Source organism: Rhodamnia argentea, chromosome 1 (assembly GCF_020921035.1).
Source record: "Rhodamnia argentea isolate NSW1041297 chromosome 1, ASM2092103v1, whole genome shotgun sequence".
NCBI classification, from domain to species: domain Eukaryota; kingdom Viridiplantae; phylum Streptophyta; class Magnoliopsida; order Myrtales; family Myrtaceae; genus Rhodamnia; species Rhodamnia argentea.
The window spans coordinates 11,848,210-11,920,298 of record NC_063150.1 but is presented as its reverse complement, the minus strand read 5'-3'; the positions used below and the strand labels follow the sequence as shown (position 1 = coordinate 11,920,298).

General features: G+C 38.1%; 4 protein-coding genes, 2 long non-coding RNA genes and 1 pseudogene across 7 annotated transcripts; 3 read left to right on the top strand and 4 right to left on the bottom strand.

The window, feature by feature from the left end:
- Positions 1-20,531: 20,531 nt before the first annotated feature.
- LOC115747087 lies at positions 20,532-42,844 on the top strand. Its single transcript, XM_030683131.2, has 8 exons — positions 20,532-20,537; positions 38,383-38,472; positions 38,814-38,881; positions 38,978-39,118; positions 39,558-39,599; positions 40,879-41,018; positions 42,102-42,203; positions 42,320-42,844. The coding sequence occupies exons 2-8, from the start codon at positions 38,384-38,386 to the stop codon at positions 42,446-42,448; spliced, it is 711 nt and encodes a 236-aa protein (XP_030538991.2). The 5' UTR covers positions 20,532-20,537; position 38,383; the 3' UTR covers positions 42,449-42,844.
- On the top strand, positions 36,910-37,672 carry LOC125316701. The gene is made up of 2 exons (XR_007199793.1): positions 36,910-37,049; positions 37,169-37,672. It is a non-coding gene; the product is annotated as an uncharacterized LOC125316701 (long non-coding RNA).
- A 1,651-nt stretch (positions 42,845-44,495) lies between the features above and the next one.
- LOC115747027 (putative pentatricopeptide repeat-containing protein At5g65820) lies at positions 44,496-47,121 on the bottom strand. Of its 2 annotated transcripts, none has more exons than XM_030683056.2 (2): positions 47,028-47,121; positions 44,496-46,812 (listed from the first exon to the last, which is right to left on the bottom strand). In XM_030683056.2, the coding sequence occupies exon 2, from the start codon at positions 46,714-46,716 to the stop codon at positions 44,683-44,685; it is 2,034 nt and encodes a 677-aa protein (XP_030538916.1). In that variant the 5' UTR covers positions 46,717-46,812; positions 47,028-47,121; the 3' UTR covers positions 44,496-44,682. The 2 variants fall into 2 exon arrangements, with proteins under 2 accessions (XP_030538916.1, XP_030538917.1); XM_030683057.2 differs by having other exon boundaries at positions 44,496-46,807.
- A 3,354-nt stretch (positions 47,122-50,475) lies between these two features.
- On the top strand, positions 50,476-51,011 carry LOC125315005. The gene is made up of 2 exons (XR_007198347.1): positions 50,476-50,524; positions 50,556-51,011. It is a non-coding gene; the product is annotated as an uncharacterized LOC125315005 (long non-coding RNA).
- LOC115747028 (lysosomal Pro-X carboxypeptidase-like) lies at positions 50,751-56,336 on the bottom strand. The gene is made up of 10 exons (XM_030683059.2): positions 55,846-56,336; positions 55,381-55,567; positions 55,079-55,212; positions 54,874-54,986; positions 54,615-54,738; positions 53,651-53,800; positions 53,365-53,520; positions 52,352-52,431; positions 52,217-52,266; positions 50,751-51,031 (listed from the first exon to the last, which is right to left on the bottom strand). Exons 1-10 carry the CDS (start codon positions 56,317-56,319, stop codon positions 50,859-50,861), a joined length of 1,641 nt encoding a protein of 546 aa, XP_030538919.2. The 5' UTR covers positions 56,320-56,336; the 3' UTR covers positions 50,751-50,858.
- Positions 56,337-57,419: 1,083 nt separating this feature from the next.
- On the bottom strand, positions 57,420-64,579 carry LOC115731971 (lysosomal Pro-X carboxypeptidase-like). The gene is made up of 10 exons (XM_030662635.2): positions 64,108-64,579; positions 63,643-63,829; positions 63,268-63,401; positions 63,064-63,176; positions 62,806-62,929; positions 61,840-61,989; positions 61,554-61,709; positions 60,573-60,652; positions 60,440-60,489; positions 57,420-57,898 (listed from the first exon to the last, which is right to left on the bottom strand). The coding sequence occupies exons 1-10, from the start codon at positions 64,570-64,572 to the stop codon at positions 57,726-57,728; spliced, it is 1,632 nt and encodes a 543-aa protein (XP_030518495.2). The 5' UTR covers positions 64,573-64,579; the 3' UTR covers positions 57,420-57,725.
- A 1,650-nt stretch (positions 64,580-66,229) lies between these two features.
- On the bottom strand, positions 66,230-70,353 carry LOC115747039 (annotated as a pseudogene).
- Positions 70,354-72,089: the final 1,736 nt, after the last annotated feature.

The window sequence follows — 72,089 nt, the reverse complement described above, 5'->3', positions numbered from 1 at the left end:
CTCCGTGGCGAATTCCTTCACTATCTCACCTTGAAGTTTGTACAAGCCATTATGCTTGATTCCTTTCATTATCACCAAGGCACCTAGAATAATTTTCAGAACTCCAAATTCTAAAGAATATCGACACCCAAATGAATCTAGGGAACTCAAGGAAATTAGATTTTTCTTCAACTCTGGAATATGCCTAACTCTAGTCAATGTCCTTACAATACCATCATGCATTCCGATTCTAATATCGCTAATACCTATAATATCACATTCAACATTGTTCTCCAATTGCACTTTACTACTATCCATGTATTGATAAGTAGTAAACCGATTACTGTTTGGTGTAGCATGAAACGAACAATTAGAGTCCATAATCCATTCATTAAATGATGAATCATCAATAACAGACAAGATAACATCAACATTATTCGAATTCTTGTTGGATACAGCTGCAACATTATCTCGTAGATTCAATTCGATTCCCTTACCCTTCTTGTTTTTCAGCTTAAGGCAATCCCTTCTAAGATGTCACCTCTTGCCACGATTTCAATGACAACACCACCGGTTCCGGATTGACTACGTCTATTCACATTCATACTACTTACGCTAACACGAGTACCAGCTCTTCATCTATTTTCACCTACTAAAGCGGTAGATACAGATTCACCATATTCTCTTCTACAGATGTCCTCACTCATAATTAAATCTCGAATCCCATCAAACATCAAACTTGTTGACCCGGAAGAATTACTAACAATAGTAACAGTAGTATTCCAACTATCGGGCAGTAAGGATAATAGAATCAAAGCACATATCTTGTCTTCAAAGTCAATATCAACTGAACTCAATTGACTAATGATCACATTGAATTCATTGATATGAGCAAGAATTAACGCATCTTTGCTCATCTTTAAATTAAACACACGTCGCATCAAATAGACCTTGTTGATCGTAAAAGGTTTCTTGTACATGTCCGACAAAGCTTTCATCAAACCCGTAGTAGCATTCTCTTTGACGATGTCAAACGCGACGTTAAGAGCCAACGTTAGCCAAATAACACTCATCGCTCGTCTATCCAGCAATTTCCAATCGGCTTGCTTCATCATCTCTAGTTGCTCCCCGGATAAGGGCAAGTGTAACTCCATCCGATATAGATAGTCCTCAATCTTCATCTTATAGAAACTAAAGTCCTTCCCTTCAAATCTGTCAATTTTCACATTTACTTCTTCTGTCATCATCAATTCGCTTCAACTCAAGCAAGCCCATCTCCGATATCAATTGTTAGGTGAAAAAAACGATCGAGTAATAAAATGACAGAATAAGAAAATAAATTGGACACCATATGTACATGGTTCGGTCATAGAGACCTATGACTACAAGGAGAACAACAATGAAATCCACTATAAATCAAGTGATACACGGAGATTACAAATCACACTCGAGTCACTCAAACACTCTCGGTATTTCTCAAGCCCCAATTACATCTAATAACACACAGTGTTTAGCCTTAATTCTTCGCAAAATAATCTCTCAATCTCATAAAGAAATTACATACAAATTCTCATCACAATAATATAATCGGCTTCGATACTAAAATTGTTGATGTAATTACTCAAAGAAGCTTTGCCTTGAATTGCACACCAAAAATTTCTTCACGGCCGCACTAATACAACTCTCTGTGATAAAGCATCATCGAACCCACCAGCATAGACACAGTTATATGCGACTTCTTAAACGACGTGATCAAGAAAAGAAAACTCTAGAATAATTTGGTCAACAAAAAAAGAGGATATTGCCTTACCAAAAAAAAAAAAAAAAAGGATATTGACTCCCACTTTTGAATCTCCTTTAGCCGACTCCAGTGCACACTTGTACCAACATAAAAAGATATTTTATGTGCCCCTTTATTCTCTTTCCTCGCCGAATTCAATACGGAAAACGATTCTTTATATATCCAACATAGTCCAAGCTTTCCTTTTTTATTTCTTTTTATTCGTCGACGATCTAGAGTACTAATTTTGATGTTGAACAAAACAAGAAATATTCAATTCGAAAAGTTCAGATTTTCGCTTCGGGCTCAAACTTGAAACATATTTTCAACATACCTTGATACCGAGAGAGAGCGTAGAGAGCTAAGAAGTAACACAAGTGAAAACATAAAAGGATAGCATACTTGGCACTCGTAGAAATCCACTTAAGGGATAAGAGTAAAATGATAGAATACTCGCTACCCGTAGGAATCCACCTAAGGGATAAGAGTATAACAAGAACAACTCCTTGTTCTCAAGCTAAAGGCAATAGTTTATAAATAATCAAGTATGCCTTTTCATTCATCTTAGTATGATTGTATAGACGAGCATGGAACAACCCTCCAAGCATAGATGACTTTTCGTAGAAAAGAGACTAAGACATAGGAACTTGAAAAGTAATAAAGTCCTATGAACTAGAAAATGACATTAAATACTTAGAGACTTGATCTTGACTCTTTGAGAACTTAAGCAACATTTACTAGACCTTGAAAAACATGAAAGATAAGATATTGGTTGAAGGCCTTCAATTACTTCGACTATTCCCAAGTTGCCACATTAATGACATCCAATGAATGAGAACATTCCCTAATCACGAAGTGACCGACTACCAACATCCGCTTGTCAATCGGTATGGGAGTTTGTCGGCTACGAGGAAATCACTCTTTAGAATTAGCTACTCCCGCATCTTTAGTTGGATTAACCGACGATGACTGAGTTGAGCTTACGAGCCGATAGATAGAGCCCGATGCTCCTGCATCAAACTCCCCAGGTTGAAAAAGATTTGTCCTCAAATCTTGTGCTACTTCTCATCTCCAGGATTAGATATTGCAAAATTTGCCACAACCATTCTTACCAAAAAGGAACTTGAGAACTAAAAATTCTTACGACGGCCTCTCCAATGAACCAAGTAATACATTAGCTTGTGCCCAACGAAATTCTTGGAAAACACATCTTCAAGCTTAACCATTAAAAAACATAGTTCAAAGTTTAGGGAACTCTTTTTCTCGTTTCTTTTGCTTTCATCCACAAACAAAAAAACAACAATCTTTCCTTTAGAGATAGCTCTCTCAACCTAGGTTTCATTCGGGAAAAGGCTTTTCTTACTCATGTTTCCCTAACTAGGTTGACATTTGTGTATCATGGTTGGAATCAAAGGAACAAGGAAGAAATGTTTCTGATCCTTGTTGAATGAGTAAGTGTTTTTGTAGCCATTATACAAAGCTTTCTTATCAAACTACCAAGATCTTCCCAATAATGAGTGGCATGCATCTATGGGAATGACATCAAACATAATCTGATCTTGGAAATTCTCCCCAATAGAAAATAATACGAGACCATGATTGGTTATCGTGAGATCACTTTCGTCGTTGAGCCACCGAAACGTGTATGATTGAGGATATACCAACATCGTAGCTTCAGTTTGTCGACCAAGGTCGTTGATGCGAAGCTAGAGCAACTTCCTCCATCAATAAGCATCGAGCACACCTTCCCGTTAATGGTGCAATGGGTGTGGAAGATGTCCTCCCTTTGCTCATCCACTTTTGGAATAATTATTTTGTGTAGAGCCCTTCGAATGAACTCATCATAATCAGCTTGTTCCATAACCTCCTCTAGATCTTCAAATTCATATCCATTCCGGTCGAAATTATGCTCGGTTACTTGAAGTTTCAAATTAATCTCTTCAATCTCTTAAATAATCATACTTCTTTGATTAGGAAAATTAGTATAAAAGTGTCCATAACCATGGCATTTGAAACACATTCCAACACTACCGACAGCTTATTTGAATAGTTCAAACTCCTTGATTTCCTCCTCTTCATTCTCCTATTCCGATATATCATTATCGGTTTGGCTAGAATGAAAAATCTCAAAAGAATGTGTATCTTCAATTGGACGTTTGGCTAAAATTTTTTGCCATGATTGAGTTGCTTCTCAACTTTAATGGCCAGCTTGCAAACTTCTTCGAAAGATTAGTATGGTTGAAGCACAACCAAATCATCAATCTCCCAGTTCAAACTACCAAAGTAATGAGCAACAACTTGCTCCTCGAACTTGGAAACATCTAAAGCATCATGAGATGAGCAAACCCTATTGTATATTCTTACATGGACAGCTCCTTTTGTTTGAAATCGTGAAACCGAAGGAAGGTATTTTGATGGTAGTGAAAGAACTTATCCTTCAATTCTTCCTTCGTTTTCTCTCAAGTCACGGCATGATTTCTTCCTTCACGAGCTCTTTACTTTTTCAAGTGCTCCCACCAAATAGATCCATGTTTTTTTAATCTTGATGGAAAATATCTTCACTTTTCGCTCATCTAGTATGTCTTTGTAATCAAAGACTCTTTCTACGATATGTAGCCAATTCGTAAATTCTTCAGGATGCAATTTTCCTTTGAATTCAGGAATATCAACCTTCACATAAGAATTCTGCTGAAATCCATGGGGCCTTCGATGCTGACGTCGAGGGAGCCATTCCTCACTCAAAGCATGACTTTGAGCACCAGCGAAAGGTTTAACATTCTCTTCATCAGAGAGAGCAGCTTTTGAATCATGACGCATCATCACATTCCAAAAGTTCAAAGCATTGTGAATACTCCCGCAATTGCTGCAGTTATCTCCTTAAATTATCCACCTCCACATCTCGTAAGTCTCTTTCTCGAGCGGTTAATGATTCAAAATTTAGCCTACGTCGATGATGACCAGCCATTGAACCTTAGCTCTGATACCAACTTGACGTTGAGAGAGAGCATAGAGAGATAGGAGGTAACACAAGCGAGAACGTAAAAGGATAAGGTACTCACCACCTATAAGAATCCACCTAAGGGATAAGAGTCAAAGGATAGAATACTCGCCATCATAGGAATCCACCTAAGGAATAAGAGTAAAATAAAAACAACTCCTTGTTCTCAAGCCAAAGGCAATACTTTATCAAATAATCAAGTCTGCCTCTTTATTCATCTTAGTATGCTCATATAGACGAGCATGGAATACCCTCCAAGCATAGGTGACTCTTCATATGAAAGATACTAAGACATATGAACTTAAAAAGTAATAAAGTTCTAAGAACTAGAAAATGACATTAAATACTTAGAAACTTGATCTTGACTCTTTGAGAACTTAAACGACATTTACTAGACCTTGGAAAACATCAAAGATAAAATATTGGTTGAAGGTCAACAATTACTTCAACTATTCCCAAGTTGCCACATTAATGACCTCCAATGAATGAGAACATTCCCTAATCATGAAGTGATCGACTACCGATGGACAACCGTCAATTGGTACAAGGAGATTGTCGGCTATGAGGAAATCGTTCTTTAGAATCGGCTGCTCCTGCATCTTTAGTTAGATTAACCGACATGGACTGAGTTGAGCTTACGAGTCAATAGAAAGAGCCCGGTGCTCCCGCATCGAACCCGAATCTCTAAGCTAATACGCAATTCCTTAATGAAGATAAGAATACAAGAGAAGGTATTTCTAGGTTGGAAGAGAAGGTGGACATTAGACTCCAATTAACATTTTTAATAGAGATTAGCAAATCTCATAAAATCATAAGAGCAATCTTTCCTGGCGTTTGTTTATCATAGCAACCATTTATTACAGCACACAAAGCTTCTCGGGATGTGAACTTCACTTATTCATATAGCTGTAAGGGTTAAAAGTGTTGAATGCTTTTAATAACTCGAGAAAGATAGGTTGATTTTCTTTTATTTACTTAAATTAAAAAGATATCTATGTGCTCATGTATAATTTTGGCAATATGATAAATATAATTTCCTTACGTTGCACTCGAGTCAACAATGCAAGCTTCTGGTTTAAATGTAAGAATTAAAAGTGTTTCATGCTTTTGATAACTCGAGTATGGTAGGTTGATTTCATTTTATTTACTTAATTTAAAAAGATATCTATGTGCTCATTTATAATTTTGGTAATATGATAAATATCATTTCCTTATGTGGCACCGAGTCAACAATGCAAGCTTCCGGTTTAGATGCAAGAATTAAAAGTGTTTCATGCTTTTGATAACTCGAGTATGGTAGGTTGATTTCATTTTATTTACTTAAATTAAAAAGATATCTATGTGCTCATTTATAATTTTGGTAATATGATAAATATCATTTCCTTATGTGGCACCGAGTCAACAATGCAAGCTTCCGGTTTAGATGCAAAAATTAAAAGTGTTACATGCTTTTGATAAATCGAGTATGGTAGGTTGGTTGCCTTTTATTTACTTAAATTAAAAAGCAATTTGTGTGCTTCTCTATAATTTTGGCAATATGGTAAATATCTTTTCCTTAAGTGGCACTCGAGTCAACAATGCAAGTTTCTGGTTTAGAGAAAGAATTAAAGTGTTGCATGCTTATGAAAACTCGAGTATGGTAGGTTCGTTTCCTTTTATTTACTTAAATAAAAAAGAAATCTGGTTGCTCCTCTATAATTTTGGCAATATGATAGATATATTTTCCTTAAGTGGCACTCGAGTCAACAATGCAAGTTTCTGATTTAGAGTAAGAATTAAAAGTGTTGCATGCTTATAATAACTCGAGTATTGGTAGGTTGGTTTCCTTTTATTTACTTAAATTAAAAAGAAATCTGATTGCTCCTTTATAATTTTGGCAATATGATAGATATCTTTTCCTTAAGTGGCACTCGAGTCAGCAGTGCAATAATTTTTGCAATGATATCCTTTCCTTAACCGGCACTTGGGTCAACAATGGAAGTTTTTGTTTTAGATGTAAGAATTAAAAGCGTTGCATGCTTATGATAACTCGAATATGGTAGGTTGGTTTCATTTTATTTACTTAAAGTAAAAGGAAATCTATGTGCTCCTCTGTAATTTTGGCAATATGATAAATATCTTTTCCTTAAGTGGCACTGGGGTCAACAATGCAAGTTTCCAATCTAGATGTAAGAATTAAAAGTATTGCATGCTTTTGAAAACTAGAGTATGGTATGTCGGTCTCCTTTTATTTACTTAAATGAAAAAGAAATTTATGTACTCCTCTATATTTTTTGCAATACAATAAATATCTTGTCCTTAAGTGACACTTGGGTCAACAAATGCAAATTTCTGGTTTAGATGTAAGAATTAAAGCTGTTGCATGTTTCTGATAACTCAAGTATAATAGTTTGGTTTCCATTTATTTACTTGAATAAAAAAGAAATATGCTTGCTCCTCTATAATTTTGACAATATGATAAATATTTTGTTCTTAAATAGCACTCGGGTCAACAATGCAAATTTTTGGTTTGGATCTAAGGGTTAAAAGTGTTTCATTTTTTTTATAACTCGAGTAATGCAGGTTGATTTCCTTTTGTTTAAATCTATGTGCTCGTCTGTAAATTTGACAATGTGATAAATATCTTGTCCTTAAATGGCACTCGGGTCAACAATGTGAATTTCTACTTAGGGTAGTATCTTGTGTAATATAAGAAAGGGTCGTTTCAAATCGCCAAAGAGAACCGATGCTTTTGAAACTGACTTTTACACGAAGAGTGGTGTATCCAACTGATTCACATCTCCAAGGGAAGGATCACCAATCTTTTTAATCCTAATAACGCTTCAGCACTGTTGGCACTTAAAATAATTCGCCTACGGGAACACGTGTTGCACACATGAGAGTCGATACACCTGCGGATTACGTGAGGAATCAACACACGTGCAAAGCACGCAAGGAGTCGACACTTGAGTGGGTGATTGCAAAGTTGACACACATGATAGACACGTGAGTAGTAGGCATTTCGATAGAGAATGAAGAGGGCTTATGCAAAGCACGTGACAAGGCCAATAAGCAACGATTGGTAAGGCCATTAAACCAGATAGTGACTTGGGCACGAGCGAGGTGTAATCCCACCAGGTTCAAGGTCTTTGCGAGGAGCGCCAAAGAATTTGAAGATTGTCCTCTTGTATTCTATGACAAGAGTGTTAGAAAGTTCAATCCAAAAGTTTAAGTTGATAAGTGAAGGGAGACCACATGAATATAAAAAACATATAATACCCATTCACAACCAATGTAGGACAACAATAACAACAACTTCAACACTCCATCTCACGTGCAAGCTGGATTTCGAGAGGCACGTGAAAATTGACTAATGGGAGGTGGCCCACGTGCACGAAAAGGAATAACACCGGCTTTGATACAAAAGTCCAACCCAAAAGCTTAAGCTGATAGGTAGACGAAGATCACATGAATATAAAGAGCATACATGACTCCTTCATAATCGATGTGTGAGAACAACAACAACTTCAACAGAGATGACAATTTTGAGGCAAATAGAGTCAAAATGAGTTCCCGAGAACAAGTCAATGAGCCCGTAGAATTCGGAGAACATAGGCACACCTTCGTGATCGAAGAAGAGCTAGTAAAATTCTTATTGATAGTTTTTGGGATTTCGAACTTCAAAACCCAAAGAAGTGGAGGAACGTGGGCACGACTAGCCTTAGTGGAAATGTTAAACAAGGGAGCCAATGTCATCGGTTATTGGAAGTTAAATAACTGCTCGAAGACCAAGTCAAAAGATTTAAAGAGGATGGAGAATGCAGTAACTTTTGGCACGCAAGAGATACAATTGCTAAAGGGCGCTTACCACTTCAACCATTATAAATACCACCATGAAACCATAGAAAAGACCCTCCTCGAACAAACCAACAAATTTATCTTATCTTTATTTATCATACTGCACTTTACTTTTCTTAATTGTAGCTTTTAGATTCTCATCGTTTAGTCGAACTCTGGCGTTTACCTTTATCCTAGATACTGTGCCATCAAATCAAACTCCGGTGTATTATCGAAACCTGTTCGGGGCATTGTCATCGAGTTAGACTCGACAATCGTTTTGTTTTCTTTGGTTCATTGTTCCTTGGATGAGATTATACCTGCGATGCCAACCCATCAAGTCAAACTCTAGTTTGATCTACATTTACATTGTTTCTTTCATTTTCACTTGTATCAATTTCTTTTGAGTTACTTATGAAATGCCTCTATTTAGTTAAACTCTAGACGAGGTACCATTTGTATCATTTTATTGGAATCCTTGCAAATTTTCATGCGTTGATTCTCTGACTCTTAGGATCTCTCCTGTCCAAGATCATTTCAAGACCCTTTATCATATTTAAAAGCCGAAAAATGAATTTTGGTGAAAGATATTTGTCGCGGAGCAATGTTGGCAAAACATATTTTTTGCATGCTTGGTGGGACCTATGAGTTGGATCCGTGGAATATGATGATTGGAACTAGAAATCAACGCAATCCAAATATTCACAGTCGTAAGAACTCTCCATCACCCCTTGGTGATCGAGTAAATGTGCTAGAGCCATCGAGCATTCAGCCATTTACAAACCAAGTGCAAGTGAATGACATCGATATTTCGACACATCTCACAACCGATCAAATAGTGCAAATGGAAGTGAATTTAGCTACTTCTGCTGTGATACGAAGGATATTCGAAGAGTCAGAATAAGTGGGCTAATCATGTAACCATGCAAATGGCAGAAACGCTCATACCCTTGATAATCACCACGATTATGGAGTGTAATCCGTGTCTAGAGTCATCAAGTAGTCCTGGTCCAATATGTGGTTAACACACCTATGTACCAACGACCTCCGAGTATGTTCCTTAGTTTGCCAATGTTTTACTTACCTCGGGAAGCCCTATTAGATGATACCCATAGTACCTCCGATGAGAATTCTTCGGAGGGGTGAAACCATTACCAAAATACCACCCACGGACAAAGCAACTCAAGTTGGTGGAGTCCAAGTTGATGTAAACGGTAATGATGAAAACAATCAAGCAGGCTAAACATTTATCAAAATGTGATACCACTAGGTATCAAGCCTATCCCACAAAACATCCAACAATATGTTCCACAACCTATTCCATAGCCTGTTCCACAACCTATTATGCAACCATTCCACAGCCTATCCCACAAAACTTCCAACAATATATTCCGCAATCTATTCCACAACATGTTCTGCAACCCATTTCACAACCATATCCATAGAATTTGCAGAACCTTGTACAACAACCCCAACCCCCAAGAATATACATTCAACTCGTAGTACCTCAGCTGGTTTATGGAGTTCAACCTGCACCATGGCCCATTGTGCAAGTTCTTGATCAGAAACAAGCCTTGTACGCGTAGGCACCGAGGTATATGGGGTTGAGGCGAATGGAATCAGAGAGTATCGTAAGCCATATCTGCCATGGATGGATGAGATTGCTTATCCAAGAGGTTCAAAGATCCCCGAGCTTACTCTTTCAACAGGAGAAGATGACCAATCGATACAGGAGCCCACGAATAGATTCATTTTCATGTGCGCAGATGCGGATCATGCCGACCATTTGAAGTTAAGGCTGTTTCCATTGTCCTTATCAAAAACAACCTTTGCTTAGCACACCTCCTTAGCGCTCAACTCAGTAAATACATGGTTTCAAATGGAAATGATATTTCATGGCTAGTTCCAAAGGGTCCAGCCAGAAGTATCAATAGCGGACTCGGTAGCTATGAGACAGTAAAGTAATCAATCAATAGACCATTTTGTCACATGATTCAAGCAAACCAAGAACAAATGTCCCATATCATTACTTGAAAAGACATTTACAAATCTTGTTCTGAGAAGACTAAAGTTCAACATTCGGGATCGAATGGTTGGTCAAAATTTTATTGATCTCTTTCAATTGGTGTTGATCGCTTCAAAACACAAAGCTATCTTCAAAGAGAAAGAGAAGAAATATACTAAACATGATGTGAATTTTTTTAAGGGTTATGAGTACCGAGATGAGCTTGATCAATCAGATTATGCGGAAGTAGCTATAGCTAAAATGGTGATTGACAGACCCTATACCTGCCAGGCTTTGAAGCCTGTGAAAGGGAAAGAGAAGTTCAAGGAAATCATCATGTTTAAAGCAAATGAAAAACAGGTCTACTCTTTCGAGATAAACAAAGTACGTGAGGTCTTTGATTTGTTATTATCGGACGGTTTAATAAAGTTAATAGAGAATCAAGTCATCCAAAGCAAAGAAGAGTTAGTCGAGAAGAAGTACGGCAAATGACACCATTCATGGAGTTATAATACAGTTGATTGTATTGTGTCTAGGAAAAACATACGAGAGCCAATCAAGAAAAATAAGATCAAGTTCATTGAGGAAAGAGAAAAAGGGCCCATGTGAATCGACGCTAAACCATTTCTAGTTATGACAAGGATGGTGTTGATTAAGCCTCAAAAGAAACAATTTAGCCAGATAAGTCTATGCTCTCGCCGCAAACGAGAAATTGCTCAAAGTCATCGATTGGTCTCTAGAGGAGAACACGAGAAAGATCTTCAAGTGAGCATCGAAAAAGACGTCCCAGTTCAGTGTAGTTTCTAGAAAAGTATGTATCAGACACATGGGTCTTGAGGAGCCAAAACAGCTCTTGGAGAACATGTAGCCAGACTCCATCAAAGGGAGTTTTGGGAGTTTTATTGGAACTTGTGTTTTCGCTATAAGCAAGAATTGGGCAGAGTCTGCCGTCCTTTAGTCCGAAAAATATTGCCAAGACAACGGTTTAGGCCAAGCAATGGCTTTTACGCGGATGAAAATCATTTGGTTCCTAGTTCAAGGGTGCCGGTCAAGTGTATTCAATAGGATAATTAATCCTCGGGGCAGGCTTGGAGGAACAAGGTAGTTGGCCAACAGTATGAACACTGGAATCAGGCTAAGAGGCAACTGGATCACTTCATGATGTGGACTATGATTCGACAAATTTTGGTCGAAAGAGGACTGTTAAAGTACCCCATGATCTACTGGAAGGTCAATGGTTTGAGATAGTAGAAATCTCCAAACCCCGGGGCACTTCGTCAAAAACCCAAAAGATGAGAATCTTGAGGAAGAAAAAGATGAAAGAACTTCAATGGCTAGTGGATCAAGTGCAAATTACCCAAGTCTAGCCAGCTTAGTTGCTTCTCATAGACCCAAGAGGGTCAGGTCTCGAAACCTGGCTTGAAAAAGGAAAGAAGAGGAGAGTGTCGAGAATGTTACCAAAGGTTACATTTAAGTTCAATTGTTCTTCGCATGCTCTCGTTCCTATTCATGACCCAGAGATAGAGTTTGTTTGGTATAGCTATAGCTGAACTGTAGTGCTGATTACTCTAGTTGGGTTGTGAAGATATGTTTGGTCAATATATTTCACAACTGCACTCCCTCATAATTGAGTAAGGGAAACTATTGCTTCTCCATTCAAGCTCGCAGATATAGTGTAACTATAGATAGAGAAAAAGAAAACATATATGCCGACAGTACAGTACTCTGGTGCGGATAAGAACTTTTTGTCCATCAATGAGCATACAGCCCTATTGTTCTGATGGAGAGAAGAACCATGAGACTTTATTGCACAAATGAAAACTTTGAGAACTCAAATTTACTTCAAGCATGAATTTCAAGATTTCCATCGTAGTTATCTTGACAAAAATTAGATAATACATACCAATCAAATTGGATTACATTTAATAAACAAATGCAAACAATTGGAATCAAATTTTTTACATAGAATGTCATAAATGGAAACCAATGTAGTCGGCCAATCGCAAAGCAATACGTAATCGGTTGGGTTCAAGCAGCTTTCACCGCAATATAAATTGGAATCGAACCATCGTAACACCATTCGATAATACCGTGAGCAATGCCTGGAAAAATGGCTCTTATGTTCTTAGGAGGTCTTCTAATCTCCATCAAAAATATAAATTGGAGGCTTCTGTTCGGCTCCTCGTGCCGCCCAACAAGACCGGCTCAAGTGCCCACATCCGCACAGAGAAATCGCCAGTCAGCAACGGGATCCAGGTACCTCCTTTACTCATGTCATTATTTTGTTCCAATCCAACTAAACTGTTACAGGATCGAACCAGGATGGAAGAATTGAGCGAGATGTTGCTCAAAGCACTCAAATGCTAATAATTGAAGCCAATAATCACAAGGATTGTTAAGCTATTCTTGTGGATTGATTCCGAAACTTGTTTGATGTTTATAACATGATCGATTTCTCTTCTTTGGGGTATGGTTTTTGAACAAATGATCTTGCTGAACTTGGTCGATGGATTCATTTGGAGAAAAGAAAACCAATGATTGGGGGAAGATATATAGCCAATGATTAGGGTTTGGTTTGAAGATAGCTGTTCCCGACATCTACTTTCTATCGTAAATTCACCATGGATGTGTTATTAGATTCAAGAGAGCCCTTAGTTTCACTCAAATGTGGCTTGGTGCATCAGATTTGCTTCCAGAGAAAGAAGGGTAGTTACATGCTTACAAGTATGGCAATCTAGCCAGATTCCCTATATAATATATGGGTTTGATATGGGTTAGATTTCCTTATTTGCTTTCTTTTTTCCTTGAAAGCCTTGGTAATTATATGAGATTTTGTTGAAGGCACACTACTTTTGGGCATGAGCAGTCTTATTCATTCTTGATTTTCCTTTAAACCTCAAATCGTAGATGGAAATACTGCAATGTACTTTCTAATTTTCCTTTTTGGAAGGGATAAGATTACCTATTTAGGGTGAACTGCTAGTGAGGATTACAGTCTGATTTCATTTGTTAAAGCACAATTGGTTTTTGGGATGCTTTTAATTTGTATAAAGATTTAGTCTTGGAAACTGTAAGCGATTGGATACTAATTTCTTTTCATTATCTCCTACAAAGTTACTTCATGTTTTATTAGGTGGCAAAATAGAGATAGCAGATTTACGACAGTGAATTTTGCACTTGGCTTTAGCCCTTTTTCATACAAAAAGAAGTGTTGCATTTTTTATTTTTTATTTTTTGCACCAAGTCCATCCTAACTGTTTGAAAATTTTACTTTCTACAATTCGTTCTCTTTCCACTTAGGTACCTCTAACCATATTGATGTCATTATATCATAGACTATTAAAATTCTATTTTGTCTATCCAAACTCTTCGACTTTAGTTTGTTCGCCATTTGCAAAGTCCTTCACTTATTAATGTCTTCATCTCCTCTAGTCACTTCTTTTCCTATTGTTTCATCCATGATCTCATTGTCTAATAACTTGTTCACCATTTAAGGAGTTATCAACATCCTTCATAGTACCGCATTAGCAGCAGTTATCTAATTAGATCCACTTACAAATTGAGACATCTTCCGATAAAGAAGGTGACAGATGATTGATAAGGGGGTAACTTGGGAGGCTGTTGTGGCGGCATTGAACTTGTGATGTTTTTGGCCTTCCAAGGGAGTTTCGTCGAGGTTGTCGCCACTAAAGTGTCACTAGATGTTCGCAAAGTGGAAATAACTTATGAACTTCTTCATCTTTTTTTGTTTGTCATTAGTAAAGATGGATTATTGCATATAAGATTTTCTTTTTCAAAGCTTGCAAATTAGTGTTTTATTCTAAATAAAATAGAAGGTTGCTGCTTGATAAATTTTCGAGGCTTGCAAATAAATGACATTGGACACTTCTGTTGCTTGGACTAACTCTTTCATTTTAATATGAGAAGCTTGTTGTTTATTTAGTACATTTACCTTCCGTCCTAAGTCTATTGCTTGGATTGTTATTTTTGCATGTAATAAATTTCAACTTTGTTGCTCATGACTATGAGTTTAACTCTCTATGACATTATGATTTTAGTACGCCATCTCGAGGATCTTCGAATATGTCTGTTCAATTTCCATCCAAGATATTTCAATGTCCTCAAGGAAAATTGTGCCCGGTAAAAAAGGTGGACAAGGATCCTATTAATCGAGGAAGATAATATTATTCCTCGACTTGTAATGTAAGTTTCTCAATTTATCACTTATTATTTATGCATGTTGTGACATGTTATAATACCTAATATTGCTTCAGCTAATGCTTTTTTCTTTTCTTTCTTCCATTCAGATAATTGTCGTGGGTATGTGCCATGTGTTGGAGAGAATTTTGACGAATATCGAATCTATTCATTTATAACTGTGGGCGTAGCAGAGTCTCGAGAGACAATGAAGAATCAAAGGAAAAGTGAAGAATCAACGATCATGAAACGAGAATTGAAGTTAATTAGAAGAAAGAACGGACTTTTTCTGCTTATAACATTATAGTTTAAAGTCATCATATCTTTTATTACCGGATTTGTTGATTTCCATGTTATCTTGTAGGTAGCTATTGGATTCAATCATAGTAGCTATATGTATTTTCTTTTTAATATGATTTAGACAAAGTTCAGACATGATTGATTTTTTGTCGTTCTCAAGATGAATATGTAGAGGAATAACTAAATGAAGCTACTTGTGAGTACCTCAGACTCGGTTATATAATTGCTCGAGATCGGCTCATCGAATTTGAGTCAAGCTCCAGCTCTTGAGCTACTCAAGTGTGTATTCAACATCAAATCAACATGAATCTTGTTCTAAACAACATACATTGTCCTCCAAGTCACATATGGTCAAAAACTCAAAAAATGCTTGATTTTCTTATTCTATGAAGCTTGGCCGAATGACATGCAAGGAAGACCTAACTTGCAACTTCAACATTCCACTTCAATTTTGCAAAAACTTTGAAGAAATCAACCTAGCATGGAAAATCTAACTAGATAAACAAAAGGATCAACATGAACATCCATATGAATTTTCAGCTAAGTATAGAGCAACGTGCTCGAACTTCCTAGACATGAATTGCTAAAGGTTTTATTGAATTGGACTAGTTCTGAATACCATATCTACTTGATTTTTGAAATTTCCTCGCATCCGAGTTCGATAATGACTAAATTGATGTAATCGGCTTCGAACATCAGCGGATGATCCTTAGAGTAAATTCAATTGATCAATTGATGATCACCAAACATTGAACAATCACCATGCAATCATGATCGGAAGATGACTTTGAATGGAAGACTTCCGGCCAACTTCAAAGATAGCGCTAATCACCACAAGGTTATGGAGAAGCCAAGGATGACTGTTGCAACTCGAGGATGGCGGAACAAGACCGATGATCGGCTGGATCCAATGAAGGAAAATCATAGCGTGGAGCACGTGATTGTGAGAGAGAGAGAGAGAGAGAGAGAGAGAGATTTGAATTTTGGGAGGGAAAACGTGAGCTGTGAACGAGGGATCCTAAGTTTTGGAAGAAAACTTTGATTATGTATCAAAGGATATTTAATTTACGGCCCTTGGATTAATCCAACGGCTTAGGGCTCATATTGTTTCCTTAATGGCTAAGAATGCTCCTCATTGACTGAATTTAAGTCTCTTGGATTAGTGACCTGTCACAATGGATGGCTTGGATTAAATGCAAGATGCAGGGTTGGATTAGGCCTTCACAAGGAATGATGACATGGCAAATGACATTTTGGTAATTCCTCCGAGGGGTATATTGGTAATTCCAGGATGTGAGAAGAGAGGGGCTGGTCCGGTCGATCGTGTGGCAAAATCGCCAAAACCAGCCCGTCGGCCTCATTGGAACCGGTCGAACCCACCCGGATCGGCCTTGGCTGACGGGCTTGGTTCAGGTTCCCATATTCCAATTTTAGTTCCAATTTTCAATGAAACCTGATATTTTATCCAATTATGCTGAATTGAGGACCATCCTAATTATTCAAGGCAAATTGGATTAAAACAGATCATTTCGATTCAAGTCGGGTTAATTCAAGTCGATCGAATCGACCAATGACACCTCATTTTCTCCAATTTCCACCAAAATTGCATGATGAGTTGGATTGCCAAATCTAATTGAAGCTCAATTGATCAAATTGGACCTGAATTAATCAGATTGGACCTTAGTTTAGCTTGTGTCAAATCAATTTGGGAATTGGACTTGATCATCCTAATTTTAATAATCACTACTCCACAATTTGATCAAATTAAGCTAGAGTATGCGACTTTGCCAAAAGTTACATTGGAATTGGATTTAATGCACTTAATTGATCTCAATCAAAGCAAATTGACACTAATCATGCAGAACCGATTGGACTGATAAGGAATGCTCAAAATTGGCTTGACAATTGAGCGTGCTATGACCACTAGATTGGATGTCATAAAGTATGCCTTCCAACAATTTAATACTCTATTGCAGCAGAACTTTTTGCCCATTAATAAGTGTTTGACACTTCAATAAATAAATGAAAAGTTTGAGAACTCGGTTTTACTTCGGGCATGAATTTCAAGACTTCCACTGCATTTATCTTGGCAAGAATTAGAAAATACATATCAGTCAAATTGGATAACATGTAATATTGAAAGAAAAAAGAGTATGTTTAACTTTCTTACATAGAATGCCATAAATGTAAATCAATGCAGACGGCCAATCGCAAAGCAATACGTAGCTGGTGGGGTTCAAGCAGCTTTCACAACAATACAAATTGGAATCAAAGCATTGCAACCATTTGATAATATCACAAGCGATGCCTGGAAAAATGTCTCTTCAGATTTTAACAGGTCTGCTAATCTACATCAAAAATATAAATTGGAGGCTTCGATTGGTCTCCTCGTACCGCCCAACAAGACCGTCTCAAGTGGTCATGTCTGAACAGAGAAATAGCCAGTCAGCTTCGGGATCCAGGTACATTGTTTCCTCATGTCATTTTATTGTTCCCTAGCCAACCAAACTGTTGCCTACATCTACTTTGTGTCACAAATTCGCCATGGATGCATCATTAGATTCAAGAATGGCCTTAGTTTCACTCAAATGTGGCTTGGTGTGTCAGAATAGCTTCCATAGAAAGAAGGGTAGTTAAATCTTTCCAAGTACGGCAATCTGGCCAGATTCCCTCTATATAGGGGTTAGGATTCCTTATTTGCTTTTTGTTTCCTCAAAGGCTTCGGTAATTATATGGGATTTTATTGAAGGCACAAATTGAACATGAGCAGAAATATTAATGCTCATATAAGCTCCAGTCCAATTTCAAAGTAGCTCTTGGAAGGGGAAATTCGCCAGTTGTCTCTTGCCTGCCCGTGGACTTGGCGGGAATATGCGAGTCAAGTCGAATTTAGTACTATACTGGCTCCACTCAAGTTAATCACACTCTCTACTAATATGCACATGAAGAATATGACTTGAAATGAGTGCTTGGCAAAGAAATATATGGTTGACTTTTAGACAAACGATTTATATCATTAGCTTGGGATAATCCCAAACAATGAGAAAGCAACGGATGAAATAACAATTACACAACAAAAATTCTGATTCAACAGGTGGTTCATCTATAGTTTGGCTTTTACATTCTATTAGGAAGATGATGAAAGGCATTCACAATACATACTAAGAGATCATAAAAGCGTATCAAAATCCGCAACCAGTAACTTAAAGGGCCACAAAGATAGTCTTCCAAAATAAGATCGATGTTTGACCCCAAAAATAAATACATAAGATCGAAGATATACCGACAGATAATTACTAATAAAGATAGTGTAGCTAAGGTTAACAATAAATGTTCTCCTAACTTCAAAAGAAGATTTAGTTAACAAAAACAAGTCCTTGAAAATTTGATGCATCAATCGCTCCACATTGTACTTGCCTGCTATAGGGAAAAGTACACTAAAAGTGTTATAACTTGTGTACGGCGTTCACTTGAGTGCCATAACTTTCAAAACATTCACTTAAGTGCCATAACTTTCAAATATCGTTCACTTAGGTGTTACATCGGAGCAAAATCATTCACTTGAGTGCTACGGTAACTTTTCCGGCATGCCACGTCGGCTTTCCGGCATACCACGTCATCTTTCCGTCGTCTACGAGAACTTTTCCGGCATGCTACAGTAACTTTTCCGGCATCTACAATAACTTTTCCAACTGCCACGTCAGCTTTTCCGGCTGCCACGTCAACATGGCACTCAAGTGAATGATTTTTAAAAGTTATGGCACTTAAGTGAACGTTTTGAAAGTTATGGCACTTAAGTGAACGCCGTACAAAAGTTATGGCACTTCTAGTGTACCTTTCCCCCTGCTATATAAAAAGATCGACAGCTAGCGACTACATACTTTTACCAAAGGTTGTCGGGACCTTTCAGTAGGTGAACCACCAAGGGAAAGTCAAAGGATTACTGAACAAAACTAAGGTTTCTCTCACGAGGCAATCACTCTGGTTTAGCTTGAACTCTCGCAAACCCACACCGATCGCAACTTTTGAGTTCTAATTAAAAAATTTAAACATCCAAATCAATTCATTTTGGAGTCACCACTAAGCTATTATGGGTCAATTAGATGCCCAAGTAAAATGTGTTTACGAACAAGAGATTTCATGGATATAGAAACTTGGGGGAAAATTGTCAAAAAAGTCGTAAACCTACTGTACTTTTGTCAATTCAATCCTAAATCTTTTAATTTTGTCAATTCAGTCCTTTCGTGCCAATTTAGTCATAAATCTTTTGCATTTATGCTAGTTCAATCCATCTCCATAACTTTGGCCGCCATCGCTAACATGGATGCGGCCGGCGCCGACGGGACAATTTTTTATGCTATTTTTACTTTTTTTAAGAATTTTTATTTTCATTTTTCATTTTACTATTCATCTTATTCTTCACTTCCTTCTCTTTCTTTGTTTTTTTTTACTATTCATCTTCTTCCACCTCCTTCCACGATCAATTGGAATCAAGGGTGACGAGGACCTCACAGGCCACTGGCGTCACCGTCGCCACTAGACGAAGCCAGGGCTACGAGGCTGAGACACCCTATAGCTTAGTGAGGCTCGCTGAGCCAGATATGGGAGAGTGGGTCATTTGAACTAAACCCATAAGATGAAGCCCTATCTCCCTTCACCTCTTCTTCTAGCTACTCTGACACTAGTTGCCATAGTCAATCTCTCTACGCCCACCATCTCACTGCCCACCGTCTCACCGATATCGCTGGTTGGCCAACCCTAGAATGGATACCCATCGGCCAAGGAACTCCTAAGGAAGATCCAAGAGCTGGAAGCTGGTCAAGCTCACCTCAAACATGAAATGTCGAAGCTCAAGCTGTCGGATGGGTTTGAGTCCAGGCCTGACCATCGTACTTGCCATCCTACTCGGTGTTGCCCGAGCTGTCACCTACCTAGAGAAGGGTCAGGGTCACGACTCACAGGGAGTGGAAGAAGGGTTTTGTTGCTTTTGCTCATTCGTGGCCGAAGGAGGAGGAGGAAGATCAATGGTAAAAAGAAAAAGAAAGAAATGGAAAGGAGGAAGAAGATGAACAGTAAAATGAAAATAATTAAAATCTAAAAAATAAAAACTTAAAACTTAAAAAATATTAAAATATTATTAAAAATGCCCTATCAATGCCGGTTCCAAATGGACTAAATTGTCACAAATGCAAAAGGTTTATAATTTAATTAGCATAAAAAAAGATTTAGGACTGAATTGACACAAATACAAAGGGTTTAAGAGTGAATTGGCAAAATTAAAAGGTTTATGATTGAATTGACAAAAGTGCAATAGATTTGAGACTCTTTTAACAATTTTCTCGAGAATTGGTTGATTAATTTAATGCCGCTTTGGTACATTTCCTGTTATTCCAAACTTATTTTGCAAGCAATCTTAGTTAGTTTAATCCTAAGCCACTAACATATGTGATGTGATTATGCGAGTGCGCAACCAAATAATTTAACACTCAATAAATCAAAGCAATAAATAAATTGCTTAGAGAGATAGAAGAACCTTGATGCCCAAAGCAAAAGTGAGTATCCATTATGTGCAATACATCAAGTATTCGGCAAAATGTTAATTAAAAACCAAACAATCTATGCATGACCTAAACATGATTTCTAGATGCAATGTCTATAAGTTCTTTTTGGGTTTTTCTTTTGCTCTTCTCCTAAGTAAACAAATGTGTTTTCTCAGGTTTCCACGCTGGTCTCAATACGATCAGCTGGTTATCCTCGATGAGAGCAATATGAACATTTGCTAGCTCTATCCCAAATAAAAAGCCCTCTTCCTATTTCTTAAAGTTAAACTAGTAAGAACCACAAATTGTAATAGGGTTACCATTTACAGAGAAGGTGACTGACAAATTAGCATCATGTTAGTAGTTTGTAACTTGAAAACGTATAAGTACCCATCCTGAAAGTTACATGCATCATCACATAATCACCTTTGTGCATAATACATGATGTGCAATTGTATACTCCCCTCACGGCGACGGCCATGAAATCTATGTATGATTTGGAGTACTGTCCGAGGCTGTGGTGTAAGCAACTCTCCAACGTTATGCTCAGTTGTGACTTCTCGGGAATTATAACAGTTTCATGTATTTGATAAAATTCCCTGATAAAAATGCTTGACAATCGTGTGCACTTATTTGATAAAACTCCCCGATACTTCCTTTGTATAGTCACTTTTTATGAGGATAGTATGTTGATTACTACCAAGAATATATCTTGGATTGACATGTTGATGACAAAGTATCCGTGATTTGAGTTGAAAGATTTTGGTCCGACTAAGAATGCTACAAGTGGAAATTTGTCTGGACAGGAGCAAAGAATTCAAAACAGAAAGCCTATACCAAGGCCTTGGATTGCTTCCACAAGAGCAGTGCAAAACCTATATATACTCAGATCATAGACAGATTGTTTTGCTGGAAATATCTCCCGCGATGAAATATCTTTCACTAAAAATCATTTTTCTGCTTTTAATTAAAGAGGACTAGGTTCTTGGGCTAACTCCAGATAGCAAACGTAAAAAACAATTGAGCAACAACTAGTTCGATTCAAACAGGAATGTACAGAAACAAACCGTGCCAAAATTTTAATCGATGACAAGGTTTGATAATACATACTCGATAATGTAATCATATGTAAATAAACAATGCCGGAATTAAATCGACGACACAATACTCATGATAGAGGCAGAATTTAATCGACAACGCTTTGAAAGTTACAACTACAAAAGATAAAATGCAATACAAGACGGTATATATAATGGTTTTATGATAACTGCCTCTTGACGGTTTCTGGCAGTTTGATCTCTTCATATAACCTCCATCGATTGCTTCCATGTTTCCTACATGCTTCCACAAAGTGTCGCATCTACGTTGTCAAGTGATTGCCTCTGCTGTATGTTAACTACTCCGCGATCTTCTTTCTTATCGTAGTGGTTGTTTCATGATCTTATTTCCAAATGGTAACTGTTCCCTCTAAAATGAGTGTATTTGACCTTAACTATCTCGTCAATTGCAGGATGTCCACAGTGGCTACCCGATTTTTTACTTTCAAGCAGTAACTACTCCCTACAAAATATGAGACCCTGAGCTCAACTGTCACACATACTTTGAGGTTTAGAATGGTGAATGTTCTTTCAAATGTTCATCACCAATGCCCATATCGGCAGCCATCAATTATTCATCGATGTATTTCGACAACTTAATATGCGGCGTTTGGTGAATACAGATGCCGATTAGCACATGTTAGAGTTAATCCTTATGTTTGTTGATAGACCGATTTACGTGTAGCAAATTTCATGTGCCAGGCGCGTGATTTTTCTGTACTCATGTGCAATTCATGTGTTGGTGTCTGCTCACGTGCTGGGCATGTGTTTATGGATGACCAAATTATTTTTGGTGTTAACACAAATAAAAAGAAAATACATATGCAGAGAGTGCCTTAATTTAGTGTGGATAAGAAGTCTTTGCCTGTTAATAAGTGTTTAAAGCTATCTTTTAAACGAAATGTTTGAGAACTTGATTGCACTTTGGGCATGAATATCAAGACTTCAACCATGGTATCTTAACGAAAATTAGTAAGGGAATACCGATCAAATAGGATAATTATCACTACTAACAAGAGAAAATATCAAAAATTTTCATATGGAATGTCATAAATGGAAAAGAATAAAGTCAACCAGTCCCGAAGCAAGATGTGGGCGGTGGGGTTCAAGCGGCTTGCACCATAAAATAAATTGCCTGCTGTCTGATTATTGATGTCACACCATTGTAACCATTTGAGAATATCTTGAGCAAATGCCCGGAAAGATGGCTCTCATGGTTTTAGGAGGTCTGTTGATCTCCATTAAAAATGTTGAATGGAGCCTGCTATTCATCTCCTCTTCCCACCCAACAAGACCATCGAATGTGGCCTTACGTGCGCTAAAAAATTGCCGATCAGCTAGGAGATCCAGGTACATGCTTTCTTCATGTCATTATATTGTTCTGAGCCAACCAAACTGTTATGGAATCAATCCAGGATGGATTAATTGAGCGAGATGTTGCTCAAAGCACTCAAATGCACATAATCAACCCCTATAATCCCGAGGATTGTTACAGCGATTCTTGTGAATTGATTCCAAAACCTAAAAAATTCAGAGAAAGTGAGAAACCTAAGTTATACGAAAGGCCATGTACAAGAGAAGGATGGAAGAATTGAGCAAGCTGGTGATCAAAGCCCTCAAATGCAGATCATTAATCCCAACAATCCCAAGGATAGTTATTGATTCTCAAAAATTTTGGTTGGCTTGGAACAACTTAATGTCGTGAGGAAGGAAGTACCTGAATCTCCAAGCTGATATGCAATTGCTCAGTGCACGTAAGGCCACAAGAGAAGGCCTTGTTGGGCTGGAAGAGAAGGTGAATAGCAGACTCCAATTAACATTTTTAATGGAGATCAGCAAACCTCATAGAATCATAAGAGCCATCTTTCTGGCCATTTGCTTATGATATTATCAAATGACGATAGCTACCATTTATTATAGCAGACAATGGTTCTCGGGATGTAAACTTCAGTTATTTATGTAGATGTAAGGGTTAAAAATGTTGCATGTCTTTGATAACTCAAGTATGGTAGGTTGGTTTCCTTTTATTTGCTTAAATCAGAAAGAAATCTCTGTGCTCCTCTATAATTTTTGCAATATCATAAATAGCTTATCCTTAAGTTGCACTTGGGTCAATAATGCAAATTTCTGAAAGATGTAAGAATTAAAAGTGTTGCATGTTTTTGATAACTCAAGTATGGTTGATTGGTTTCCTTTTATTTGCTTAAATCAGAAAGAAATCTGTGTGCTCCTCCATAATTTTGGCAACACGATAAGTATCTTGTCCTTAAGAGGCATTCGGGTCTAAAATGCAAATTTCTGATTTAGATGTCAAAATTAAAAGTGTTGCATGTTCCTAATAACTCGAGTATGGTTGGTTGCTTCCTTTATTTACTTAAATTAAAAAGAAATCTATGCGCTCCTCTATAATTTTGGCAATATGATAAATATCATGTCCTTAAGCAGCACTCGAGTCAATAATGTAAATCTATGGTTTAGATGTAAGAATTAAAACTGTTGCATGTTTCTGATAACTCAAGTATGGTAGGTTGGTTTCCTTATATTTACTTAACTTTGAAAGAAATCTGTGTGTTACTCTATAACTTTAGCAACATGATACAATATATCTTATCCTTAAGTGGCACTCTGGTCAACAATGTAAATTTCTGGTTTAGATGTAAGAATTAAAAGTGTTGTATAACTCAAGTATGTTAGGTTGGTTTCTTTCATTTACTTAAATTGAAAAGAAATCTGTGTGCTCCTCTATAACTTTGCAAATATGAGAAATTTCTTGTCCTTAAATAACACTCAGGTCAATAATGCAGATTTTTGGTTTTGATGTAAAGGTTAAAAGTATGGCATGTTTTTTTATAAGTCGAATATGGTAGGATGGTTTCCTTATATTTAAATATGTGTCCACCTCTGTAAATTTGACACTGTGATATATATCTTGCCAACAATGCAAATTTCTGACTGGGCTAATATTTAGTATAGTCAAATATTGGTACGCCACCGGATGACTCACAAAATATACCAAGTGATGATAGCTGTAATTTGTAAATTTATCGCTTATTATTCAACGTTGTGTCATGTTTCTTTTTGGTGCGCTGTCCCCCACAAACTTTTAAAGCATAATCCCAACTATTCTAAAAACTTTAATGGAATCTACTAACACGAACAGGATGTATTGTCGAGTCATAACTTGTCATTCTTTTGTTCAACTTCAACCATGCACTATGTTTGTTCGATTTTTTTTTTTTTTTACCAGAACTTTGTTTGTTCCATTATTTTTTAAACTGGATGAGTTAAAGAAGAAGGCAAGAGAACAAATTAGACGAATGGACACTTTTGTGGTTCTTGTTTAATATAAGAAATGGTTGCTTTCAAATCATCAAGCAAGCACTGAGGCTTTTAGTCCTGACTTTGCACCAAGAGCGGTGTAATCAACTGATTCACATGCTCCAAGTGAAGGATTACCGGTTTTGCTTCCAATCTTTCGAGTCCTATTGACCCCTTCGGCACAAACGCCCTCCAAACTCACTTGGAAATTTGATAGTGTTGAGAAAACCGTCCTTCTGAATATTTTGACTCTGACAAAATTATTCTCTTTTGTAAAGAATTTGTTCAATACAAATAATAATTATATTGCAGAAATGAGCAAGTGAGCTAAAGCTTATATTGTTCCAAATCTGGCGTTTAGACTCAAAGTGGAGTTGTCACATATTTGCTTCTGAGATATTAAAATCTTGTACTCAGATGGAGGATGATATTGCCTCTGAAGGCTTGATCTTAAGAAGATTTATGTGACATGTCAACAAGAACTTTATTGGAGCTTAGAGTCATTGTTCTACTCTATTCAAATTCAAAGAGTCTCTACTTTAGAAGACTGCTTCTGAATTATGTCCATATCATACAATATCTTTCTTACAGATTTGAAGACCCACGTTTGGTAGGTTTCTAGTTTGACTATTTTATTTATGAAAGTCTGTAATCTTTGATTGACGGGATTTTTTTCCAATCAGATCAGGAAAATATCTTCGATTGGATATTACCTTCCATGAATAAGTTTTGCTTAAGATTTGAATTAACTCTACTTATGGAAACTAAGGATTTAGTTGTATGAGTGATTGAATCTAAAAAGTTCAGACTCTACTCCAACGGCTACTATATCTTCCTACACTACAAAAAAACGACATTTTAGCGACGAATTTTGCCACAAAAAATTCAGCAAAATCCGTCGCTAATTGATTTTTGCGACGAATTTTGCCACGAAAAAAAATTCGTCGCTAATCCGGCTTCGCAAAATTTAGAGACGAAAATTTGAACTTTCGTCGCTAAATTTACCGACGAAAATAGATTTTGTAGCTAAGTTTGTCGCTAAATTTAGCGACGAAATCAAATTTTCGTCGCTAAATTTTGTGATGAAAGAAAATTTCATCACTAAATTTAGCGACAAAATAAAATTTTTGTCGCTAAATTTAGCGACGAATTAGGATTTTCGTAGCTAAATTTAGCGACGAAAAGTCAAATTTCCGTCGCTAAATTTTGCGACACCGTGTTAACCACGAATTTTTTTGTGGCAAAATTTGTCGCAAAAATCAATTAGCGACGGATTTTACCGAATTTTTTGTGGCAAAATTCGTCGCTAAAATGTTGTTTTTTTGTAGTGAGGTGCCGGTCCAAGCTCCCGTTCGGCATGAACTCATAGACGAGCAGCAATTCCCCCTTCTCGTGACACCATTTGAGGAGTTGCACCAGATTCCGGTGCCTCGGTTGGCTAATGATCCTCACTTCGGAAACGTACTCCTTGATCCCTTGCTTCGATCCCTTCAAAACCCTCTTAGCCGCTAGGTCGCAGCCCGAAGCCTTCAAACGACCTCTATAAACACCCCCGAATCCTCCCTTTCCTAGCTTCCCTTTCTCATCAAAATTGCTTGTTGCAACAGCCAGTTTATCATAAGAATATTTCCCCGGTCCTGTTCTCTTTCCAAAGTCGCAATCAATAGAGACGTTGAGAGAGACTCCAAAGTTTCGTGCAAGAAAGATGGCTTCTTCCGGAGGTGGTTGGGAGAGACGTTTAGAGAGACTCCAAAGTTCGGAGAGCAGCAAGCGTTTTTCTTTGCCAATGGGGAGAGAAGAGAGAGGGAGTCACAAGTGGAATGACAGAAGAGGGGCAGGGGAGCTTTATAGACAAGGGCGGGGAAGGGAAAATTTTAACAGGAGCACCATGTTTTAAGAGGAGCGGGAAGCGAAAATTAGTGACGAAAATTGGTGTTCGTCGCTAATTTAGCGACGAAAATTTGTTTTCGTTGCTAAACCGACATCCGTAATTTAGCGACAAATCACTTTTTCATCGCAAATTTTGCGACGAAATTTTTTTTTTTTGTTGCTAATTTAGCGACGAAATTCCAATTTCGTGGCAAAATTTGCGACGAATATGGTTTTTGTCCCTAATTTAGCGATGAAAATATGTTTTCGTCGCTAAACCAACGTCTGTAATTTAGCGATGATTTTTTTTTTTTGTTGCTAATTTAGCAACGAAAATCATATTCGCCGCTAAATTAGCGACGAAATTCCATTTTCATGGCAAAATTTGCGATGAACACGGTTTTCGTCGCTAAACCAACATCTGTAATTTAGCGACGAATTTTGTTTTTGTCGCTAATTTAGCGACGAAATTCCATTTTCGTGGCAAAATTTGCGACAAACATGGTTTTCGTCGCTAAACCAACATCTGTAATTTAGCGACGAATTTTTTTTTGTCGCTAATTTAGCGACGAAATACCATTTTTCGTGGCAAAATTTGCGACAGACGTAGTTTTCGTCGCTAATTTAGCAACGAAAATATATTTTCGTCACTAAACCAACATCTGTAATTTAGCGAAGAATTTTTTTTTTGTCGCTAATTTAGCGATGAATCACATTTTCGTCGCTAAATTAGAGATGAAATTCCATTTTCGTGGCAAAAGTGGCGATGAACATAGTTTTCGTTGATAATTTAGTGACGAAAATGTGATTCATCGCTATACCAACGTCTGTAATTTTGCGACGAATAACTTTTTTGTCGCTAATTTAGCGACGAAATTCCATTTTCGTGGCAAAATTTGCGACCAACATGGTTTTCGTCACTAAACCAACATCTGTAATTTAGCGATGAATTTTTTTTGTCGCTAATTTAGCGACGAAATTCCATTTTTCGCGGCAAAATTTGCAACAGACGTAGTTTTCATCGCTAATTTAGCGACGAAAATATATTTTCGTCACTAAACCAACATCTGTAATTTAACGACGAATTTTTTTTTTTTGGTCGCTAATTTAGCGATGAATCACATTTTCATCGCTAAATTAGAGATGAAATTCCATTTTCGTCGCAAAAGTGGCGACGAACATAGTTTTCGTCGATAATTTAGCGACGAAAATGTGATTCATTGCTATACCAACATCTGTAATTTTGCGACGAATAACTTTTTTGTCGCTAATTTTGTGACGAATAGCTCTTTCGTCGCTAATTTAGCGACGAAATATACTTTTCGTCGCAAATTAGTGACAAAAAAGTTATTCATCGCTAATTTCGTCGCAAATTAGTGACGAATTTTTTTTCGTCACTATTTTTGTCGCTAATTAGCGATAAATTTTTTAGTCGCTATTTTCATCATAAATAACAACGAATGTTTTTTTCATTGCTAGTTTCGTTGCAAATTAGCAACGAATTATTTTCTTCGCTAATTTTCCATGGCTAAATCCTTGTTTTTTTGTAGTGCTAGATACAGTCTCATTCAATCGCGATTGATGGCATTCAATTAATGATTGAAGAGAGATCCTTTGAAGACCTGTCCAACGACTAGTTTGGGGGTCAAGGAGTATCAAAGGAAGATCCATGATGACTAGCCAAGATAAATCAGAATTTACAATTTCGAAGTGCTTGAGTTGTTCGGATTCACATACATATTCTCGAGAGCTATACATTTTATCTTTGAGAGGTTCTGTAAGAGTCTCCATTAAATCTTTTAGTGGAATTCAGCCAATTAACCGTTAGCGTGAGAGGGTAGACGTAGGCTTGCTAACCCAAACCACTATAAACATTGCGTGCAATTCTCTCTACTCTAAACTTCCATTACTGTGCCTAGATCTTTGCACGTGACATTTTGAAATGATTTTTAAACTGTCTTAGTTTGTATTTTGAACTTGTTTAAATTCCACATTTAGTTTCAAAACTGCTCAAAATCACCTATTCACCCCATTTAGCTGATATTGCTAGATACAACAGACGGTGCATAAATGGAGATGCCGAAGATTCGGCATCATTAAGCCTGTTGGAAGTTTTATGAGGCTTGTACACCATTTCAAGTCTAGCCTCCTTAGATTCTTGAAGTTTTCAGTGCCACTCGGCTATTATTCTAGTGAGGAACATGGGGTGAGGTTCAAACCTCTGTAGATTGTAAAACTTGCAAATGGAATGGGGATGAGTCTTGAGTTTGCTACAGTACAAAATTTTATAATATCTCATATGATTTAAGTCACCTATAGGTGCGGGCAACTCATGGATGACTACTGCTTCGCAACATAGAGCTTGCAAGCTCTCCTTATTATTTGAAAAGTTCAAATATACACGTGTAAGTTGTGTTAGAAACATCCTACATTGAGGAATTGATATGGTATAAAGTAGTTCATACATAGTAGTTTTCCCATAACTCATTGACTTTACTTTTTTAGAGAACGTGTATCGAATTGGATATATTGACAAGCTCAGACTTTACCTCCCTCTTAGTGATATCCTCATGAGGTAACAGCCTTTTGCTATGTGCTACCAATTATTATTATTAGAGGAAAAGGTACGTTGGTTGGCCTTAAATCTATTTTGGTTGTTGGGTGGTCTTAAGCATCTCTCACTCCAAAAGTTAACTCAAAAGATGAGACTTTCCCTCACACTTGTAACTTGACCACCAAACCCTTCCACAATTGATGTGAAATGATTTCAACAATTTCCCCCTCACACATTGAGCTCTGGGTCAGAGTAGCAATAACCTATATCGCTTTCGTTTGTTTGGTCCAGATTTTTTGATAACCTAGGCTGTGATACTAGTTGTTGGGAGCGCGCACCAGAAGTCTAATACCTACACCTGGAGAGATCGTCAAGAGGGACCGCAAATCCGAGCTCCTCAACTTATCCAATTAGATCAATCTTTATTCAAAAGTTTAAGCCAATAAGTTATGGGTTAAATTAGATGTATTAACTACCCTACACCATATTAATTCTCCTACGTGGGACTTCTCTAACACAACTTACACATGCATCTCAACAATCTCCCATTTACATGGGAGCTCAATGTGAGCTCTACTCCCCCTTAATTCAAGTATCCTTCTACATCAATTTATCTTAAGTTGCATCTCCATTAAAGCCCTACTTCATCCCTACAGGCCCACGTTGCTACACCATAATGTACATGTGCCTGAAACCACAACCATTGGCTATAATCCGAGTACTAGATAGTCTTGGGCCTCTCACTCTAAAAGCTAGCTCAAAGGGTAAGGCTTTCCCTCACACTTATAACTTGACAACTAGTCCCTTCTACAACCGATGTGAGATAACTCCAACGTTGGTGTTAATAAGTCACGACGTAATATTGTTACCTACGTGTTTCCAAGCAGCCTTCAAGGTAGGCGTTATGGAGTAGAAACGTGGTTTCGAAGGCAGCCTTCATGGTTCGGTCTGTAGAAAAATAAAAATGGGGATGAAGATGAGCATTGAATCTAGATTCAATGAAGTGAAGATTCAAGTTGAGACATGGAGATGCAAATGGATACCTGAATTAAGCGAGAGCGAACCTAGCATTAAGCTCACAAGAAGAGAGGTTGTTAAGATGCATGTGTGAGCTTTATTTGAAATGTCCCACATATGAGAACTAGTGTGCTATTGAGTAGTTCATATATCCTAGTTAGCTCATAACTCACTAGCTTAAGCTTTTAAGTGAAGGTAGATCCAACTAGATATGTTGACGAGTTCGAACCTGAACTTCCTCTTGACGATCTCCCCATATGAAGGTATTAGATTTCTACGGTTTGCTCCCAACACTCATATATAGAAACCATTCTTTGGTACCCCAAGAGGGGATTGGTCCCTAATTTCTTTTCCTTAGAAAGTGTTTCCGAAATCTTCTTGATCAGATAACAGAAAGTGCATGAGAGATGCTTCCATTTATGTGCTTGACAATTGAGAACTCACAATGATATGTTTTGAAGATACGGCCCTTAAGAGTTAGTGCATTAGATCATGTATTTGGCATGACCAGACGTATCCATGGATATCCTCTTCCATGTCGTGCAAGAACAATCTCTCAACCAACCCCTTTCAGTATATATTCCTCCAGCTTCAGAACTTTTAATATTTTACTCCGATGCGATAAACCCTTCAACTATCCATAGAGAGATCACTTCGTGCTTGGTCAATTCAATGTCTTTTAAGAGTAAACTACAACATTTCAACATTGCTTTAGTCGCTTGAAGATCATAACTTAGCTTTAGTCTCGGCATAATATCGCAGTTATCTTGACAGAAGTTAGAAAGTACATACCAATCAAATTGGAGGAGAAATTTCTTATATAGAATGTCAGAAATGGAATCCAATTTAGTTAGCCAATCCGAGAGCAACACGTAGTCGGTGGGTTCAAGCAGCTTTCACCACAATATAAATTGGAATCAAACCATCTTAACCATTTGATAAAATCACGAGCAATGCCTGGAAAAATGGCTCCTATGATCTTAGGAGGTCTACTAATCTCCATCAAAAATATAAATTGGAGGCGTGTTCTTCTCTTCCTACCAACCAACAAGACCGACTCAAGTGGCCATACCAGCATAGAAAAAGAGCCGGCCGGTCAGCTTGGGGAACCAGGCACATCCTTTCCTCATGCTATTATATTGTACCAATCCAACCAAACTATTGCAGAATCATCTAGGATGGAAGAATTGAGCGAGATGTTGCTCAAAGTACTTGAATGCAAATAATCAACCCCAATAATCTTGATGATTGTTACAGTGATTCTTGCGGATTGATTCCGAAACTTGTTTTATGTTTATGACATGATCAATTTCTCTTCCTTGTGGTGTGGTTTTGGAACAAATGATCTTTGTGAACGTAGTGGATGGATTCATTTGGAGAAAAAAAACACTGACTGGGGGAAGATATGTAGTGCCTAACATCTACTTGGTGTCACAAGTTCACCATGGATGTGTTATTAGATCAAGAATGGCTTTAGTTTCACCCAAATGTGGCTTGGTGTGTCAAATTAGCTTCCAAAGAAAGATTGCTAGTCACAGGTTTACAAGTATGGCAATCTGGCCAGATTCCCTATATAGGGGTTTGATGTGGGTTGGGAATCCTTATTTGCTTTCTTTCCTCCTAAATAGGTAATCTTATACCTTTGGGCATGAGTAGTCTTATTCTTTCTTGATTTTCAACTTTAACCTCAAATCATAGATGGAAATACAACAATGTATGCTCAAGTTTTCCTTTTCTGGGAGGTACAGGCATGAGCAGTCTTATTCATTCTCGGTTTTCCCCTTTAACCGCAAATCATAGATGGAAATACAACAATGTATACTCTAATTTTCCTTTTCTGGAAGGGATAAGATTACCTCTTTAGGGTGAATTACAGAGTAATGATAACTTCCATTTATTATAGCATCAATTGTTTTTGGGATGACTTCACATTGGTCTATAAATTTAGGATTTTTTTACGGAAAATAAATTATTTGAGGAATATTTTTCTTAAAACGATTGTCCGTATCGCTTACAAAAGTGATTGGACAAAAAATATTTTCATTATCCACGAAAGTATTTAGATGTAAATTGTTGTCTATAGCCAAAAAATATATATTAACTAATTATTTTAAACAATACAAGCAATCCATTTTAGGAAAATATTTTCAAAATTATTTATTATTTGTAATAAAAAAACAGAATTTTGTTTCGTAGAAAGTGAATGATTCAAAAAATATTTTTCCAAAAACGATCGCTTGTATCGCTTACAAAAATGATTGAATGAAAAATATTTTACCATTTAAGAAAATATTTAGACATAAATTGTTATCAATAATGAGAATATTTTTAATTGGCTAATTATTTTAAGCAATACGAACAATCATTTTTTAGGAGAGTGATAGCAGGTATTGCTTGAAAGTAAATGAGAAAAATATTTTCATTGTCCGAGAAAAATTTTATACATAAATTATTGTCGATAAACAATTTTTTTTTTTTTCAGTCTAATAATTTTAAGTGATACGAGCTATCCTTTTCAAGAAAATGTAAAATGTGGCACTACAACCTTTATGGGTAAATGTGGGACTACTTGGGAGGTTGTTATGGCGGCATTGAACTTGTTTCGTTTTCAAATTATAAGAGAGTTTCATCGCGGTTGTCACATGAGAATGAGATTGGAGTGCCACTTGGTGTTCGTACAGAGGAAATAACTTATAAATTCCTTCGTCCATTTTTGTTTGTCATTAGTAATGGTGGATTACTGCATATAGATTTTCTTTTTCAAAGCTTGTAAATTAGTGATTTTTGCTCAATAAAATAAAAGGTAGTTGCTTGATAATTTGTCAAGGCTTGCAAATAAATGACATTGGACAATTCATTTGCTTGGACTAACTCTTTTGAAAAAACCATTACACAGCAAAACTTGAGATTCAAAAGGTGGTTCATCTATAGTTTGGCTTTTGAATCCTATTCACAATAGGAAGATGATGAAAGGCATCCACAATTCAAACTAAGAGATCATGAAGGCCAACCAAAATACACAATCAGTAAATTAAAAAAAGAGAAAGATCTAAGAAATACCGACAAATAACTACTAACAAAGATTGTGTAGCTAACGTTAACAATAAATGATCTCCTAACTTCAAAAGAAGATTATGTTAATAGAAACGAGTCCTTGAAAATTGCATGCATCAGTTGCTCCCATGTTGAGCTTGCTTGCTGTAGAAAAATTTATTAAATTATGTCTCGAGTTTGAGCTTTTACAGAACCCGATTGAAGGATATAAACCGATCTTGATTGCAATTATAATTAGGCGTGGATTTTATTGGTTATATATGTCAGATTTGTTATTACCTTTGAAAAAAGATATCCCAAGATTCTGTGTTCCTTCTTTCATTGTTGTTTGACCGGTTGACCACGGAGTGGGGAGGCCTTCTTCAGTGAAAGTGTAGTGCCAAGTGAAGTTAGAAAAAGAAAGAAATAAATAAAAGGAAACGAAGGGTTTCTTTTCTTGTAGCCGCACAAACAGAGAGGGCAAAACCAGCGGGACGAGAATTCTTGGTGCCGCACAAGAAAATAAGCCGCACAGAAAACGAAGAAAAGGACGTCAAAGGCGCTCTTGGTTCACCTGTTTCTAGAGCAAACAAGACGAGTTTCTCTTTTTTTAGTGAGTTTTTTGTGAGAGATTATGAAATATTATTTGTGAGTTTGCTTTAGGCTTAATTTGGGTATGGGAATCACTGGATCGTACGAACGATTGTAATTCCGATTCTCCCATTACAAATTATATTGCTGGCTCTCTCTATGGACATAGGTACCGACTTTCGGACTGAATCTCGTAAATCTCCGGTATCCTTTATTGTAACTCTTTTATACATCTAGTGATTTTCAATTGACTTATTTACAAGATCCGTTAGCATTTTCGTGTTATTATCTCAACGAGATCGACAGCTAGTGACACATTTTTACTAAAAAGGCTGTCGTGACCTTCCACGAGGTGAACCATCAAGAGAAAGCCAATAAATTACTACACGGAACGAAGATTTTTCTAAGGCAATCACTAGCATTTAACGTGAGCTCTCCTAAACCTAGACCAATCATGACTTTGAGGTTTTAACTAAAATTGTTTAAACATGCGAATCAATTCATTATGGAATCACCACAAATCTATTAAGGGTCAATTAAAAACCCAAGTAAAATGCGGGAGAACATTTTACTTCTGCAAACAAGAGATTTCATGGATATCGGGACTTGGCTATGCTAAATTAATGCAACACCTTTTCAATACCTTTTCTATTATTCAAAAATATTTTGCTACCAATCTTGGTTAGTTTTAATCTTAAGCCACTAACATGTGAGAGGTGATTATGTGGGTGCACCAAATAATTTAACCTTCAATAAATCAAAGTGCTAAATAAACTGCTTAGAGAAATAGAAAAACCTTGATGCCCAAAGCAAAAGTGAAGCCCCATTATGTTCAATATATCGAGTATTTGGTATCATTTTAACTAAAAACCAAACAATGTATGCATGACCTGAACATGATTTCAAATACAATGTTTGTTAATCCTTTCTGGGTTTTTCTTGTTGGACATGATTCATTTGAACTTAGCTCATGAGGTTACTGTCTTGAGACTTGATAACAAGGCCATGTATATCATATACGTGGTGACTCGTTGAATTTACTTTCTTGAACTTTACTTTTATCGCATTAATTGTGACCATATACTTTCCTTTGATTGTGCACTCATGCTTGGACATCATTTAATGGTATGGTTAATAAATGGTGGAAGATTTCACGAATCACTCAGGTAACAAATCAATCAAGTTAGGGTACCGAAAGAGCACCGGCTAACAATTAATGTAATCACATCCTCGACCCAAGATCTCTGGTTGCGAAGGAAGTGGGGTATACTCTCATACGTCACCTGGTTTCTAGCCAATCTTTGTTAGATTAGTGGCGGCTTCTAGTTAAATTGAACTTCATAGATGGATTTATTCCAATTTAATTTTAAACATCACATGAAATAAGAGTTTGGAAGAATCCAAGCCATTTGTGAACCGTCAATTCGCCTTTGGCATTACCTCTAAGCCCGTTGTTTCCTCGACATGACTGCTTGGGAGGGTGGTGCGACAAGACTGATGAAACTAGCAAATAAATAATTCAACAAGAAAGTGAGCTTTTGAGATAAGAGGGACGAAGAATAGATAAGTTATTATAGGAATGATGATGGACCTAATTAAGGTCCTTAAACTACTCCATTTAAACTCTAGGACGTTAAATTAGGAGGCATTCCCCGAGAAGAAGGGAAGAAAACTATTTTCTCACAACTTAGGATGCGATGGTGGGGAAGGTAGACTCTACGTCATCTTCGGATGGCTACCGCCGGATAAGATTATATAGTAATGTCTCGCGCCCGGGGTGAATCATCGGAGTTTCGGCTCCTATGTCATCGACTTGTGATTCACATAGTGTCTTGAATCGACTTGTGATTCGCATAGTGTGTTTAATCGACTTGTAAGCGACATACCCCTAGTTCAAGAGGCTGTACGAAAGCATGTAAATCTGATTTTATTTTGGGAAATCTTCATTGAAAGGAACTGAAAATAAATAAATGATTATGTTAAAGAGTAGGGTTTAATACAACGAAAAATCCTAAGCTGGTATACATGTGACAAATTTACTCTAAACTAATTTTTTTACTACAAAAAATCTCAAACCGGTACACATGTGATAAATTTATTCCAAATTAATTTTTGACCACCAAAAATCCCAAATTAGTATACCTATGACAAATTTAACCTCATTTAGTTTTCATTTTTTGACCGCAATTTAGTTTTCATTGAATTGGGTTATTATCACAAAAAACTTCAAACTGGTATACCTTTGGCAAACAGAGGGTAAAAGCCCCATATTTGTACACTCATCAGCTGGCACATATTATCTAACTTAGCAATTTGACAAGAAAATTTAACGCAAACTAACGGAAGGTAAATTTGTCATAGGTGTATGAGTTTGGAATTTTGTATGGTTGGTGTATAGATTTAGAGTCATTCGTGGTATTAACCCTAAAGAATATTGTATGTAATTTTTTTTTTCAAGTTTTTCTTGACTATTAGTCGTAAATTTGCTCGACAACGTAGAAAAAAAATCAGTTTCTTGAAAATTTCTCTTTTCAAGAAAATTGATTTCTATAGAAGAAATGTAACACTAAAAAGAAACATGGTACCTTTCCTATACATAGAAAATCCACAATTGACAAAAAGAAAACATGTGAAATTGTTAATTATGACAACTAAATCTTATAGAGAAATAGAATGAAAGTAAAGAAATTTGGGTCACCACTTTAAATTGCAATTGAGTAATTGATGACAATTTTATCTTTTTTGTGGCCGTAATTCCCCAAACATTCTCCCCAGCAGTAAACCCACGAGCCGTCACTTGCTGCTGCTGCTGCTGCTGGCAGCTGCTGCTTCTTCTTCTTCTTCTTCTCTCTCCAAATTTTCAAACTTTGGGATTGTTACAAGCTCCATCTCCATTAAAGCTTGTTGGTCCAGTTTGGTGCAGCCAGAGCGGGACACCATCTGGTGATTACCCACGTGAGTTCTTCGATCTTTTTAACGTTAGAAGTTCGGTGAATTTCTCTCTCTGTTTCCTCTTCTGGGACACGGATGAAGGATGTTTTCTTTCTTGATTTAATTTTGGCCTCCTTTGTTAGAAGTGGGATTGATGGTGATCAATAAGAGCTTTGCCGATTCTTTGCACTCTGAATTGAATTACTTGTTGAATTTCGTGAGAGGTGATGTATGCCTGCGGCTTTCTCGCCCGCCAACTGTTTGATGATTTGTTGGCGTTAGTTGATTAATACTCCGGTGATTCTTTCTTGTCTCCTTTACATCTGTCCATGGGTCTAGTTTGAACCAGGGCTACTTTGAAGTCTCCTCTTATGATGATTTTTGGTATCGAAACCATAATGTGATCAAATTTGGCGACTCAACCGAGTCACCTAAGACTTGGATAAAACTCGTGATGATAATAAATATGGTTCAAAGTTAGTAGCCTGAAAACGTAAAGGAGATTGTTTGGTTTTTTAGTTATTCCTAAACAAGGAACCCCAAATAATCTTAGAAGATTCGAGGCAACATAAGAGGTCTATGTTAATTAGGTTCAGGCTATAAAATTTATAAACGGATTGTGTATATCTACTCAGATTTGTAAAAATACAACACAAGCCAGTATCCTTACATTTTTTCTTTAGATGATCTGCTTCGCGTATCTATTATATATGTTTTCTGTATTTTGAGGGAAGTATGAATATCTTTTTGGTAGCTATTATGATTTTGTTGGTACGAATTTAAGGAATCAACTAGTTCTTGCACTTGAGCTGATATAAGTTGAGTTGAGCTCAACTTTTCAACCTTTTTGATGACTCGCATTCAGATGTGAATGTTGATGTTCAATTGACCAATTTCTAGTTAAATAATTTCCTGCATCTTACTTACTGGGCTGACCTACATGGCTTGGAATTTTTTCCCTGTCAGTTTTGCAATTGTTCCCATTTGTCTACAGAACCTTGAGCATGCATGTATACTCCACAATCTACAAAAGGGCTTGTTTTTTGGAACCACTGGTCCAAGGTAGCCCAACAAGTTCTAGAGATTTTTATGGGGCTCATAATTGGACAGTCCTTGGAGAAAGAGTTAGCTTGGCTGTGAGAGAAGACTACAAACCACTTAGACCCCGAAGAAGGCTGAGGACTGGACCATCTCTGGCTGTGCTGTTTCATTTGTTCTTATTTTCTTCTTTTTGAGTGTGTACCGTCTTGTTACCAACATTGATAGTTCAGATTGCCTGAAATTCTGCTTTTGGAAGTTTATTTTGCGACTAATGTATCATCTGATCCCTGAATTTGGTCATTCTTTGCTTAATGAGGATGTTGTTGGACAGAATGGCAACCGACAATGAGAGATCAGATTCTGAGATGGAGAAGATGTTACTGATTTACAAAAGTTTTATGGCTAGGTATCCCCTTGGTAACTGATTTTTGTTGTATATGTCAGAATTCAAATTTTCCTCTGGAGAGTCTCTCCGCATCATGTGCCTTTTCATTTCATCGCTATGCTTGTCTTGTGGGACTCCATATCACAACTAAAAGTATAAGAATGCATATAATAATGTCTTCGAGAATTTTCAGCTTATTCATCATTGACTATCCTACTTCAGTGAACTTACTTTTGTCACAGTGCTCCATTAAGCATACAAGTCTGAATTCTATATGCTTCTCGAGTAGCCAAATATCGAAAGGCAGGTTGTATTCTTTTACCTGATCAAATACTGAAGTGGGTCAGCATTTCATTTGATAGGGTCACAAAATTTGATGAAGCGGCAGCTGCAGGAAGCAGGTTTCTTGTGAGCTTTCAACAAGGGCTAGGTTGAATATCTAGAGTTCATTATTTTCTTCCTCTTCTTATGTCAACATCAATATCATTCTGGCATCCTCAAGGGTTCTCTCTTCATCTTTCTGTAGAATTGCTTCGACGGCCTGCTTTAGACGGAAGTTCTATTTTACTCAAGAATATTATCAAAGCTAACGAAACAGAGAGGCTCACATCATACTTCAACGCTGGATGTATCCATGCCAATGATGGGTCCCAGAGTTTGACAAAGTGTAGGCCACAACTCTTTCAATTTCCTGAAATGGTGTGGCTCAACTTTTGATCTAACTACTGTATGCAGCACAATAGATAGACCACCATCCCTCAATACCCTGTGCTGACATTTGCACATCCCTCCTCATCTTTGTGGATGCTGTATTTTCCAATGCATTTTCTGCTTAGCTTGAAACTTCCGTGAACACTCTAATTAATTAGATATTTGGCGTCTCTTCCACATATAAATTTATGTGCTTATTCTAATTGGTGATATTATATTTCAGTGGAGCATCATTGTCAAAATAGCAACAGTAAATAGCCTACAGACTTGAGGATTTGTAAATATATCTTAGATGTTATCTCATTTCAGCCACTATTTCCTACTTATTTGATGTCATTTTTGTGCCTGAACTGACTGTGACAGTCTTCTGTTTTCCTTTAATGTGCATACAGAAGTACGTACTTGTGTACTTGGTCTTCATGGCCTTGTGAATACAGGTAATGTTTATTACATAAAATCTGACTTTGAAACCTGTATGCAAGAAATAATACATATTTTTCAATGTGCTTCTCTCGTTGAGTACATAATCAATTTTTGGTTGATTATGGGATTTGTTAGCATTGATTACCTCTAGGCTCCTCAAGAAATTTATCTTTAGAATGGTATCTGATGTTTCATTGTGGGTAGTTTTCATCGAGTTTAGTGTAGGATCCTTCAGCTAAAGTTAACCATACTTTGTTGAGACGGATCAAAATCTAGGATATCCTAATCTTCTGTTATGTGTACTTTTCCCAATTGAGGGCATAACTCAGATGCATGTTTCAGTTGAGATTTTGTCCAAATTACACCATAGCTGAAGTTTTAAATCTCTAACACATGCATCATGATCTGATCAAAACGACAAGCTTTTGTTGAGATTGACCAAAATCTAGGATATTCTAATCTCCTATAGATGTATTTTTTGCAATGGAGGGCACAATTCAAATGCCTTTTTTTTAGGTGTAATCATGTTATGACCAGTCCTTTACATCTCTAATACATCAAAATTTTATAAAAGACCTTGTTTAGTCCCCTAAGCATTTCTGTTGATTTCTCTTTCCAACTACAATTTTGATATTAAGTTGTGTATGATGTGAAGTTTTCTGATCGGCGTTTTCCACTACTTAGTCAGATTGATGACCATTTTGTTAATTAATGCCAAACCTTTGTCCAAAATAATTCTTTTTTTTAATCTAATGCATGCTGCTTAAAAGGTTTTTTATATATTGATCTGCCTGCATTTTGTTTGTTTTAGTTGGCAAAAAAGTGGCATGGAGTTACTGGAAATTTGGCAACTTGATGTTTTCTCTCTTAAAACACATGGAGCTTTTATAAACCCAAAAAAAGGAAATACATGTAGCATTTAAACCTTATACAAAGTCAGGGTGAAATGGCATAAAAGTTTCATATATCCGACCCAAATTATGGGATAAGGCTTACTTTTTTGTAGTGGTGGTGATATTTGTCGTTGCCGTTGTGCAGATGCAAGTGCTTTGTGTATTTTATGGTGACACCTTTCGGGATTTTTGGTTTTCCAGATTTTTACTCTAGTTTTTAGTTAGGGGAGGATGTAGAGAGTAGGAGCAAAGGAAGAAAGATATAGGTGATGGGGATTCCAACGCTTGCCCTATTTTGCTGTTTCTTATTTTCCTGCGCCACAAAATGCAGTTCCTTCTATACTGGAAATTAGAAAGAAATTATCACTTATGTAAGCAGCTTTCCAATTTGTTGCTGCAGCCAAAACTATACTGATTGAACTTGAGGGTCATCTAGAGGATGTACTCAAGGTCTTAGAAGCTGCGAATGAGTATTTGTTACCATCTCAGGATGAAGACATTGATGATAAATTGATGGGGGAAGTGATTAGTGCCGACAAGGTGGGCTTAACCTTTTCTTTATTGTTGTTGCTCCAAATGCTATTCTATCTCTGAGTGAGAAATTCATATCATTTGTCTTTAGACAGCATTCCTTTTCTTGATGCATGAATATCTTGTTGCATTCTTCCATGTGCATTTTCAAACAGAGAGGACCTACCCTCTTTTCTTCTAAATTTAACTACAGATTATCTTATGTATTCAGACATAAGTTTTGTATGCAATCTTTTGCTCTGCATGGTCGATGAGTTACATGTTGCATGATGTACCTCTGCTGGATCAGTATTTGATTTGTCATTTAACTAATTTTAAAACAATATCAAACCAACAAACACATGCATAAGTAGAACCAAGCTGGAAATTTCAGCATTCAAGGCTATCTAAATATTATAACTTGGTCACGCATTCTTTCATGTTGAACGATTTGATCCACAGCTAATATTATTTAATGTGCAGTTATTTGGGTTTTTCTAATAATATACTTGTAGTCCAACTTGCAAGTTATTTTTTCTAAGGTGAACCATTTCATCTCAAGGCCTAGTGGTAACGAGAAACCTTTTTCATTTGGTTAGTAGCATGGGTCTGTTGTCATTGTCGAGTGGGACAGTCTTAACTGTCTTGTTTGGGAAGAGAATGTTGGACAGGATATTGAGTACTTGAAATGGCATATCTTTTTGATAATTACCTGTGACATTAAGGTGCTAATCATCTGTTAATTTCCTTATGACGCCAATGTCCTGATCTACATTTGTGATCTGCCCTGCTGGTTTCATTGTACTTTTGAAATGTCCAATAGAAGAATTTTAGTGTATGAAACAGTACAAGTGTTACATGTACCAACGGCATTGCTGCTGAAATCATACTTAAAAAGTTGATACAAACTCATGTATAGAATTATTTCCCAGGATGCAACATTCATTTGTAAATAGCATATCTTCATCTATGTAATTTATGCATACATGCAAATGGAGAAATGAGTACCGATCGGTTGCAACCTGGTTTGCACTTTTTCTACTCAGATTTTTCTTTCATTGGCCGTTCATGTTATTCCATTTTTAGATTCTAAATTCTCTATACTTCATTCAGGAGGGAACTGCATCATCTGATTCTGGGAGACCTGATCTCACAGAGTATGCTACCATGATGGGTATTATTTACAGTATGATTAAACAAGACTTTGTCATGCAGGTATCAAACCATCACTTTTTGCTGAAAAAATTGTTAATGATTTTATGTACATTGTCATGTCTCTTATATGTATCAATACCTATTTCCAGTGGTAAATCCTCGATTTCTCATTGCAGGAAAAAATTGCAACTGCTCTGAATCTGAAGCTATCATCCGGAGAGTTAGAAACCTATTGCACTATGTGGTCTCTGCGTCCTTTCATTGATGATGAAATCATGCATCAGGCTTGGTCATTCATTCCTTGACCATATCTTATATGCAATTGATGCCATATAACATCTTTGACAACCGAGGAAGGATGTGCGGACTATCTAGAGGTGGCAAACATGAGGATCAAGTTTTGTTGAATTTGGGATTTTTCAGGTTCGGGTCATTCCTGGTTCTGCCTCCTCAACTCTAGAGTACGTTTTCAGTCTAGGTTTTAAGTCATCCATGGTTTACCTTCCATTGGATAAAGGGCAGGTTTTACTCAGATATAGCTCCGTTGCAGCTTCGCTCAGGTTTCTGATGATTCCATATTCGATTATTATGTCCAGTCAGATCGGATAATACTAGGATTTCTAAAGCATTATGTAACTTTTCATGTCAAATCTAAATACTTTCTTCCGTAAACTGGCAATCCCCAAGCTATGGTGCTGCAATGTAGCTTCGGATTGTGTCTCATGAAAAGTTGAAGTAATTACAGTTTGTCGTGTTACGTAGAAGATAAAACTAAATATTGTTTGGCAAAAGAAAATTTGGATCCATTATCACATTATCAAAGCATATTGTCTATTCAAATACCCTCCAATAATCTTTTAAATAGTCATATTAGTTCTAACGACGTATTTATAAGAAAAACTCTCTGGGTTACCTCAATGATAATTTTTACCAATAGTTTTGATTTCCCATACTTTTTCGCGTGGCATGATGTTTCGTTCAACTATCCTATCATATTAATTAACAGCTTCAGAATACAGGAATTGTTCACCCGATTTGTGCCAGCCTGCCAGGGACAGGTTCGGTTTGTTTAATAGTAAGACGATTGCTTGCCAAAAACATTATTGATGAGTTCTTACGTGATTTCAAGTAGATTGAACTATTAAAATCCCGGTCTGGCTACCTGAACGCCTATGGAACACCGTACAAGCGTTACGAATCAATTAAGTTCAGGGCTTCAGTTGCGTATGCGGCCTTAACGAATAGATAGCAATTTGCATGCAATTAATAAGGTTTGAACGGATACGTCTAATTTCTAAGTAGAAAACTCTCGATGCCCCGATCAACTGCACCAATCCAGGTTTAAATCTTAATGTTTCTATACCTTTGAGGCATTCCGCATTAAACAAAAAGTCAGATATTAGTGGCTACAATATTTTAAGCACAAAGATTAAAGGTTTAATACTACAAAAAATCATAAACTGGTACATTTATAATAAATTTACCATAAATAAATTTTTTTATCACCAAAAATCCTAAATTGGCACATCTGTGATAAATTTTGCCCTAAACTAAATTTTTTTTTACCACGAAAAACCCCAAATTGATACATTTGTGACAAATTTACCCTATGTTGAAAAAATTCAAAATTGATACATTTGTGACAAATAAAGATAAAAAAAAAACCCCAAAATGGTACACCCGTAAACCGTAACGTGCCATCCAACTCAGTAATTTAACGCTTAAATTGAAGGAAAACTAATGGAAGATAACTTTGTTACATGTGTACCGGTTTGGGGTAAATTTGTCACAAATGTACCAATTTGAGTTTTTAGGGTAAATTTATCACAGGTATACCAGTTTAAGGTTTTTCGTAATATTAACCCAAGATTAAATTACAAGCCTCATCCTTACATTTTTCTTATGAAAACTCCAGAGCTTCACATGTCACGTTACCATGGACATTCCATCAGATTTCTTTCCTTTTCATTTTACTTAATCTTTACATTTGCTTTTAACGCACGCTCAATTATGCACGTATAAATATGGAAACCTCGCACAGGAGAATAGAACTGAAATGACTCAATAGATAAAATCACTGCTCTGCATTAACCATTTGAGTAATTATCTTCTTAACCTGACAAATGAAACAATAGGCATTACCCTTAAGCTTAGAATCTGGGGTCTATGTTACTTGGGCATTACCATGGTTTTAGCAGAATAAATATCCTGAATAAGAACAAAGTGGCATTCATCATACTATGACTAGTATCATACCTTGTGAATAGGATCAGAGGATTTTCTCCTACATATTTTCTTTATTCAAAAGCTCTTGGATCAATATTGGGAGCTGATCTCAGGTTTGGTTGATTCGGTCATGCTCTATATATAGAACGAACATTTTCACTTTATTTCACAGCTAAATGTAATTAACAAGGTATACCAGACGGGTACACGGACCTGAATAAGAATCAAGGAAACTATCAGCGGACGAATCGAACAATTTCCACGATGTTAGCTCCGGACACAACCAAACCCTGTACTAGCATGCAGGATCCCATCAACTAAGCCCTGATGAGATATCCGCTTTAGCATGGACCCGGCCCCGCCCCCGCCGGCGTCTCTGAGCCCTCGTCTTCCTCCCATCCCTTTTTGCCTTGATTTTTTCTTTCAAGTCTCTCTCGCCTCGCCTTTTGTACATCTTAAAAGTGACCTGTCTATCCACAGCCATCTTTCTCACTTTCTCGGTTATCTCTGCCGCAATTTGTCGGTTATACAGCTTCCTAAGACCCCGCATGAGCTTAGCAAATGTATCTGGCTGCGGCATCACATCTGCATCCATCATGTCCAAGCAATATGAACACGCCTCTTTAACATGCCCATTTGAGAAGAGTGCATGAATCCAGATTGTCCAGGCATAAACATTGAGATCACATCCTTTCGTCACGATGCAATTCCAAACATCTTTAGCCATTTCAAGTTTTCCAGCTCTTAAAAGAGAATTGAGCAAGTCTTTCAATGTGCCATAATTCGGAGCTGATAGAAGACCTCTTCCGACCAACTCTTTAAAATAATCGCATGCTTCAACTAGATGATCATGTGCAACAAGTCCATGAATCATGATAACAAAACTGTCCAGACCTGGACTAAGGCCACTTGCTTCCATTTGATTCCAAAGCTCAACACCCTCCTTAATATCGGCCAACTTACATGCTAACCTGATCACCACATTATAGACGCTAACGTCAGGAACACAACCAATCTTCTTCATTTCCTCGATGAGTTCCAAACACTCTTCCAGCTCCTCCCTCTTCTCATGAGCCAACATAATATGCAAATAAGTTGTTGCGCATGGAGTATGACCTCGCTGTATCATCCGATCCAATAGCTCGTAAGCATTATCAAGTTTACCGCATTTGCAAAAGCCACTAATCAGTGTAGTGTACGTCACACCATCTGCTTCGCAGTTGCTCCTGTGCATCTCAAGCAACATGCGTGCAGCCTCCTCCATTTTTTCTCGGGAACATAGAGCTTGTATTAGAGTAGTATAAGAAGCTGTGTTAGGCTCACAACCCTTTCGCTTCATCTCTTTCAACAGATCGTATGCATCCCCCATTTTCTGCACTCGTGCATATCCGCTCAGGAGATTATTGTAGACAACAATATCTGGTTCAAAACCAGCTTCTCTCATTTGCACCAACACATGTTTTGCCTCCATAAGCTTCCCTTCTCTACACCAGCCATACAGCAGTGATGTGAAATGCTTAATACCTGGTGTGAACCGATATTTCATTTCTCCGAACAAAGCAGCTGCTTCTTTTACACTACCATTTTTACACAAAGCATCCAACAAGCAACCAAATGCGTATTCATCTGGCTCACAGCCATACTTGGGCATCTCATCCAGGACTTCTATTGCTTTTTTTACCATTCTGGATGAAGCAAACCTCCTCATCAAGATAATGAACAGCTCCGGTGATATCAACTGAGGGTTCTCCTTTCTCATCTCCTCGAGTAATGCCCAGACAGCACCGAAATGCCTCATTTTCCCTAAAATCCTAATCATTGCTTTATAGACGTCATAGCTATGCCTATAACTCGGCTGCTTTGAAGCCCACACAAAGAAGCTGTAACCCAAATTGCCTGCATCACCACAGCGGTTCAACACTCGCTCTGTCAATCCTGACCGCATGATGATTCCAGATTCTTGCAAGGCGAGCTCCATTTTGGGAGCTCTAGAGTGAAACTTCCTCAGAATCCTATATATCTTTTCCACATCTGCTGCAAACTCATCATGCCTCCCTTCATCTGCACGATCATCATGGATGTTTTCAAGGTAGACAAGGCCAGGTCCAGTTTTTGAGTCTGCTTGAGAAGTGTTGCAGCTCCCAGGTTTGGTTGGTATGTAATTTGGATTGGGTTGTGATGGGATTTCAAAGGAACGAAACTGCTGATGGATGGAGGGTGTAGAAGAATCAAATTTGGGGATCTCAAAGAACCAACTGCTATGAATGAAGGGAACATTCAACTTCGAATAAGATAATTGAGTACAACTTTTGTACCCATGAGGAAGTGCTCTCGAAAAGAAATGCATTTTTCACTTGTAGCTTTTCTTATTGCCATTGAATATTTTGATTTCTAGTATCATCTTACTGGCCTCTCATTCTTCCATTCTAGAATCTACCCTGCTCCAAACAAAATAAAATTTGCATGAGCAACAGATTGGGAATACTATCAGACATCGAAGTTAAACCATATCGATAAATAACAAATCTCAGGAACAAAAAAAAAATCCGGCCTTAACAACCAATAACAGTGTTTAGGTGTTTCATTAGTACACAGAAAAGAGAGAATTTATCCGTTCAACATGATTTCAGGGCCAAAAAAAAAGAAAAAGAAAGATACCTGAGAAATTTATCAAACAGGTGGTGTGCATAGCGACTACTGCTACATCAAGGGCCATGGGATCCGCCCGGAGCTCCAATCAGCAGAATAATGCTTACCCACAATGCAAACCACCAAAAAGTTGAGGAAGCACCGAAATTGGAACACACTATGGAGTTCTAAATTAGACTGCATATGCCGCTCAGAATCGACAAGTGAGTAGTACTCACCATGTCTCTTCTCGATCCGCAGGTCAGATTAGAAGCAACGACTAAGAGGGAGAAGAAAGTAAGGAGACATGGAAGCGAAGGAGCTACTGGTCCGAAATTAATTTATGGATAACATGACAATCTGTTGAAATTAATTTATTACCCTTGATGTCCATGATCTCATGATCATGTGATTCATGGGCTAATAACCTACCGCGGTTATCGAAGGTTACCAAAGAGGAGTTATCTTTTGTTTGAATAAAAGATAAAAGAGACAACGGAAGTTACATCGATTTCTACACGTCGATAGTTTTTGCATTCTTTCTAAAAAACGCTCTCGATAATAATAACTCTCCCGAGTCTCTCTCGCACTCAAACGGACGACGATTCTCGTAAGGCCGCATTTCGAAACCACTTAATCTGTGGACAATGGGTATGTTCCATATGTGATAGTATCCCGATCAGTGATTACAATTTTGTAATTCCGTTAGGCATGTTTCGTACATTTTTTCGCATGTTCCTCGTTGAAGAATTGGAATTCGCTTCCATCATTAACCATTTTGGGCATCATAAGATAAAATATTGCACAATATTTTTCCGAATTTTATGCTTGTACACTTTTGCATCTAAACTCGCGATTGTCGGACATTATCTTTGAACTTTTATTTTGTTACGGCGATAGCTTTTCATTGTATTTTCCGTTAACATGTGTAATGACACGGTCCGGGAGAACGATCGGCCCGTGACAGTAACGTAGATGACTTTTGACGGACAAAAAAGAATTGTCATCTCATTTGTCAAAGATAATCTCTCTTAACCCTTCAATTTTACAAAAAAAAAAATGTAGAAATTAAAAAAAGGAAAAAATAAACTAGCTTAAATATTCCTTCAAACGAGAACTGTCAAGATTTCACATATATAATAATAGAACCAATATCATTTCTCAAAAAAATAAAGTAAAGTAAAATAAACACAAGTAAGCAAAGTGAAAGAATGGTCTTATAACAGACAGGTCAAAATTACATAAATTAGATAATCGTCATGTAAAATGTTTTGTTGATTAAAAAAGCAAAGTGATGGATCAATAAAAATATCTAGAAATATCACTTTGGATTGCGGTTAATCATTAGTTGAGGACATCATTTTTATAATATTAGTATCTCTATTTTTAACCGATGTTTTTTTAACGCCGATTAATCCTTTAAATATGCTTAGCGAGCGACCGATATTTTTGCGCTTACATTTTTGTTATCGAGGCATTTAAGATGATAATTGTAGACTTTAAAATGTGAGAAAGGTATTTGATACGATAAATAAAGCTGAGAACATCGATTCATTCACTAGCACAAGAATCACTTATTACACACATTCTTTGTTTTTTCATAATCCATACCACTTGTAAGCTAAATTACCTAAAGCTTAATATCCATCTGATTAGCCCATTTTATCCTCTTTGCTGAAAAAGGTTATGTTAATACTTGTTATCAGTTATTTGTTTGGACATGAATTGCGGAAATGCTGACACGAACGCGGGAATAAGCGTGTCATGCTATAAATTGCAGAAAAAGAGAGATGGGATTCCATCACGGCCATCATAGCCACAAGCTCAAGCTCTAAAGCTTGCAACGACCGTGATTGTCTAAGCTCAAAAGCTTGTATTCACCATGACCGTGGCCCTCGTTCGCTCACGACGGCCAGGACAATCGAGGCCGCGGCGGCTATGGCCATGAGATGTTTTCTGTCGCAGAGCTCGCAGGAGTCATGCCCACTAGATCTGTTTGAGCCCCGAAGCTCAAGGCCGCTATGGCCGCTTGAGCTTTTAACCTCACTTACTGGGATTTTCCCCCTTTAACATTCACGCTTAGGGACTCTTCACTGCGGGATCGGAGAAAATCTCAAGTGAGATTTCCATTCCAAATTAACAGATTTCCCTTTTTCCATATGTTTGTGCCAATTTTACATGTCTTATGAAGGAAACGAAATCAAGAAGAGAAGGAAGAAAAACCAGAGACATCACAAGGATCCGGCCAACCAAATCTCTGTCTTGTCATCACCTTCCTAGCTCCTAACAAACACACTGCCTTCGGAACACAAAACCTAGGTGAAAATAAATCGTTGCCATATGAATCTGATTTCATTATTGTCCGTTTGGAGCATCTTGCCTTCTAAGGGGCCGAGCATCCACTGTAAATGATCTCTCTTGTATTACCAAGTTGCACTAACACGTAGAGATCAACTCACGTTAACACAAAATTTAAAGTCGTCCGTTTGCAATTTTTAAGCAATTTTTGTTGGAACGTGAGGAGTGCAATGAGGGCCCTCCACATTTTATCATCGGGACCTAGTCCACCTGGTGAAGGGCATGGATCAAACTCCGGGACAATGATGGCCTACTAGACTCATTGGAACCAAGTCCACCTGATGAAGGGCATGGATCAACCCCGGCACAAGCTAACGATGGCCGAGCATTAGACTCGTCGGGACCTAGTCCACCTAGTGGAGGGCACGGATCAACCCTGGGACAAGTCAGTGATGGCCAAGAAGGAGACTCATCGGGACCTAGTACACCTGGCGAAGGGCATGGATCAACCCGGGACAAGCCAGTAATGGCCAAGCAGTAGACTTATCAGGATCACAAGTAGTAGATTCCTTGGGACCAATTCCACTTGGTGAAGGGCATGGATCGACCCTTGGACAAGTCAGTGATGGCCAATTTTAGTTGCTTAGCAGAAATCGAGTTCAATTTGCAATAAAATTTCCTTTTGCCGGCTAGCTTAAATTAGCATTTCAAGACACCCTTTCGGCACCTCCTAACTCTTTGATTAAGTCCCAAATCACATTTATTGCGCATTTTTCTTTAATTCAATTAAAAAAGGTACGAAAAAAATGAATCTTAACCAAGTGACCGTGCGCTTTCCAATATGCTATCCACGACGTGTGACATTTCATAAGACCAAGAATATGAAGCGATAGAAATTGAAATCTAAAAGTGGTAACTCAATATGAGTTACAAGTCAAATGCAATGTGACCTAGTGATCGAGTGCAATGATTTAACATGACATACAAGTATGGCGTAAATCTCGAACATGATTTGCACGAATAAATGACATGTCGCAACGGCAATCACATACAACAAGAGCGGATGTGATGCAAAATCCTATTCCCACTTTAATGATTCCCAATTTCTATGGCATGAACGATTGCGCCGAGCAAATACCATGACGAATCTAATCTTACGGTGTACTTACCTTGCTTCTTCCCACTTAATTTCATTTCTTGTCCTTATGAAAGAGTTTCATCATCTCGTCGTCTGACCAAAACCAAGAGGGAGGCAACGAGCTGGAGAATCAGAGTCGAAAATCTCAATTTCCTACAACTATTGATCTGGCCCTGCCCTTCTCTTTTCTTGATAGAACTGCAAATTCTGTATTACTCAGTGAACACCAATATAAAATGACGGAACCTGCCATCGTTACCGATATTCAGTGCAGCATTTTGTTTATAATGCCCATGCCAGCAACCACTGCCCATGGCTATCATTAAATCGTCTCAACTTATTCTGTGCACATATTTACACGGCATAGCCTTTTGCCCATTTTACTTGGCTGGTATCACCACATAAAGGGAAGACTCTGGACATGTTTACATGGATGTAGCCCTGTCACCCGTTTCAACATTAGATCGTAAAGTAGCTCCCTTTGCCTGATAATAGTCGCTCAGCCACTTTTTTATCAGCTTGATCTCGGTTGCTCTCTGTTCTACCAGCCAGTTGGGATCCTGCGCCGTTGCAGCACGCAAATCTATGTGATGAGCACCTGAAAATAAAATGCATGGAACGAATTAATCTCTGCCTCAACGTCATCTGAGGGTGCTTCATCAATAGGAGATGCCTGATAAAAGAACCTCCGACAGCCTTCCTATTTACTCTGGTAACATGAACAAGATGAATCATGATAACACAATAACTGAAGGTGGCTCCTAGAAGGGACAAGGAAAGAGTACATATTTAGCAGTAAGAAAGACAAACAAAAGTCACATTGCCAAGGGAGAGTCATAAATCATAAGACTAAACTAAAAACCAGTTGAGTCAAAAGTATCACAAGACGTAAAGTAGATAATAACTCTTTACTCGCTCAGTGACTTATTCGAGGACAAATTAACAACATTGCATCACATAAGCACTTCGGCAGTCGCCAGGGAAAAAATATACCACAACCAATGCCACATTTTTGAGGGTGGAGTTCTGTCAACAAAAATAGAGTGCCCCTAAAGCACTTTTTAAGGGTTATTAATCGTGCCTTGGTAGTACAGAAGTTTCTTTTTAAAACACATTGCTTTCTTGAAATATGTTCTTCGATTTTCAAGGTGTTTTTATATGCATTCTAACTATATTTAGTGGTCTTCACCATGCCCCTGGGGCACCTATTAACAAAACCTATTTGTCAAAACCCAACAAAATAAGCCGGTTCAAAGTGAGACTAAAGACAACTGACTTGCTTGAAATGATTGAAGTCAAATGACCTACATAAAAGCAAAAGTACAATTTAATCATTACAAACGGAATATACTCCCTCCCATTTCAAATTGGAAACTTTTATTAAAAGTAGTCCTTGTACATTTCAAAAACGTGAGGGACGTTACAGGGGCAGAGAGGGGACCTTGTAAAATTAAAAAGAACAGGGACAGGGCCTTTCAAAATGAAAAGAGCTGAGAGGGCCAAATTAAAAATGGCCTGAACAAGAGGCATATGGACTTTTCACCCTATAAGTTAACCCGTGCAGGCTTCACATGAAGCAAATAAAGTCCATATGACAACATGAAGTTGCAATCCTAATGAAACCCAGAGTATAACATGGACAAAAACAATGCAAGTAGTTATACGCATACTGTTTCACAGTAGAAACATCATAGATGGAGTGCCCCATGTATATGCCATAGAAAAATTAAAAAGAAAAAGGAGGAAAGAAATAGGACGGAGTAAGATTTCAACTCAAACATACCTTCTTGTGTGTTTAGAGCAACAATAGAATCAGATACATTCTGGGTCACACTGTCGCACACAATCGACGCAATCAGGATACTAGATAATAAAAATTCAAACAGACACCTCTGACAGAACATATGAAAAGACCCACCTGTAACCACTCCAAGGATCAAGAAAGCCATTTGAGAAGATGATGTTGCTTCCGAACGTCTTCAAATTGGTCATGATATCCTTCAAAATGGGATCAAAATTCATGTTGTAGGTCGCTGTGAATGATCTATTTACTACACAAGCAATTGTGCAACAATCACATGTGAAATATAAATTGAAGTGCACCTGAGAATTTATTTCTCTAACTTAAAGGCCCTGAACACTCTAATCACCATAGAACCCATTTCAAGTGATTAACCTGATCACTTCCATAATTACAAGGAAACATTCCCAGAAAACCAGCTGCTAAAATTTTGCTATTAATTACCATAGGTCACTAATAATTGGTGTTTACTTGAAAACTCCACATCATAGGCAATCAAGCGAAGCAGCATCTAGCCAAGAAGCCAAGTCCCAAAAATAAATAAACAAAAAGCAAGCACACCCGAAAGAAAACATGAGTTTCCCCTTTTTGGATAAAACTTAGGCATCAGATGTTTGGACCCTAATGAGGCTCACTGCACAACACACCTCCACTGCTACCACTCAAAAAATGAATTGCCCAGGAGATCTATGCACTTGGATGGTGAGAAGGATGATATTTCATGTCCTTTTACAGCTTAGGCAAATTAGAATATTCAGTAGCCTCTTCCGTTGCTTACTCTTAATTGTATGTGACTGAATCGGATCTCTCTTGCTATCATTGTAAGACAACTTCAGCTTCAGCCTCATAAACCGAATAAAAGAGCACTGAACAAACAGAATGGGACAGGACAGACAACCAGTGGGAATGCCATGCCACATAAGAAATGCTAGAGCGGACACAGAAATGGATAGAATATGGTCCAGACACACAATTAATGGGAATGCCATGCTGCTTAAGAAATCGTAAAGAGGACACAGAACTGGATGGAATATGACCCAAGAAGCTACACATGAAAGTCGTCATGCTGCAAAATTTTAAGATTAATATATATACACACACACACACTAACAAACACGGTGGTATCTTACTTTCCCCCCAAATTCAGTTGTTATCCACCTTGGTCTTGGATTGACTTTGAAATTGGTCCAGCACTCTTCTTGGAAAGCAGAAAAATTAAAATCGTATGCAGGAAACATGCTTGCATCTGGGCTACTAGACATGGGCATAACCATCTCCGTGCATGCCTGTACACCAAAATAGATCAAGCGAAATGCACTATCATCACCAGGCCATTTTTCTTTTCCACAGGCAAAACGTTTCATATTTTAATTTTAGGGGAGCATTTAATAGAGAATAGGAATAATGGTTTTAGACCTGCCAGTTCCAGCCATCCATGCCATGAGGATCATCATCCAATTCAAAGCAATCAACTTCTCCGGTATAATTGTAGTAGACACCAACACCTTCGAATACACGTTCCAGAATGCTAGTCCCATCTGGACAACCATCGATCTTTCTGCAGACCTAGTAAGGAGACAAACATAACGTGCGTCCAAATATGCTCAGCAGAAATGTTAAAACACTGTTATGCATATGCTATATTACGTGGACACTACTTGTTGAGATGTCTGGCTCACCCAGCACTTAAAGATCCAGGATAACAGGACTCAGCTGAAAAGAATCCAGAAAATGGTATAGGTAGGATGTATCTATACAACAGAAAGAGTTTTGGATGCATATATAGTTTCACAAAGACTATGAGCAAGTTCAGTAAATTTGGAACATCCTTTTTTAACATAATGTGGGCTTAAAGTTTTGAAGTGGATGATCTTGATTTCAGCCTGTTTCTGTTTTCCCTTTTCTAATGCAAGTGGGCTTCTGGTGTCAGTAAGCAAACCTTGGTTAAATCTGTTTCTGCATCTCCCCACTCTACAAGTGTTATTTCAAGTCTTACCTGGTATCTTTCGTGCAGAATTAATCTTGGCATGCAACTTAAAACGCTAGCTTTGAAATTTTACTATATATTAGCAAAGCAAGCTTAAGAACGGGGATTCAAAAAACAAGCCTAAAGACAGGCATTAAAAAACAACACTAATTAGAGAATCAATTCCATAAGATGTAATGAGCACCAAACTCCGTCTGCTACCATTATGATGCATCTCAAGACACAAATTCAGAAAATATTAATAGATGATTTCATTAAGATTCCCTAGAAAATAGGAAAAAAAAAAAAAAAAGATGGCACCTTGTTACAGTAGTATTTCAGATAAAGAGAAATGAGATTACATGGGACCGAGGTTTCATTTCATGATCAAGTCATATCAGAATCTTGACTAACCTCTCTTATTGGGTATCCAGGAAGAGGCATAAGAAACTCAGAAGGATAGGGATAGTCGACCATTGCCAAAAAGGAGTAAGCAGAATCCAGCCAATTAGCCAGCTCTTCTGTATTCTTTAACTCCCTACCAACAATCAGACTTCAATTAATTTAGGTTGCACCAAGGACGAGACAATGACATTAAGCATTAGAAGCCCATGTAAGCCCAATCAGGCATTCAACAAACTGACTGAAGGATCATTGTCTTTGTTTACTTTACCGACATAACCGGAACATTCTTGTCAGTTGCGAAAGACCATTCTCCTTCTGGCCTTCGGATATCAATGCATTCCAGGATGCTTTAATAGTGTTAAAGCAGCTGGCGCTTTCACGCTGCAGTTTTCAGTCGAAAAATGAGATAACATGGAGGCATATAAGTATATTCACTTCAGACAAGTGAAGCATGATTAAAAGTAACAACACACTTTAAAATCACTGGAGACAATGTTGTAGAACGTTTCTGGTGGCACAATATCTTCAAACTGAAGAATTGGAGCTGAAGAAGCAAGTGCGCCTATGGCAATATGCGGATACTTTAACCTCATCCATGCTGCTAACACTGTGAAAGATTACCATGCAAAATGTTTAATGAATCTCAAGGGGGAACGAGAGAGAAAAATACCTTTCTAGGGAAACTATTTTGAGCAATCTATGCATAGAGAAACACACTAGACAGGGAGAAAAAAGAAAAATAGAGTTTGAAACAGAGTTTAAAGGGCTTACTTACTTCCACCATATGAACCACCAAAAAGAATAACAGGGCAAGCCTCAGCAGACAAGTTTCGCTTCAAGTTTGTGATTAACACTGCGAAATCAGCAAGCGCTTGCTCCGCTGTAAGATAAGACAAGGAAGCGGCATCCTTGTACGCTTCCTCTCGACTCCCAAATGGCATTGAGTTACCATAATAACGATGCTACGAATCAATCAACCAACCAAAATGAGGGCAACTATCAATCGAACTCTTATATAGCCAGCCAAAAGTACACATGATTGTATAAGTATAAATACATTTGGGTCTTCATAAAAGCTTTCCAATTTTCAAATTTCACCAAGAATTGAAGGAAATTAGAGAAACTATTATATACCCGGAACTTCCAGCTTTCTTGAAATGTTCTCAGCACGATCTTTTTCGTCCAAAAGTCAAAAATTTTCCAGACCAAACTGATATATGAATTCGAAAAGAGCGCTTACTTCAGGGAAAACCACCATCGCGCCAAAGCTCGGGGCAATCTCCCACACGAAGCCCGTGTTGGCAGCGAACCACTCGATGTCGCCCTCATTTCCGCAGTACAAGAAGATGGGTCCGAGCCGATCGGCCCCCGCCCAGTGCTCCGAGCTGATGAGGTATCGCTGGTTAAACGTCGGCAGCTCCGAGAAGCTGAAGTGGTCGAGGCGCTGCTCGAAGTACCGCGTCTCGTACCGGTACCGAAGAAGCTGCTTCGGTCGCTGGTTGCGGTGTTTGGAGGTTGAGAACCTGCCGAGGAACTTGGGGGCGCGACGGGAGGAGACGGATTGGAAAGGGAAGGAAGATGATTCCGGAGCGAGGATGAAGAGGACGGTAGAGAACAACAACACGGCGATGGCGTGTTTCGCCATCTTCTTCGCTTGCTCCGTTGTTTTCGGACAGCTTTCTTCTCCATTGTTGATGTTTAAATACGTCCCCATTTACAGACCACATATGTCCCATCTCGCATGTGAAGCAGGAAATCCGATTAAATCAAATTTTTTTCAAATTTGGATGATACTCCGAATTTAATCAGATTTTGGTTTCCTGATTTGAAAACTTTCGAATTTCCTGTTTTCAGGAAATCTGTTTCCGCACACATACGAAGAAATGAATCTACTTGGGGACACAATAGAGCAAACAATAACACGGTTTAAATATGTTGCGACTCGAGCGGGGAAATTCAACTCAAGCGGGTTCCTTCATTCGTCGGATCTAATTGATCGCTCTTTCTTGTTCAGAATGAATGCTTTCGTTTTTGTAATTTTCTAATTGTTCCAAGGTCTTATGAGTTGAATTACTCATATTCGACTTTTCTTGTTTTACCTTAATGTATTCATTCACTCCAAGCTCCGCTTCCATTTTCACTTTCCGTGTACTCCTAATCATTTGCAATGTCAGAATCCATTTGCCACTTCAAACGGTACATACAACCGTTTTGATGGAAATTCTAAGAGGGACGAAAACCGTACCTTAGTGAAAGTTACCATCTTTTGTATGTGACATTTGAAAATCGAGGCCAAAATTGTCCCTAACTGAAAATTGGTACCTTATTTGATTTGCCAATCCAATCTTATATCTTTTGACATGTAGTCATTCTAGCCAAATATCCAAATAATAAGTTTAAAATTAAATTGGCAAATTTTTAAAAAGCTTAAAGCTAAATTAACCCATAATAAAAAAATTTAAGATTAAATTGACAAAATTAAAAAATTTAGAACCGAATTGACTGTTGTATATTAAGTTTTGGATTTTTTTGGATAGTTATCCTCTAATGAGCCCAATCCTGAGCCTCACACAATTGCGCCGAGCAGATTAATATTGCAACATTGGACCGAGGCTTCTTTTATTTGCGGACCGAGTACACAAGTTATGCACGCATTCGAAAAACAGATCAGACGTCTCTGTGTCACTTACCTTGCTTCTTGTATATCACAAACATCATCGACAGAACCTTCCAAACGTAATTTCATCTCTTATCCTTATGGAAGTGTTCCATCATCTCGTCCTTTGGCCAAAACCAAGAGGGAGAGCAATGAGCTAGAAAATCAGAGTCTAGAATCTTAATTCCCTACAATTATTGCTCTAGCCTATTTTCTTTTCCTTGATAGAACTGCAAATTCTGTATTCCTCAGTAATAAACACCATTATAATATGACGGAACCAACATCGTTACCGATATTCAGTCTAGCCGTTTGTTTATGTTTACCCATACGAGCAACTGCTGCCCGTGGCTATTGTAAAATCGTTTTGATTAGTCTGTGAGTATATGTTTACCATGGATGCGGCATTTTGCCCATCCCACTTGGCTGGCGTCGCAGCCTAAAGGGAAGACTCTGGACAAGTTTTACATGGAGTTAGCCATGTTACCCGTTTCAACATTAGGTAGTAAAGTAGCTCCCTTTGCCCGATAGTAGGTGCTCAACCACTTCTTAATCAGCTTGATCTCGGTCGCTCTCTGTTCTACCAGCCAGTTGGGATCCTGCGCTGTTGCAGCACGCAAGTCTATGTGATGAGCACCTGAAAATAAAATGCACGGAACGAATTAATCTCTGCCTCAACGCCATCTGAGGCTGCTTCATCAATAGGAGATGCCTGACAAAAGAACCTCCTACTACCTTCCTATTTTACTCTGGTAATATGAACAAGATGAATCATGATAAGCAAAACTGAACATGGCTAACAGAAGAGACCAGGAAAGAGTAAATATTTAGCAGAAAGAAAGAGAACCATAAGTCAGATTGCCAAGGCAGAGTCGTAACATCATAAAACTAAACTGAAAAATTGTCGAATGGAAAGAAAGAACCATCGACATTTTGTCGTAACCCACTTGGGAAAAATGAGTCAAGTCACAAGTATTAGGCGACGTAAAGTAGATGATAACTCAAAAACTAGCTGGGTTGCTTATTCGAGAACAAATTAACTACACTGCTAAGCTGCCTCATATATAACTGCCCAGGATGTTAGGGAGTAGTGAACTTAATATCACGAACATAGCATTGGAAAAGGCACATCATCTAAATGAGGGGTCAATAGTGTCTAACTGAACAAATATGATAATATGCTAGCATCTTGCTAAGTATGAACTTATGTGATATGGTTCAAAAGACTTGGACAGGAATAAAGACATATTGTACTTGCACTTTGAAGCAAATAAATGTCTCGTTGAAACAAAAGCAATGTCATATGTCTCGCTAAGTATGAACTTAAAAGATATGTGTCACAGGACCAAGAATAACGTCTTGTACTTGCATTTCGAAGCAAGAAAGCGAAAACAATATCGGAATAAACGACTGAATTCCATACAACTCTAAGGCCTTTTATGATGTCATGGAAGAGAAAATAGAGTAAGGCCATTTGATGAAAAAAAGTAATATTTCTTGCTGCCTCAACTGAGTGCTTATCTGAGGAGATTTATTCATAGCAAAAATCACCCTTAGAGACTACCTTCTCAACCATAAAAAACAGAGACTACCTTATGGTCTTCACTGAGAACATTGTTTTCACTGAAGAATGCAGGACCAACACCCTTAAAATTGGGAACATCATTCAAGCGTTTAGTTTCTGTCGTCATTCTAGCTGCCATGCGATTCATATCTTGACACTAACATCTATTTTTGAAGAGCCATCAAATAACATAAAATTGTTCACAATGTAGAAGCCTAAACACTGTTAAGCTAAAGAATACTTATTAAGGTATAGGCCACATGATAGTTTGAAAAGGTATTGACTATACTCTGTCCCTTATAACGTCTGGGATTCACATCTGGAAGTTTATAACATGATCCCTGAATTCCTTTTCTCAGCAATAATTCCTGCACTATCTAACAATGTGCAGAGCACCATCCATCCATGTTTGTTAGGTTCTGTTCATCAACTTTCACATTTAGCCTCTTTACTTCGGGTAAAACAGAAGATTATTGATAGTCATTGGGGATAGTGGTAGGCTGACTCTTTGTGGGCTATAATATTTTGTGGCCATGCATTGATATTATACGTAAACCACAGTATTTTTCATTCTTCAAATGAGTCACTCAACTTTGATTTCATTTTCACCAGGTCACTCCATCAAGCTTTTTGAGCAAAAACTAACCGAGAAAATGACTTGGTTTGTAATATGCTTTTATCACAAGGTCTTCAGTTTGCTGAATGAGGCATGCCACCGGTTGATTGAAAGGACGGTAAGCTCCCATACCAATTCAAAGGTTGACATGTATCAAATTAGTATGTCGGCAGTCACACAGGAAAAAATATACCACATATAAAGACACATTCTTTCGGGGGGGAATTTTGTCAAGAAAAATACTAAAGATGGCCCCTAGGGCACTTGTTAAGGGTTATTAATAGTGCCTTGGTAACATAAGAGTATCTATTTGAAATATGTTCTTGTTCAATTTTCAAAGTGTTTTTATATGCTTTTGTACTATATTTGGTGGTTAAAACTAGTGCCCATGGAGCACTTATTAACAAAACTTCTTTGTCAAAACCTACTAAAATGAGCCGACTCAAAGTCAAATCAAAGACAATTGACTTGCTCGAAATTGTTGTAGCCAAAATTACCTTCATAAAAGTAAAAGTAAAGCTCAATCGCTACAAAAGGAACATACTTCCGCCCTCTTCGAATTGGGAACTTTGGTTAAAAGTAATCCTTGTACATTTCAAGAAGGTCAGGGAAGTTACGGGCAGAGAGGGGCACTTGTAACATTCAAAAGGAAGAGGGACGGGGCCCTTCAAAATGAAAAGAGCTGAGAGGATTAAATTATGAATGACCTGAACAAGAAGCATATGGACATTTACCCTATAAGTTAACACATGAAGCAAATAAGGTCCATATCACAAGATGAAGTCACAATCCTAATGAAACCAACGGTACAACATGGACAAAAACAATGCAAGTAGGCACACAGATGGTGTTTCACAGTAGAAACATCTTGTATGGAGTGCCCCATGACATATGCAGGTAAAAATAGCGTCAAGTCACTAGCTCATTATATGTCATAGAAAAGTGAAAGAAAAAGGACAAAAGAAAGAGGATGAAGTAAGATTTCGAATCAAACATACCTTCTTGTGTGTTGAGAGCAACAATAGAATCAGATACATTCTGTGTCACACTGTGGCATAGGATCAAAAGAATCAAAATCCCAGATAATAAATTTCAAACAACTAACAGCTCTGAGGGAATGAAAAGACCCACCTGCCACCACTCCAAGGATCAAGAAAGCCATTTGAGAAGATGATGTTGCTTCCGAAGGTCTTCAAATTGGTCATGATATCCTTCAAAATGTGTCCAAAATTAATGTTGTAGGTCCATGTGAATGATCTATTTACTACACAAGCAATAGTGCAACATTCGAATGTAAACATCATTGAATTGCAAACTGAGAATTTATTTCTGCAACGTAAAGGGTCGCCAATCACCATAGAACCCATGTCAAGTGATTGACCTGATCACATCCATCAATAAAAGGAAATAATCCCAGAAAACCACCGCTACTTTGATTTTTGCCATTAATTACAATAGGTTACTAATGATTGGAGTGTTCACTTGAGAACTCCACATTGTAGGTGATCAAGTAAGGTAGACATCTGGCCAAGGTGTGCACACTAAGCCACTTCACAAACACGCCCCACCCCCCGCGCGACACAAAAAAAAAAAAAAAAAAAAAAAAAGACACCGAATAAACACACGTTTCCCCTTTCTCTTTTTGTATAAATATGAGGCATGGATGTTTGGATCCTAATGAGGCTCACTGCACAGCACGCCTCCACTGCTACCACTCAAAGAAATGATTGCTTGATTTAACTAGGAAATCTATGCACTTGGATGGCGAGAATGATGGTTTTTAACATGTTTTTTTTTTTTTTTTTTTGCTTAGGCAGATTAAAATCTTCAGCAGCTTCTTCCATTGCTTCCTCCTAATTGTATGTGACCAAATTGGATCTCTATTCCCATATAAGACAACTTCAGCTTCAGCCAAATATACCAGAAATACTGAATGGAGAGAATGGGAGATGACAGATAATCAATGGGAATGCTGTGCTGCATAAGAAATGCTTAAAAGGACACAGAACTGGGTGGAATATGGCTCAATAAGCTACACATGCAAGTTCGTCATGCTGCAAACCTTCAAAATAAAAACAAATAAAAAATATATATGTCACATTGGTGTCTTACTTTCCCACCAAATTCAGTTGTTATCCACCTTGGTCTTGGATTGACTTTGAAATTGGTCCAGCACTCTTCTTGGAAAGCAGAAAAATTAAAATCATAAGCAGGAAACATGCTGGAATCTGGGCTACTAGACAGGGGCATAACCATCTCCGTGCATGCCTGTACAACACAATTAATCGAGCGAAATGCACCAACATCACTAGGTCATTCTTCTTTTCCAGAGGCAAAACCTTTCATATTTTAACTTTAGGGGACCATTTAACAAAGAATAGTAATAACAGCTTTAGACCTGCCAATTCCAGCCATCCATGCCATGAGGATCATCATCCAATTTAAAGCAATCAACTTCTCCAGTGTGATTGTAGTAAACACCAACACCTTCAAATACACGTTCCAGAATGCTAGTCCCATCTGGACAACCATCAATCTTTCTGCAGACCTAGTAAGGAGAAGAACATAACGTGCGTCCAAATATGCTCAACAGATAAGTTTAAAACATTGTTGTGCATATGCTATGTTACGTGGACACTACATGTTGAGATGTCTGACTCGCCCTACACTTAAAGTTCCAGTATAACAGGACTCAGCTGAAAAGAATCAAGAAAATGGTACAGATATGACGTATCTATACCATAGAAAGAATATTGGGTGTGTACATAGTATCACAAAGCCTGTGAGCTAGTTCTGTAAATTTGGAACATCCTTTCTCACCATAATGTGGGCGTGAAGAATTGAACTGGATGGCGTTGATTTCAGACTGTTTCTTTTTTTCTTTTCTTTTTCCCTTTTTTGATGCAAGTGGGCTTCTATGTCAGTAAGCAAACCTTGACTAAATCTGTTTCTGCATCTCCCAACTCAATTCGTGTTATATCAAGTCTTACCACTTATCTTTTGTGCATAATTTAATTTTGACATACAATTTAAAACACTTGCATTAAATATTACCTATATATTGAAAGTAAGCTTAAAAACAAAGAATTCTGTAAAGCAAGTAAAGACAGGGCATCTAAAAAAATATTAATTAGAGAATCGTTTGTTTAGATGTAACAACCACCAAATTCCCTCTGCTACCACTAGCATGCATCTCAAGACACAAATTCAGAAAATATTAATATTTTATTAATATTAGAATTCCATAGAAATTATAAACAAAAAAGATGGTATCTTGTTACAGTATCATTTCAGTAATGAGAAATAGCATTATATGGGACCGAAGTTTCATTCGATGATCAAGTTATATTAGAATCTTGACTACCTCTCTTATCGGGTGTCCAGGTAGAGGCATAAGAAAGTCAGAAGGATATGGATAGTTGACCATTGCCAAATTGGAGTAAGCAGATTCCAGCCAATTAGCCAGCTCTTCTGTATTCTTCAACTCCCTACCGACAATCAGACTTCAATTAATTAAGTAGCACAAAGGAGAACACAATGACAATAAGCATTAGAAGTCCATGTAAGCTCAATCAGGTTGGTAAAAAATAAACTGAAGGATCATTGTCCTTTTTTACTTTACCGACATAACCGGAACATTCTTGTCAGTTGCGAAAGACCATTCTCCTTCTGGCTTAAAGATATCAATGCGTTCCAGGATGCTTTAATAGTGTTAAAGCAGCTAGTACTTTCACGCTACAGTTTTCAGTTGAAAAATAAGATGACATAGATGCACGTAAGTATATTCACTTCATATAAGTGAGCATGAGTATAATTAACAACATACTTTAAAATCATTGGAGACAATGTTGTAGAATGATTCTGGTGGCACAATATCTTCAAACTGAAGTATCGGAGCTGAAGCAGCAAGTGCGCCTATGGAAATATGCGGATACTTTAACCTCATCCATGCTGCTAACACTGAAAGATTACCAAGCAGAACTTTTAATTAATCTCAATGGAGAACAAGAAAACAAAAGAAAAATACCTATACATCAACAACTGGAATTTTCTGCCCAATCCAAAAAGCTTAAGATGTTCAAGAAGATGACTGATACATCAAAGTACTCTAGGGAAACTATTTTGACCAATCTATGAATAGTGAAACGCAATAGACCGGAAAAAAAAAAATAGAGTTCAGAACGGAGTTTAAAGGGCTTACTTCCACCATATGAACCACCGAAAAGAACAACAGGGCAAGCCTCAGCAGACAAGTTTCGCTTCAAGCTTGTAATTAACACCGAGAAATCAGCGAGAGCTTGCTCTGCAGTAAGATAAGACAAGGTAGCGGCATTCTTGTACGCTTCCTCTCTACTCCCAAATGGCATTGACTCACCATAATACCGATGCTACGAATCAATCAATCAACCGAAATGAGGGCAACAATCAATCGAACTCCCATTAAGCCAGCCAAAAGTACACATGTTTAAAGAGGTAGGAGTGCATTTGGGTTCCCGTAAAAGCTTTCGAATTTTCAAATTTCACCAAGAATTGAAGGAAATTAGAGAAACTATTATATACCCGGCACTTCCAGTTTTCTTGAAATGTTCTCAGCACGATCTTTATCGTCCAAAAGTCAAAAAATTTCCAGACCCAACGGATTTATGAATTCGACAAGAGCACTTACTTCAGGGAAAACCACCATCGCACCAAAGCTCGGGGCAATCTCCCACACGAAGCCCGTGTTGGCAGCGAACCACTCGATGTCGCCTTCATTTCCGCAGTACAAGAAGATGGGTCCGAGCCGATCGGCCCCCGCCCAGTGCTCCGAGCTGATGAGGTATCGCTGGTTAAACGTCGGCAACTCCGAGAAGCTGAAGTGGTCGAGGCGCTGCTCGAAGTACCGCGTCTCGTACTGGTATCGAATAAGCCGCTTCCATCGCTGGTCGTTGTAGTGGTGGTGGGGGTTGGAGGTTGAGAATCTGCCGAGGAACTTTGGGGCGCGACGGGAGAAGATGGATTTGAAAGAATGGGAAGAAGACTGCCGAGCGAGGATGAAGAGGACGATAGAGAATGACGCCACAGCGATGGCGTGCTTCGCCATTTTCTTCACCCGTTCGTTGTTTTCGGACCAGCTTCGTTCTCCGCTCATGCTGTTTAAATAGCGGGAAAAACACCCAAAAACCTTAAACTATATCCATTGTTACCTTAAAAACTTTTTTGTATCACAAAAAAAACTTCAAACTTTTATTCATACGATACATTTATCCCAAACTTATATTCATATAATATATTTAACCCAAATATTTTTTTTGTGACACTAAAATTCCTAAACTTATATCCTTATGATACATCAACCTCCAAAATTTAGGATAAATGTGTCACAAATTTATAAGTTTGAGATTTTTTATATCATAAAAAGATAATTTGGCATAAATGTATCACATTGATATAAGTTTGGGATTTTTTGTATCATAAAAAAATATCTGGAATAAGTATGTCACATGAATACAAATTTAGAGTTTTTGGTGTCACTAGAAAAAATTTAAGGTAAATTTGTTGCAATAGGCATAATTTAGAGTTTTTAGTGGTATTTTCCCTTAAATAGATAACCGGTCCGCTAGATTGCTCTCGCCAGTGGCGGCAGCAGACATGGCTTCGATTGAAAAGGCATTGGCAATTTTCATTTTGCCATTCAGATCTAAGCTAAATCACCTATATTTTTATCCATCCATTACCCATTTTTACGTCTTTGCTAAAAAAATTCATGTTAATACATGTTATCAATTATTTGAAGTGTATTTATTTTTTAAAATAAGGATCGAAAGTGAAATTTATCTTAAATAAGAGTCTAAAGTCAACTTTATTTCAAATAGCACAAGTAAACATGAAGTCTAAAAAAAAAGCTTAATTTCAAAGACATTTTCATTATTTCATTTTTTTCTTTTTTCACTTTTTCTACTTTTTTGTAAATTTTAAAAACACACACAGGCAAGAGGTGGTTGTCGCCCCATTGTTTATTGTAGGATCTCACGTCTGACGATACATTGATGTGACATCGACAAAGGCCTTATTGGGGTCGTTTTTTAAAAATAAAATAAAATAAAGGCCTGTCGACCCTCTCTCGAATTTAGGCTGGTCCGGACCACGTGCCACGATTTCGGGTGAGGAAACAATTTTGCCCTTGAGTTCCAACTATGGATAATGACATAAATAGTTCATAAACTCTAACTCAATGTGCAATGTAATACCCGAACTTTTAATTTGACTCAAATGCTCAAGAACTAAGTTGAACATGTTCTAAAAGTTCAGAGATCATGTTGTTCAAATTAAAATTCATGGACGACATTATACAATGAGTTAAAGTTCATGAATCATATTAGTCAAATTAAAAGGTTAGATCCTATATATTTTATATTGATCCAAGTCCATTACCCATTTTTACGTCTTATTCTAAAAAAACCCAAACTTTATTCTTTGGTGACGATTTTGGCAGTATCATTTTTGTTATAACGTGCATACATTGCTTCCGAGGTGGCAAACGGACGCTGACAGCCGGACATGACAAACAATTGAGTGTTATATCAGCCTCCATGACTTTGATAAATAGTTAAAAACGACATCTTCTCCAAGCCACATTATTTCAGGGCTTCAAATTGTATATATGTAGAGAAAGAGAGAGAGAGAGAGAGAGCTCTGCAAATTTTGTATTATTCAGTCCCTTCTTTCTTGGCTGGTCTCGCTATAAAAAAGGGAAGACCATGAACATATTTACATGAATGTTAGCCCTGCAGCAGCCACCGGTTTCGACATCAGATAGTAGTAGCTCCCTTCGCCTTGTAATAGTCGCTCAGCCACTTCTTGATCAGCTTGATCTCGGCCGCTCTCTGTTCTTTCAGCCAGTCGGGATCCTGCGCCGTCGCGGCACGCAGATCTAGGTGGTGAGCGCCTGAAAAAACAAAATGTAGTGGAATGAATTAAGCTCGGCCTCGACATCGTCTGTGGCTGCTTCATCCATGGGAGCTGCCTGACAAAAGAAGAGAACCTCCCAATGGCCTTCCTATTTGGTATGGTAACATGAACAAGATGAGTCATGATGCGCAAAACTGAAGGTGGCTCCTAGAAGGGACTTGGAAAGAGAACCAAAAGTCAGATTTGCCAAGGCAGAGTCACCCAATCATAAGACTAAACTACAAAATTGTCGAATGGAAGGAGAGAACCATACAGGCCATTTTCAACGTAACCCGCGTGGGAAAAATTGAGTCGAGTCAAACTACGACGCTGCTAAGTCGCATCAGATTAAACTGCCCGGGATGCTAGGATATAATGAACTTAGTATCGCGAAGCTAGCCTTGGCAATGGCACGTCTTCTGCACTGATGGATCAAAAGGTATCTTGCTGAACAGAAAAAGATCACACCAGATGCTAGCGTCACGGTATGTATGAAGTTACGTGGTAAGATTTGAAAGACCTGGACAGGAACAAGGACATCTTGTTCTTGAATTTTTTGAAGCAAAAAAGATGTCGTGCGCAGAAAAAAAGCAATCATGTGATATGTTTGCATCTTGCTACGTATGAACTCAGAAGATATGAGTCATATGTCTTGGACAGGAACAAGGATAATAGAGCTGGGAGGACCAAATCATAAATGATCTTCATGGTGTTTCCCAGTAGAAACATCATATATGGAGTGCCCCATGAGTCATGACATAATGCAGGTAAATTTAGCTTCAAGTCACTAGTTCATTTCTGTGCCCTAGAAAGATTTAAAAACAAGAGGAGGAAAGAAAATAGGACGAAATGAGATTTCAATTCGAACGTACCTTCTTGTGTGTTGAGCGCAACGATCGAATCGGATACATTCTGGGTCACACTGTGGCACAGAATCAACAGAATCAGAATGCCATAGGAATAAATTTCAATCAACTGAGAGCTTTGACAGAAGTTATTGAAAGACCCACCTGCCACCGCTCCAAGGATCAACAAAGCCATTTGAGAAGATGATGTTGCTTCCAAACGTTTTCAAAGTGGTCATGATGTCCTTCAAAATGCATCCGAAAATTCATGTCGTAAGTCCATGCGAATGATCTGTTTACTACATAAGCAATTGTCCGACAACAATCAGATGTAACTATGATAGAAGTGCAACCTTAAAATTTATTTCTGTAACTTCTCCAATCACCAAAGAATCCATGTTAAAGGATTGGCTTGATCACATCCATAATCACAAGGAAATAATCCCAGAAAACCAAAGCTGAAACAATTATTGCTACTAGATTACTACAGGTTTCTGATAATTGGTTGAGCGTAACTTTAAAATTCCGCATCATACCCGATAAAGCATAGCAGAGATCTGTCTTTCTTATCTATGACGGTTGAGCGTTTACTTTCTTATCATGTGTTTTTTTGGCTTAGGCAGATTGAAATCTCCAGCTGCCTCTTTCATTGCTTCCTCCTAATTGTCTGGGACTAAACTGGACTTCTGCCGCTATCGTCATCGGATAACCTCGGCTTCAGCCTCATAAGAAATGCTAAAGAGATCACAGAACTGAATGGAACATGGCCCAAGAAGCTACACATGCGAGTTTGTCGAGCTGCAAAACTTCAAGATGAATGCAGTAAACAAATAAATAAGCATCACAGTGGTGTCTTACTTTCCCACCAAATTCAGTTGTCATCCACTCTGGTCTCGGATCGACTTTGTATTGGGTCCGGCAATCCTCATTGTAAGAAGAAAGATCAAAATCATATTCAGGAAACATGCTCGTATTCGGGTTACTAGACATGGGCATGACCATCTCCGTGCATGACTGTACACAACGAAACAAGCGACATCTCCCGGGTCATTGTTCTTTTCCAGACGGAACACCTCTCATATTTTAACTTTAGGAAACCAAAAACAGAGAATAGGATCAAGGGCTCTACACCTGCCAGTCCCAGCCACCCATGCCATGAGGATCGTCATATAAGTCGAAGCAATCGACCTCTCCAGTGTGATTGTAGTAGACACTAGCACCTTCAAATACACGTTCCAGAACGCTAGTTCCATCCGGACAGCCATCAATCTTTCTGCAGACCTAGCAAGGAGCAAAAAATGCCGCGCGCCCAAATATGCTCAGCCGACATGTTTAAAATATCGTAATGTGGCACCAAGGTTCCGTTTAATGATCAAGTTACGTTAGAATCTCGACTGACCTCTCTTATCGGGTATCCAGGAAGCGGCATAAGAAAGTCGGAAGGATATGGATAGTCCACCATCGCCAAAAAGGAGAAAGCAGTATCCAGCCAACCAGCTAGGTCTTGTGTATCCTTCAACTCCCTACCAACAATCAGACTTCAAATTCATTCAGGTAGCACAAAGGACTAACACAATGAAATTAAGCATCGGAAGTTCCTTCAAATTCAATCAGGTCAGCGAGAAATTGACTGAAGGGACATCGTCCCTGTTTACATTACCAGCATAAACGGAACATTTTCGTCAGTCGGGAAAGACCGTTCTTCTTCTGGCCTTCGGCTGTCAATGCATCCCAGGATGCTTTAATGGTGTTAAAGCAGCTAGTACTTTGGCGCTGCAGTTTTTGGTTGGAAAAAAATAAGATGATATGGATGCACACGAGTACATTCACTTCAGACAACGCGAAGCAAGGTCGAAATTGACAAGGACGCACTTTGAAATCATTGGAGACGATGTCGTAGAACGAGTCGGGTTTCACAATATCTGGAAACTGAAGTATCGGAGCTGAAGAAGCGAGCGCGCCTATGGCAATGTGCGGATACTTTAACCTCATCCATGCCGCTAACACTGTTAAAGATTACCACGCAAAATTTATAATGGATCAACAAGGGGAACAAGAAATCGACAAGAAAAAAAAAGACCTATACATCAACAACTGCAAATTTTCTGCCCAAGCCTAAAATCTTAAATGTGCAAGAAGATGAACGATAAGTCAAAATTCTCTGGGCAAACTATTTTTCCGAATCTATGCATAGCAAAACACGCTATTCCGCAAACGAAATGAACTGGAGGTCGAAACAGAGCTTAAAGAGGGCTTGCTTACTTCCGCCATATGAACCCCCAAAAACAACAACAGGGCAGGCCTCAGCAGACAAGTTTCTCTTCAAGTCTGTGATCAACTCCGCATAATCAGCGAGCGCCTGCTCCGTTGTAAGATAAGACAAGGTATTGGCATCCTTGTACGCTCTCTCTTTACTCCCAAATGGCATCGACTTACCATAATACCGATGCTGCGAATCATCGATCAAACAAAATGAGGGCAACTATCAATCAAACTCCTATAACACCAGCCAAAAATAGGCATGTTCATGGAGGAAGGGGTGCATTTGGGATAGTTTCCTTAAAAGCTCCCGGATTTTCAAATTTCACCAAGAATTCATGGAAGTTTTCTTGAAAGGTCCTTAGCGTGATCCTTATCGTCCAACTTTCGAAAATATTCCGCCCTAAACAGATATAAAGAGCACTTACTTCAGCGAAAACCAACGTTGCACCGAAGCTCGGGGCAATCTCCCACAAGAAGCCCGTGTTCGCGGCAGAACCACTCGATGTCGCCTTCATTTCCGCAGTACACGAAGATGGGTCCCTGCCGACCGGGCCCAGACCAGTGCTTCTTGCTGATGAGGTACCGCTGGTCAAACTTCCGGAGCTTCAAGAAGCTGAAGTGGTCAAGGCGCTGCTGGAAGTGCTGCGTCTCGTATTCGTACCGAGGAACCTGCTTCGACAGCTGGCTGCCGAACAGGTGGTCGAGCCTGTTGGCGGTTGAGGATCTGCCAGCGCTGCTGGGGAACTTCGTCGCCGCGCGGCGGGAGGAGATGGGTTTGAAAGACCGGGAACATGATGGCTGCAGAACGAGGATAAAGAGGGCAATAGAGAACGATAACACAGCGATGGCGGGTTTCGCCATTTTTCCGCACCGGCTCAAATAGTTTGCCCGATATCCATGCAAACCATTCCAACATGTGTAATATATATTTACAAATTCTGTGTCTCCCCCTTGATTCCGCATATTTTTTAGGGTTGACCATCACTTTCTTTACTGTCCATGTCTTTCGAGATTGTGCATTATTTTCGTTTCACTGTAAATGTGATCGATTTATCGATAGGAATTGCCTGAATTCCCCCTTAAAGTCTTAAAAAAAAAAGCTAGAACAAATGAGCCTTCCATACATTTGTTGCCTTGCTAAGCTCAGCCACATCTTCAACGTTCCAAGAATGATTATATGTCTGGAGAGTCCGACTCCTAGTCCAACCGGACCGCCAAGCAGAGAAAAACAAGGATGTGCTAAAAGTCCTTGTGGCCTCGGAGTCTTTCTTTGAATTCGAATGTCGAGGAGATTGCAATTTGAAGGTGTTGGGTTGGCACCCCGGAATCTCTGGACGATTCTTTCTTTTAGACTTAGGTTTGACTAGCTGACCGGAATGGGAGGTTTTGAAGATTGGGTTGGGGATGATGTCAAGAATGAGAGGTAGGCTTTTGAGGAAAGGTACTACCTATGCTAGCCATCTTCAACAAGAATGGATGGTTATCGTATTGGCAAACCTTGGCCTTTTGTCCTATGGTCGTGCATATTGTTAGGATGTGAATGGTGCTAGATTGATATCGCATGGAGCAGTTAATATGTTTGGCCCCGAAGGTAACGAATTCCACTTCTAATACAACGACCATGCGAAAAAATATACATAGCATGCCCGATAAAATCACAAACTTGCATCATTGATCGGGATATGATCGGATGAGGAAATGTATTTGTTGTCCACAGATTAAGTGTCTCCGATGTACGATCTTGCGAGAATCGCTATCCATTCAAGTGTGAGGGAGCCTCGGGAGCGTTATCGTAGTTCTTGAGAGCGTTTGGGAGAGAAAGAGAAAACCGATGTATGATATTCCTTCTCTCCGCTTATCTTTTATTCAAATGAAAAATAACCACCGTTTGACAACCTCCAACAACCGCCGTAGATTATCAGCTCATCATGGGCATCCATCATGACATCATTGAATCATGGGTAGAATTAATTATAAAATCCAATTAATCAATTAATTTCAACAGGCCCATAACTCATTGGTTTGGACTTCCCAAATGAAGGCATCGGACTTCTATTGCGTACTAGGTTTTTAATGGTTTGGGTTGGTATTATTGGAATCTTTATTCAGGTTTTGAGATCACCAAGAATATTGTTCTTTTTTGGGTGCAGGCGGTGAGGGTGACTGGATCAATTTGATTGTTTGGACACCCAATTTTTTCTTGAAGAGATAAAACCTGCAATCTGAATGGCTGTTGTTAGTTCATGTTACTTGGATTCGATCATTGTCTTAATCCTTCTGCCTTGCCAGCCAACATTCATGTGTCGGAATTCCTCCTCTATATTCAAGTATCCCTGTTATGTTTGCCTCAAGTGTGTGTGAGCGATCATACTAAGTGAAGGTGAACAAGCAACTAATCCCTTCGAGCTGATCGGATTAAGCAAGAAAATTAAATCAGTCCTCGTGTTGATCGGTATATCATGAGGCGGGATGTCCGAAAGATCGGTCTCGCGTTCGCGCCTGGGATCAACGGGGTTGATGTACTTTATGAAGGTTGCTATCTAGTTTTTTTTTTTTTTTTGTTCTCTGCAGCTCTGTTGCACAACCCATCTCCTTTCCAAGACCAGACCAC

Coding starts and splice junctions, on each gene's coding strand:
- LOC115747027 (XM_030683056.2), bottom strand. CDS start 46,716: ATGCATTTCTTTTCGAGAGCACTTCCTCATGGGTACAAAAGTTGTACT.
- LOC115731971 (XM_030662635.2), bottom strand. CDS start 64,572: ATGAGCGGAGAACGAAGCTGGTCCGAAAACAACGAACGGGTGAAGAAA. Junction 63,830..64,107: donor CGATGGTGGTTTTCCCTGAA/GTAAGTGCTCTT, acceptor ATTGATTCGTAG/CATCGGTATTATGGTGAGTC. Junction 60,490..60,572: donor GATCCTTGGAGTGGTGGCAG/GTGGGTCTTTTC, acceptor CCTATGCCACAG/TGTGACACAGAATGTATCTG.
- LOC115747028 (XM_030683059.2), bottom strand. CDS start 56,319: ATGGGGACGTATTTAAACATCAACAATGGAGAAGAAAGCTGTCCGAAA. Junction 54,739..54,873: donor AGAATGTTCCGGTTATGTCG/GTAAAGTAAACA, acceptor GATTGTTGGTAG/GGAGTTAAAGAATACAGAAG. Junction 53,801..54,614: donor CTGGATACCCAATAAGAGAG/GTTAGTCAAGAT, acceptor TCTCCTTACTAG/GTCTGCAGAAAGATCGATGG.
- LOC115747087 (XM_030683131.2), top strand. CDS start 38,384: ATGTTGTTGGACAGAATGGCAACCGACAATGAGAGATCAGATTCTGAG. Junction 38,882..38,977: donor GAGCTTTCAACAAGGGCTAG/GTTGAATATCTA, acceptor ATCTTTCTGTAG/AATTGCTTCGACGGCCTGCT. Junction 41,019..42,101: donor AAGTGATTAGTGCCGACAAG/GTGGGCTTAACC, acceptor TACTTCATTCAG/GAGGGAACTGCATCATCTGA.